The sequence below is a fragment of the Castanea sativa genome, chromosome 7 (assembly GCF_040712315.1).
Source record: "Castanea sativa cultivar Marrone di Chiusa Pesio chromosome 7, ASM4071231v1".
In the NCBI taxonomy this organism is placed as follows: domain Eukaryota; kingdom Viridiplantae; phylum Streptophyta; class Magnoliopsida; order Fagales; family Fagaceae; genus Castanea; species Castanea sativa.
In genome coordinates, this window is record NC_134019.1 from 31,474,539 (window position 1) to 31,526,607 (window position 52,069).

A 52,069-nucleotide genomic window follows, 5' to 3' on the forward strand; every position below is an offset into this window, starting at 1 on the left:
GACGGGCCCATCCCAAAGCTGATGGGTACGCCTCAAGGTCCTTGGCGTGTTTATAAGACAACCAAAAGACATAGACGGAATGGGAAGCTGACGACTTGAAGTTGACGGGGGTGAGAGAAACTCTTGACAGGTCTAGCGTGTCTTTTGCTTGGGCCACACGTATGAACATATAAGGAAATATCTAATGCCCCACAATAAAACTTAATCAAAAAGACTCCAACAAGGAAAGGATTCCGAAACATACACGAATTAAGGAAGATCTCCCCCACAAGGAAAGATCTTCCAAGCCAAGAAATGAATGTCAACCCTATGCTACTATAAAAACCTCAAGGCACTCTCAAACTAAGGTACGCATAATTCACCCTAGCTCTAGCACTCTAGAATTGTGAAAATTCTCTAACTTGACTGTCGAAGGGTATTTGGCCGATACTACACCGGTACTCTTCGTAAGGTCTTCTTATTCTCTTTGTATTGTGTAGGTCTTTTCTAGAGCGCGTGTGGACCGTGTAGCTTACTAACGATTCTCGGCAAAGACATCAAATAGCCGGTAGAGGAACTCACCCCTATGGCAGCCTCGTGGCCTTTTTCTCAATGTGGACTGGACATCATGGGCCCCTTCCTGATAGTAATGAGACAGTTGAAGTTCCTAGTAGTCGGTATAGACTACTTCACCAAATGGGTAGAAGCTGAAGCGCTGGCCACCATCACAGAGAAGAACGTACAAAGCTTCGTTTGGAAGAACACCAGCTGCAGATACGGGATCCCTAGGGTCTTGGTTTTAGACAACAGGAAGCAGTTCGACAACGACTCCTTTAGGGACTTTTGCTCATAGTTGGGGTCACGAACCAATCCTTACTACGTATCATTAAGACTTGGCTCGAAGGGGCAAAGGGTATATGGCTCAAAGAGTTGTTAAGCGTACTATGGGTATATAGGATGACAACCAGAACTCCCACAGAGGAAACGCCTTTTCGACTGGCGTACGGAAGTGAGGCAGTCATCCCAGCTGAGGTTGGGCTCACAAGCTATAGAGTGGACAATTACGATGAGAGGAGGAACGATGAAGCCATACGTCTACAGCTTGACCTAGTTGACAAAGTAAGGGCGACAGCTGAGCAGAGGCTAGTGAGATATCAAGGCCTTATGGCCAAGCACTACAACGCTAAAGTCAAGCATATAGACTTCTAGGTTAGAGATCTCGTCCTAAGGAAGGTCATGGGTGCCACGAGAGATCCATCTCAAGGAAAGCTTGGACCCAATTAGGAAGGACCTTACAAAGTCATGTCGTGGCAGAGAAAATGCGCTTACTACTTGGAGACACTTGAATGGCAGAAATTGCGCCCTCCATGGAACGTTGAGTATCTCAAGAGATACTACCAGTAGAAGATAACACAAAGGTTGCTACTCATCATTTCCAGTTTATTTCTTTTAGTCATTTATTTTAGTTTACTCTTATCTACAATACTTTTTAAGCCCAAAAGGCTGAGTTTTATTCTTTCTGGAACAATTTGCTACTTATATATGCATTCATCACAATAAGAGGAGTTATTTAGATATAACCTATGTGCATATTTGCCTTTACAAAGCTACGTTTGAAGTCCATAAAGTGGACGAGTTAATTACAACATCCACGAAGTGGACAAGTTTACTGTAAGCCCACAAGTGGACAAGTTTATATGAATCCACAAGTGGACGGGTTTATTATGAGTCCACAAAGTGGACAACTTTACTATAGAGTCCACAAGTGGACAATTTTGTTACAAAGTCCAAAAAGTGGACGAACCTATTACCAAATCCACAAAGTGTACGGGCTTAATATAAGTCCACAAAGTAGATGAACCTATTATCAAGTCCACAAAGTGGACGAACCTATTACTAAGTCCACAAAGTGGACGGGCTTAATATAAGTCCACAAAGTGGACGGGCTTAATATAAGTCCACAAAGTGGACGAACCTATTATCAAGTCCGCGAAGTGGATGAACCTATTACCAAGTCCACAAAGTGGACGAGCTTAATATAAGTCCACAAAGCGGACGAACCTATCACCAAGACCATAAAAGTGGATGAGTATTATAAGCCCACAAAGTAGATGAGTTTATCAAATCCACAAATGGACAATGCTATCAGGTCCACAAAAGGGTGGATTGGTAAGGACCACAAGTGGACAAGTTAGTGCACAAGTAGACAGGCTTATTATGCTCGTAAGTGGACAAGTCTAAGTCCACAAGTAGACGGATCTAGAAATAAATATACAAAGTCCTTGAGAAGGACACATTCACATAACAGAAAATAAACCCAATCAAAATAGATAGAGATTAACTAAAGCAACGGGTATAGCACAAAAAGTGTTTACAGTAAAAAACCCCCAAAAACATAAGGGCATTAACATAGTCTGGAAATTGGACAAAGTACATAGTAAATTATGAAAAACAACAAAGCTAGGGGTCCTGGACATTTTGGGCTGATGGATTCTTGTCATCCTTAGTAAGAGGGCCCTGGGACAACTTGGACAGAAGGGTCTTCAACATCTTGAGCTTCATAAGATGAGGTCAAAGGAGCGTTAGGCTTCTCCACTGCAGGTTGAGCGAGAATGACGTTGTCATCTTTCGGATCTCGCTCTGATTGGGTAGAGTTGTTGTTCTCCTCGGGGATAGTGTTGCCAGTTGGAGTAGACGGCAAGGGATCGTCCATGCTGACCTTGGAAAAATCCAAGTGTGGGTAGACAGACTGGGCTTGTTTTAGGTAGTCCTCAAACCTGTTACCATAATAGACGGCGCAAGAGTCAATAAACTCCTGCGAAAACTTGAACTCCATCATGGCGTTAGCTTTAGCCGTCTCCACCTGCTCACAGAGAGCCATTAGCTCCTTCTTTAAGTTTGCTTTTGCCTTGTCAACTTTCTCTCTGAGACTGGCCTCCTCCGTCTCCTTCATCTTTAACTCCTCCACCTCCTTGTTTAGAATACGAAGGGCCTCCTTGTACTATGCTTGCTCGTCGATTAAGGTATCATTATGTTTCCTAAGACAATGGATCACCCCTTCCTCGACAACACACCTATCTTGGAGGGCCTTCATACGCACCATCGCTTGCAAAGCAAGATAACCTTCAGTTAAAATAAAAAAAAGAAGTCATGAGGAGTATGTGTTAAAGGGAAGAAACGTACCCTAGAAAGGTCAAAAAGACCTGACGACCCCAGGTCCTCAGTCTCTTGATTGCCACAAGGATCTAGGTCCATCTCCTTGATGATCGACTCGACTATCTCAATGGCGTAATCCTTGTGAGTAAAAAGACGACGGGTTTCCTCGTTGACAGGGCTTGTCGACGTCATCGGGCCTTTGCCTACCCCGTAACCTGCTTGAGGGGTGACAGATTCTTCAGCTGTTTGTCAGCTGAGGGGGCAACCTTGCCTTTCTTGGGGGGCCGGTCCTCCTTCCTGTCAGCCTTGCACTTGGGCACCCCTTTCCCAACGGCTTTGAGAGTTGACGATGACGCCACCTCCTTACCCTTCTTCTTTTCCTTCTCTTCTTTCTTGCAGGCAACGGCTGCCCTTACTGAGGCTCTCATTCTAGCTGCCTTTATTTCTACAAAAAATGACTGATGAAGTTAGATGCGTACATGACATGCTAATGACGGTAGGTAAAAGAAGAAGGATGAAATACTTACGTCGACAAGAATAGTTGTTTAGTCTACGTGCTACTAGCGTCGGCTCCGGGCCACCACAATAGGCATGAAGACTGTCAAGGGTAATCAGGTCCCTGCACTTCCGTTGCTCAAATGGAACTTCAAGGACCAGATGGAAAAAATCCTCTTGCTCTTCAGTTATACGTGGGTGGACGTTGGCTGAAAAAGAAGCAGATGACATAATAAGAACTAAAAAAGCAGATGACGTTAAAGGTAACAGATATAGGTGAAAGTGAAAGTGAAAGCATATGACACTAAACATAATTCCTTAACTATGCCCCAGGTGTTGTCAAAACCGTGAGGCATGGTGACCTACTCTTTTAGACGACATACCCAGTTCGTCCCTTGCATGAAAAAGTACCTACTCTTCCACTTTCTATTAGAGTCAGGCATGTTTGAAACCAACCTAAGTGTTTTCTTTCTTGTTGGAAAATGAAATATTCCTCTTGACGAGGCGATGTGCTGGGGACGATAGTGCCAAAAGAACTCGTTCAATGTAAGCTGACGGTTTTCGCCGCTAAGACTACCCTAGAGGATTTCTGCCCCAATAAAAATCCTCCAAGCATTGAGAGCTATCTGGCTTACGGATATTCCCAAAAAGTTGGCCAACTGACGGTGTAACGCTATCAGTGGCAGCCTCAACCTGGCAGCAAACATGCCGACGTTTGCAGTTTTCCCCGAATAACATTTCTCAAACTTCTCGGGGAGATGGATGGGAATATCATCTGGGATTTGGTAACGGTCCCTTAGGTCCTTAAAAATGTTCTGTGTCATCGTCGACTTGAAATCGTTGACAGTCCATATCTTGGGCAGGATAAACGCACGGGTTTGGCCAGTTGGGCTTCCTGAACTATCTCCCTCAGTGGCCCCCTCGCCACCCTCAACCTCGTCCCCGTCATCCTCTTCTCCCTCACCTATCTCTCCATCATAACTCTCTTCTTCTTCGTCAGGAGAACGGGCTAGTAGCTCCCTCTCTAATGACCAGGAGAAGCCTTCCTCGGGCTCATGACTTGACTGGAAGACTTCATCGTAGCCCGCTCCCTCACGGACTGACGACTGCTCACTCTTCGCTTCTCTAAACATCTACACCTACAAGCGATGGAGGTGTTCTAAGAACCTAAGTTGATGGCCTCTCTGGAAAGGTAACGACCAAACTATAAAAACAAAATATAAAATGAAATAAAAATAGGGGAAGACTTACAAAGATTAGCAAATGGTCTCTTGGAGAATGACAGCCTTAGCGAGGCAACGAGATTAGTAGGACGATGGAAGAAAAATGGCGAGCTCTTTCTCTCTCAAATCAGCAAGGTTGAAATAAGAGGAATAAGGGGAGGAGGTGGGATACATATAGGATAAAAGGTGCACGGAAGACGAAGCGACACCCTCGTCCAGAAGCGAGGCCAATTAACTTAATAATGGCTACTTGAGGAATCAATCAATAAATGCCTCTTTTCTTGAAAAATGTATTTATGTAAAAGAACGGCAAATCAAACTTCACAACCTATCAGCTAAGCCTGATGGGATTAAGGAGTAGGGGGCAGCTGATAAGGGTAATTCTTGAGGTCTAAGTAAAGCTGATGGACTTGATGATATGTAAATGACACCATAAAGCTAACGGGTCCATCCCAAAGTTGATGGGTATGCCTCAAGGTCCTTGGTGCGTTTATAAGACGACCAGAAGACATAGACAAAATGAGAAGCTAACGACTTGAAGCTGACGGGGGTGTGAGAAACTCTTGACGAGTCTAGCGTGTCTTTTGCTTGGGCCACACGTATGAACATATAAGGAAATATCTTGTGTCCCACGATAAAACCTAATCAAAAAGACTCCAACAAGGAAAGGATTCCGAAAGATACACGAATTAAGGAAGATCTTCCCCACAAGGAACGATCTTTCAAGCCAAGAAACGAACGTCAACCCTATGCTACTATAAAAACCTGAAGGCACTCTCAAACCAAGGTACGCATAATTTACCCTAGATTTAGTACTCTAGAGTTGTGAAAATTTTCTAACTTGACCGTCGGAGGGTATTTGGCCAGTACTACATCGGTACTCTTTGTAGGGTCTTCTTCTTCTCTTTGGACTATGTAGCTTACTGACGATTCTCGGCATCATCAATTACTAATATTTTGGCCTTTGGTTTTTTTCTAATGGAAAAATAATCTAGAACATTGCTAAACCTTTTTTTTGGGGGGGGAGGGAGGGGTAAATACATAGTTTATTTTTTAACTTAGTACTGCATATTATCTCTTTTAATGAGAATTGAATTTAAACCTGATATTAATAATTCTAAGAACAATAAGATATAGAAAAATTAGTATTTACTCTCTAAGAGATGAGAGTTAGGGTTCTCATATGAGAATTGGATGCTCATTGAAATTATAATTTTCAAAATTTTCGTTAAATGAACCACAAACTTTTCACAAATTCCAAGAATTGACCAATCTTATTCTATATATTTCTCTAAAAACTATACTTAAAAGTTTAAATATTTATTTTTCTACAAAATTAACTTTGTTTCTCTTTGAGTATAAGGTGTTTTTCTTTTTCCTGAATATACCTTGTTTTATTTGCTTTAGAGCAATACATTTTTTTGCATGTTATGAAATGTCATTTAACGAATTTTTATTTGCTTCGGACATATTTATTTTTGAGTTAAGAATTGTCTTATAATTTTGTAGGTTTTGTTTAAGTATGGTTGCTTGCCATATTCATTTGATCATTTAGAGCATTTGGCAATAGTACGAATGTCTTCCTTTGAAGACAAAATTCCAGCATTATCCTCATTTCTCAAAGAAACAATCAATCTGAAGAGACTTGTTATATTAAACGACGCAAAGGTAAGTACAAAGGTATTTTATACTTTCTCAAACTCTTTAATAAATTTTGTCTTTCATAATTCAATCAATTTCATTTTTTTAAGATAACTTTGATTAACAGATATTGAACCATTGCACACCTTGGTGCGATGGTCACTCTACAAGTATGAGTGCTTGTTGGATGTGAGGTGTGAGAGGTAAGGGTCGGAGTTCAAGTTTTCAGAAGAGAGCTTCACACACATATACATTTAAATTAGTCTATAGTAGAATTTCTATCTAATAAAAAAAATATCCTGAAGTTTGAGCTAAATCTAAGCAGGTTCAAGACTTTTCAAAACTAACAAATATGGTCACTAAAACCAACTTAATCCCTAAGACAGTTAACAAAAAATGACTAATTGGCCTAACTGTGTTTAGGGACTAAGTTGGTTTTAATTAGGAACCAAATTAATCAGTTTTAAAAAGACTTGGACCTACTTGGCATTAGCCCAAACCTCATGGTATATTAATAAAATTTATCTTTTTTTTTTTTTTTTTCATGATTCTCAAAAACAAAAGCGAAAAAAAAAAAAATCACATTCTTTTTAATATTGTAGTTTAGTGATATTTCTATTGTTATTTATAAAGAGGTATAGCATTAATTTTTCTATTGACGAATTTATAAGGATTAAAAAAAATTTCTTTGACCTGTTAAAATAAAATAATTACAAAACTAATTATGCTCTCTCTTTTTTTTTTTTTTTTTTTTTTTTTTTTTTTTTTTTTTTTTTTTTTTTTTTTTAAGCAGGTGGCAAACTCAATGCCTTCAGGGAAGCTCTCATTTAAATTGGAATATTGGGAATCTCAAAACCTCATGTTTACTAATCAACTGAAAATTGTAATTATGGAGCTTTCCAATTGGGGAAGTGATGTAGAACTGATGAAATATTTGCTCGAGAACACGAAAGAATTGGAAGAGGCGAGCATCATATCATCACCAGCAGTGCCAACAAATCTCATTATTGAGTTAAAAAAGTACAAGACACCTCGCACAAAATTGGTTCCCTATCACAAATCATCAAAAAATATGTTTAATTTATGCAAAGGATTTTTTTTACCTTTAGGATTGGAATTTGTATGATATCTAAGAGGGTGGCCATGACCTAATGTTGATTTCCACCAAAATCCTAGGATTGTTGGTATTGAATATTGCAGGCAGGGAAAAGTTTGTGACTCTCTCTCTCTCTCTCTCGTTAAGTACACTTCATGTTGTTGAGAGTGGGTTTTACATTTCTTGTACGTTAGACACGCGTCTTGATGTTATTAGATGACGTTTGGTTTAGGCTTTTTCTAAGAGTGAAGTTGGGCTTGACGCTCCGCAAAATGGGCTCCACAAAATGGGCTCCAATGTACATTTTTCCACTATCACTTTGTGCGCAAACGTTGAGTCCAAAGTCCAAGGGAAGACGTTGCAAAATTGGCTTATTCTCCATTTCTGCCGTAGAAGGAACTTTTCTCCAGATTCTGCCATAAGACTGACTTTTCTTAACTTTCTATTGTGTAGTAAAGTTTTCTGCACTTTTCAATAGCATGAGTGACCCTTCTCCATCTCTACTGCAAAAGGAACATTTTTCTAGCTTCTGCTGCGGAACTAACTTTACTTAATGTTTTGCTATGCAGTAAAGTTTTCTGCACTTTTCTGCAACGTGAATGACTATTCTTCATTTTCTCCTGTAGAAAATATTTCTCCACTTCTTACACATAAAAAACTCTAAAACCTAAAGAAAATACCCATCAAGCAAACGTTAGAGTATTTTTGAATATATACATACGTATATTCGTATATGTATACTTATACGTATTCACATATACATATATACATATATACTTTGCAGAATATGAGCTACAATGTGTGTGTGTGTGTGTGTGTGTGTGTATGTGTGTATTTATATACTGATGGTAGAATAATGATTAGTTCGTATTAAAAGAAAAACACGTAATAACAAAGAAATAGTGAAAGCTTCAGCAGAAAAGGTTTAGCTAACAATGATAAAAAGTTGTTGCAGAACAACTGATACAACAAAAAATGATAAAAAGTTGTTGCAGTAGAACATATGTAAGATTTTGCATCTTCTCACAAGAAGTAAACCAAAAAGGAACCCGAACCCGAACCCGAACTTGAACAACCTTGTTATATGCTTTGCTATTAAAGTTATGCATTTTAGGGAATAAGCCTAAATGACTACTTGTTACTGCTTTTGGGATTCCAAAGAGTGGGTTTGTTGAAAATGGAGGGAAAAGATGGTTTATTGATGCATGTCCCTATTTCTGCCGTGTTTTCCCTCTTCTTTTTACCACTTTCTTTCTTTCTTTCTTTCTTTTTTACTTTTAATTTCTTAATGCTATCTTGTCGTGGGTTCTCCCTTCTTTTTACCACTTCTTTCCCTTTTTTCTCTGTTACTCCTATCTTCGTTTTCACTACGTTCTTCCCTTGGGTCCTCCTTCCCTTTTGGGTGCCTCCTCCCCTTTTCATAGTGGACTGATTTAATGGGATTTCTCTCTTTTACCCCTAAGGCTTCACCAATTATTTTTGGTTTGTTGTGGGCATTTTTTCAGGACTACCCGCCAACCCATCGCTTGCCCGGCCACTACCATTACATAGTACACGTTTGCTACATCACTACTTGTTTCACGACAAAAATCCTCTTTGTTTGGTTTTGTCGTGAGTCTCTACCTCTCAGTTCCAAATGGTTAAGAATTTGGGTTTTTCTTCAGCTACCTCTATGGCATGCATCAGGTGGTCCCAGCCATCTACTACCTTTTTGGGTAAGATACCATCCCAGCAAGGTATATTCCAAAAAAAAATCATAGCTGGAAACCAAATATAGACCCTTTTTCCTCCCACCACCAAACCACACCCTTTGAATCTCTTGTTTGTAGGTCCACCTTCCTTGTATTAGCTGGGTACAGGTTGGTGGTGCTCTGGCTTTGTGTGCTTACTCCACTATCCTCTGTTTTTGTTTTCTTTTATTCCCACTGTTTTTGCTATTGCATATTGGTTTTGTTTGGTCCTGCTACGTGTCCATTTTGCCCATGTTTATCCTCTGTGAAAAGGGTATAGGTTTTTGGGCTTACCTTGTTTTCTTTTGTCTTTTTTTCCTAATTTTGCTTTCTTTTTCCTTCATGCATTTTCTGCCACTGGCTTTGTCTTATTTCTTCATGCGTTTCCTGCTGTGTTTCATTCCCTTTGGTTTGGCTTTTCTTTCTTTCATGCAGTGCCTGTTGCTGACACTTTCTGTTGTTCCTTGTTTCTTTTCATCATGTTTCTTCATATTAGTTTTCACTCCTATCTTTTTATATAAAAGAATTTGGGTCTTTGTGGGTCAAATAATATTTACTGGATCAAAAGTGGTCCAAATTTGCCTTGATTTGTCAAAGCCATTAGAAGAACTGTATGCTGTAGAAGATCTATATTCTGCTGCAAATTTGTATTCTGCTGTAGATCACTTTCCTTTACATTTCTTTCTTAGCCTAGGCGTAATTCTAAGCTTTTATTTCTTCTCTGTTTTCTTTAGGCTTTTCTTGCTTTTCGGTCTTCTTGGCGGGCCTTTGGACCTTGCTTTTTATTGGGCTTTCTTCCTTGTGGGCTTTTGGACCTTGCTTTTTGTTAGACGTTTCTCCTCATAGACTTTTGGGTACGGATTTGCAAAAACAAGCATCAATGCAAGTTTCATTTAAAATAATAATAAAAATCACTGACTCTTTATATATTTTCTATTGAATATTTCATTTTTTTTTAATGTAATAGCTAGCTTTTATTTGTTTGGATTTGATTGACGGCAAAGTATATATATAAGAAGGAAATCTATAATAGGAATTGATTTTTATTTTATTTTATAATTGGAAATAAAAATATATAATTTCAAAAGGAGTAATTATTAGGTACGGAGCATAAAGAATGGTGTTCTCTTCTCCCACTTTCACCACAAATGTGAGAGGAGTGATGCGGGATGCAGAAGCATCATAAAGCAGAACACGTCTGCTTCTAGAAAACGAGAAACAAAACGTCTTTGCTTCCAAAAATAACATTGAAATCTATGAGGGTTCCTTGAATTAATCCACAAGGAGAAAGGGTTTGGAATTCACCAAAAAATAAAAAGACAAAAGTCTGAATTTTTATTGATTGAATAATTGTTAAAGAAACATTTACAAACTTAGGGGCCTATTTAAGGGTTTTGTAAAACTTGATAGACAAGAACATATAATCTAAAAGAACTCCTATTAATACCTAACTTCAACAGAAACCAAATTTGACCTAAACAGCATTATTAAAAGCACCTAAAAACAAGAAAATGATAACCCTAAACCTAAAAAAATGATAATTACAAATTAAATACCAAAATTAATAAATCAATATATATATATATATATATATATATATATTGTTGGAGCATTTTGATATTAAATAATTAAAATGAATAAATGCTATAATATAAATGTAAAGATATGGGAGTGAATATGGAAGATGAGGAGTTAGTGAAAATGTTTAATCCTACATTGAAAAAGAGAGAGACAATTTTGTTCTTTTTAATTGTAGTGATTAATGGGCTAACATGACTTGTCTCAAATATTGGGCCAGATACGTGCGCAAAGGAGAGGTGAAGGGTGGAGGTATCGAATTTGGAAATGAATCAGCACCTTGGATCCTCCTATTTGACAGCCCATTCAGAGTAATTACTATATCCGTTGGTGAGTAAATAACCCGAAATAATACTCCATTTTTATTATGGAAAATAATGAGCCATTAACCCACTTAATGGACTATCCGTTTGGGCCTTTTCATTATTCAGAAAACTCCTTATCTCACCATTAATTGTATAACTCTAGCCCATCAGAATAATATCCAACAATTAATCTTGTAACACCCACTATATCAGAATAATGGACCTAATTAATCGGATTAATTTGGGTAGTAATTTCGTGAGGCCCATTGAGCCTATAAATAGACCCATTCAGACACAATCCAAGTTACTGCAATAAAAACTAAAAAATAAATAGAAAGATTCTTGGCAAGGAAGGGTGTTCTTTCTGGTGGAGCTTTGGGCTTGAACACTTTGTGCAGAGGTTGTTCTAGCCATACAATACTTTTGGGCTGTTGTATCCTGGGGGAGACAAGTCAGAGACGGTCTTTAAAGAGAACGAGTGTCGCGCCTTAGTCCAAATAGTGTTGTGTAATCTCTTTCTTTAAATTAATAAAAATTCAAAAATATTATTCAGTTTCTCTTTGTGTTATTTCCATTATCATTGTGTTTGCACCAACTTATATATATATATATATATATATATATATATATATATATATATATATATATATATATATATATATAAGCTGAGACTTTATACGGGAGAGCATGAGGTTCTGCCATGTGGCGCACTCTATGAAGAGAATTGAAAAATACTCTTAAGCCACATAAGAGATAAGAACAAATCAATTATTGACTTTTTGTTTTATTTGATTCAATGTTTTAAGACTTTTCTAATTAAAAAATATATATTTTTTGTATACTTTGGTTTAATATTTCAAGATTTTTCATCTCACACATACATGCAAAACTCTTTGCATTTTAATTTGCTATTTTCACCTTTGGCACTTCTACTTCTTTATATATACCTACCCATGGCCCTTCATGTAATTCCTTGTCAATTACACACAGAAAAAAAAAAATCATTTACCTTCAATCTTTTGGCAACACCTACTTAGCTATAATTCTACCCCGTTTGAGTTTGCTACAATTAAGGAAGGAGGGCTTGCATTTTGTATTGAGTGACAACGACGATTATGATTTTGATGTTAAGGTCGAACGTTGTGAATTTGTAAGTTTTGTAAATGATGTCATTAATAGTGGGTGTTTGAGATGTGTATTTTCTTTTAGAATTAAGGAGAAAGAAAAGTATACATTCTATATTAAATTTTATTCTATAATTTTTCTCCAAAGTTTTTTTTTTTTTTTTCTCATTACTTCAATTGAATAATTATATTAGATATGTGTATACAATTTATAATTGTTGCATGTTATGATCAACTCATTACTAATAAAGTTTTATAACAATTGTGCTATAATACATATACAACATTCTTTAAAACTATCTTACATAAAACATTACAATATTATCCATGTATTGCATGGGTAACTTACTAGTTACAAACTTACAATAATTAAATAATAAATTGTGTCCTACATAAAGGAGGAAACACCATTTCTCTATGCTTCAAGAGTACCTAAGAATTTTCTTTTCAGAAGACGATATTTTTTGGATTTAGGAACACTATATTAGGGAAAATAACGTCAAACCCGCCAAAGATGTAAAAACTATTTAAAAAAAATCATGATTAGGTGGGTCGGGTTATACTTGAGACCAACTTGAAACTCGAAAATACCTGAGAGTGAGACCTGAATCCAAACCGAACGTCCACCTGACCTGTCCAAAGCCTTTCTAGTCGATCGGATTAGGTAGGTCTCTACTCACCCCTATGACCTATTGCACAAGGATAGTTTTGTTCAAAAGGCTAGTCACTTTTGATTTCCATTTTCTCTCCCTATTTCTCCTCAATTTGGGGAGATTGTATTCTAGTGGGCTCGAAGAGAAAACCTATCACCACCAATTTTTCCTTCTCTCTCTCTCTCTCTCTCTCTCTCAAAAGACAGTCTTTGGGTTTGGAATAGGGATAATAATTTTCCCCCACCTTGCTTGACCCGCTCCTCCCCACTTCGCTCCATGCAGGTTTTCCCTACCTCGCACCACGGGGCAGGGATGAGTTTAGACTTTTTAGATCCAACCCACCTCCCCCCCCCCCCCCCGGGTCCCTCATTGATAAGGGTTAAATTGTAAATTTTTCATACCTTAAAACCTTACTATTTAAACAAACATATCATTAACTTATTTTATTATACCCAACAAGGTTTTCTGACTCTTTTTTTTTCTCTAGCAAGGTTGGAAATTAGGTACTAATTTTAACATTTTTTTTTTTGTCTTTAGTATAAACAAATTTGTATACTATTGAATCATTGATTTTGTATTATAAGATTTTTGTTTTTGTTGTGATATTGTGTTGTTAAACACTTTAATAATATTATTCAATTTTTGCTAAAAATTAGTTTGATTTAATGGGATAAATTTATTTGTAATTTCAAGTATATTTTTATTAACAAAACATGTTTTATTAAAAACAATTGTAATATTTGTGGGCAAATTAACAAAAAGTAGAGTTTTAAAGGGTGGGGCAGGGCTTCGCGGAGCCCCAAGAGGTGGGAGCGGGTATGGGGCAATAAAATTTTATTTGTCATGTGGGGCAGGGCTGGGCGGGAGAGAATGTGGTAAGACAAAACCATGCGGGGCTAAGGCAAAGGCCCTATCCTTCGAACCCACCCCACTCCGCCCCATTGTCATCGCTAATTTGGAACAGTATTCAATAGCTACAGGAAAAACAAAAATGGAAAGAGATAATACGCGTGAGCCCAACGATAGTTTTATTATTATTATTATTATTATTAGGGTTCTCAGTTTGGCATTGTGTTATGCGTATCATACAGACTAATTCGTGTTGGCATCGGAGATCTTTCCGAATCGGTTTAGGAGTTAGGACTAAAGAGTGTTCTATATAAGGATGTATAGTACACAACTTGTCAACCACGCACATATTGCGAAACAAAAATTATCAATTAGCTCCTTTTTTTTTTTTCATAGCGATAATGTTGAACAAACTTCCAGACTCTATTGTTCATCACATTCTTTTCTTTCTCCACACAAAAGACCATTCACGACTCAGCTGCGTATCACGAAGATGCAGAGACTTATGCATATCCACTCCATATGTGGCTTTGAGCAACATGAATTACAATATAACTGAAATATCTCGTCGATTTCGCTTCAATAACTTTGTCGATAGGTTCATGTCTCGCCGCAATTGGCATGGCGCTAAGTTACACACCTTTATTCTCCATTGGTGTTTCGAACTACCCCTTACAGACGAGGCATACAGAGTTGACACATGGTTGTCCCATGCAGTGAATTCAGGCGTACAAAAAATTCAACTTGAACTCTCTGGAACTGAACGCTTTCCCTTGCCACAATTTATTCTTAGTTGTAAATCCATGAGTTTTCTCTCGGTCAAGACCAACAACAGCGTTCTCAAATTACCCTCTACATCATCAGCTGGCCGTGGCATCAATACTACTCTACAGATTTTAGTTTTAGATTATCTTCAAATCGAAGACGACTTTTTTGGAGAATGGCTTTCACAATTCAAGTCCCTCAAGAAATTGAATCTCACAAGAATAAGCAGAATAAAGAGAATATCGTTAGTTGGTTGTGGTATTGATACTTCACTCCAAACATTAGTTTTAGATTCTGTTCAAATTGAAGAAGAGTACTACTTTGGAGAATGGCTTTCACATTTCAAGTCCCTAAAGCTATTGAATCTCACAAGAATAAGAGGAATAAAGAGTATGAGTATCCACAACTCGTCTATTGATGTGTTAGCAATTAAACATTGTGATGACCTTGTGGATATTAGTATCTTTGCAGAGAAACTCCGAAAACTTCATATACTTTGGCATCCTCATAATAAATCCTCTAGCGTTGGATCATTGAAAATCTTGGCTCCTAATCTTGAAGATTTTCGTTGGGTTGGACATGTCGTGGATTACTATTGCGTAGAGGATTTCTCGAGTAAGTTGCATCCCATAATTGCTCTCAGGTTATCTGATCAATTATACGAATCTTCAACCAAGTACTATTTGCATAAGATTCTTTGTAGCATGCAAAGGGCCCAAGCCCTAACACTACGGGATGAGTTTGTTGAGGTAAATATATTATACTCCCTTCCTTTTCCAAACCACATTCATTCTTTTCTCTTTTACCTTCCATCAATGTTAATTTCTTCGAGTATTAAGAAATTGAAATTTTAAAAATTACTAGATGTGTTATGGTGCAAACTTAGTACTTACAAGGATTTTAATGCTAAGAATTGACACTAATGTGTTTAGAATTTGAATTTACATTATCTTTGAGACAACATTTATATGAAAGTAAAAAATAAAGGGAGATTGTTTAAAATAATCACATAAATACTTATTTCATAGGTTTTTTTTTAAGTAAATAGTAATACCTATTAGAACACACACGAAAATGGTAATATTAGTGTTTTAAACCGGGTTTGTAATACATTACATAACTGAGTACAATTACAAAAGGACCTAACATTTGTAATTGTAGATTGAGGTTATAAACAGCGGACACTAAACATACACAACCAATGTAGGATAGATTTTTTTTTTTTTTAAGTAAACAATAATACTTATTAGAACATACATGAAAATAGTAATATTAGCGTTTTAAACCAGGTTTATAATACATTACATAATCAGAGTACAATTACATAATTAGAGTACAACTACCAAGGGTTAGATCTATTTGTAGTTATAGGCTGGTATTATAATATTTCATAGATTAGTAGCTAATATTTTGGACTTTGGTTTTTTTTCTAATGGGAAAATAACCTAGAACATTGCTAAACATTATATATTCTCTCTTTTAATGAGAATTGAGAATTTTAAGCCTCATATTAATAATTCTAAGAGAGATAAGATATACAAAAATTAGTATTTACTCTCTAAGAGGTGAGAGTTAGGACTTAGGATTCTCATCAAACTTCATGAGAATTTGGATGCTCATTGAAATTATATAATTTTCAAAAATTTCATTAAATGAACCACCAAACTTTTCACAAATTTCAAGGATTGACCAATACCATTCTATATTTTTGTCTTAAGAATATACTTAAAAGTTTAAATATTTATTTTTCCTCAAAATTAACTTTGTTTCTCCTTCAAACTATAACATGTTTATCTTTTTCCTGAATATAAGATGTTTTATTTGCTTTAGAGAAATTTATTTTTGTGCATGTTAAGAGAGAAGAGAGAATAAAAAAAAAAAAAAGATTTTAGTAGTAGCAAGAATAGTGTCTTGTTGGTTGTGGTAAGTTCAAATTGAATGTTGATTTTATTTTATTTTTTTAATTTGTTGAGACTGATGCGTGAGCCTTTTGTGGGTTTTTAGCTACATTATTAACCTCAGATTAATTTGTTGAAACTTAAATGTGAATGCTTTAAGATATGCCATTTAGTAAATTTTTATTTGCTTCGGACATATTTATTTTTTATTTAAGAATTGGCTTATAATTTTGCAGGTTTTGTTTAAGTATGGTTGCTTGCCATATTCATTTGATAATTTAGAGTATTTGGCTATACTACGAACGTCTTCCTTTGAAGACAAGATTCCAGCAGTATCCTCCCTTCTTAGAGAAACAATAAGTCTAAAGTGGCTTTTCTTATTAAACGACACGAAGGTAAGTGAAAATGTATTATGCTTTCTCAAACTATTTAATAATTCTCCGTCATCACAATCTAAAAATAATAATAATAATAATTCTCCGTCTTTTAACTCAAATCAATTTCACTTTTTTTTCATGATTCTCTAAAATAAATAATAATAATAAAAACATTCTTTTTAACATTGTAATTTTAGTGATATTTCTATTGTTATCAAGGCCGGCCTAATGCTATAGACAAATGAGACGGTCGCCGAAGGCTCCAAAATTTTAACAAATAAAGTTAATTTTTTAATTGTAATAAAATTAATTAAGCTCAAATATTAACCAATAAATAAAATAATATTTTTTATCAAATGAAAAAAAAAAAAAGTAAAAAATGTTACGTCCATAATATTTGTTACTTATAAAGAGGTGTAGCGTTAATTTTTCTATGGCCTGTCAAAATAAAATAATTACAATACTAATTTTGTTCCATTTTTTTTGTTTTTTTGTTTTTTTGTTTTTTAAAGCAGGTGCCTTCAAAGAAGCTCTCATTTAAATTGGAATATTGGGAATCTCAAAACCTCATGTTTATTAATCAACTGAAAGGTATAGTTGTGGAGCTTTCCAATCGGGGGAGTGATGTAGAACTAATGAAATATTTACTCAAGAACACAAAAGAATTGGAAAGGGCTTTCATCATATATTCACAAACAGTGCCAACAAATCTCATTATTGAGTTAAGAAAGTACAAGGCACCTCCCACAGAATTGGTTTGTTATCACGAATCATCAAAATTTGTACGTCAAATACGCAACCTATATACATTTGACATTTAGGATTGTTGGTATTGAATATTTCAGGAGGGGAAAATTTTGTGACTCTTTTTCCTTTTTCTCTCGTTGAGTGTACTTCATGTTTCTATTTAAAATAATAATAAAAAGCTGTGACTCATTATATATTTTCTATTGAATATTTCATTTCATTTTCTTTTCTTTTTTTATGTAGTAGCTAGCTTTTATTTGTTTGGATTTGACTAACAGCAAAGTAGATATCTAAGATCTTGAATTAAGATAAAATCATATTGCTCAATTTAATTTTTAAATCGACAAAAATTGGCTCATACATAATGATGCATTTGATAGGATTCTTCCAACACAAAAAATACTTGAATTTTTAATATATAAAAAATGAAAATAGAAGAGTATACACTCTTTTTATTAGCCTTCAAACTTATTTCAAACACCTTCCATACGGTAACATAAGCCTGCAAACTTAGGTTTGGGGATGTAGACTCAAGTTTCTTCTTCTTATAATTTTTAATTTTTAGATTGTAATAAGGTCAAAAAGCCTTATCATTTTAAATTTCTTAAATTTTATTTAGAACCAAATCCTTGCATCATTTTCATTGAGTTGATGTAGTATTTGTAATTTAATAAAATTTTGCGATTTTATTTTTTATTTTTATTTCTTAAAATAAATTAAATGACGACTGCATCACAAATCTCTTAATCTATGAGGGACTATGACTCAGTATGTCCATACTCCATAGTCCATAGTTTAGCTACCCCTCGAATTGTGGTTCTAGTTTTGCCAACTCCCTGTAGGATGGACAAATGAATCCTTGTAGGACACCAATCTTGAAGTAGTGATTTTCGTTGTTCCCTTTTTGATCTTCGTACTACATTTGAGGTGATCCTCCTCCTTGAGTCGTTCATGGTTACTCATGTTCAAAACAAGATGAGACAACTTTGAATATAAGCCCCCAAGTTTTGATGCTGACAAGAAAGACAGAAAAACATTCTTGATAAAATAAAATAAAAATGACAGTTTCCGCATTGCAGAATGCAGATAAAAGTTTGTTGATATGAGCATATGGCAATAAAGGTTAATTGTGTTAAAAAAAATTTGAAATAGAGAAATTTAAATGATAGGAAAATGATTGTTTAATCAATCACTATTGAGTATTGCTATCTAAATTAAAGCCAACTTAGTGATTGATCGTCAATTTTAAATCAAAGTTCAATTGATGGCCCAATTATGTCAGTTAATATCAAATTTTCACTTCCTAATCTAAAATGCTAGAGTTGAGTAGTCAACCCAACCTGATAGGATCCTTCCTCCAAATCAGTTTGGAGGAATCTCCTCCTAATGAATTAAAGGTGTTTTTTTTTTTTGGGGGGGGGGGGGGGGGGGGGGGGGCGGGGGAGACAACTATTTTCAAAGCCAACCAAATTGTTAAAAAATTATCATGAGAAATGGAGAAAGGGCTTCTGGTATGCCTCAATTGGTAGTTCTCTGATAAGCCATTAGATTGGAAACTATGTTTACCCTTTCATTAAAAATGGAAGCTAAGCTTGCCCATAGGTTCTTGGATCATCTTATGTTAGGAACTCTTGCTTCTCTACAGTAAGGAAAATCTGGATCTCTCTCTATACTATAGTAAGAAAATTTGGAAAGAGGCTTCAATTCTTTTCATTAGATCTGGAAACTAAGCTTGCCCTTAGGTTCTTAAATCATCCTGTGTCAGGATCTCCTGGTTCTCAATAGTAAGTAAAATCTGGATCATTATAGTAAGGAAAGTTCGGTAAGAGGCTTTGAAGATGGCATAATTGAAGGGATATTTGAACCCTTGTTCCCTTAATAAATGAGAGTTTTACCATTACATGGCTCTTGAATTTCAAGATGCAAACAATTGGTAGAATAATTAGTCACTTATAAAAATTTAGCAGCAAGCTTGGACGTAGATGCAGTGGAGGCATCCATGATCCATGAACACAATTGAGTTTTCTCTGCGTGCTTAAACTTCAGGGACCGGTCTTGAGCCAACATATCTGCCGGAAGATTGTCATATCAAATTATGGAAGAACTGATTGTCATTGTCATTGTCATTGTCATTGGTATTGGTAATATTAAAAACCAGTGACCAAGCATACCTTACATTCTGATTTATATCTAACTCTCTTAATTTAAAATTTTACAATAATGAAAGGCACAAGCGTTTCGCATTTCATCCATATTCATCAAATACATATGAAATTCAAACATCCAATCTAAAGGAAACATAAAATAAAAAATAAAAACTACTATTTAACTTTTCCTCTTATTTACGAGGTACAAATTCTTCAGCATCATGCATAGTCATTCAAAGCTAGTGCATCTATCACTGATGTCTGAAGACCCTGAACCACACCCATGGTCTAATATCAAAACGGTGATCTTTGTACAGATTACTGCTATACACAATCTTATACAACCAACTCATTATATCAGCAACCACAGATTAATGATTTCCTGTTCAGAAGCCTTACCTCTTGGTGACAGTATCTATCTCCCAGCATAAGCTGATCACTCGTACATTATATGGAACATTGGATAGACAAATCATATCACGCATAAACCTCACTATATGATCTTATCCTCATTTATCTCTACGCTTATCATAGCTTATCGGATGGCAGAGAGATCATAACAAACATTCAGCTTCCTGTACATGAATGCTGTTATGCTTATTTAACTGTACATTTCATCAAAGGATTAATAATTAGCTTTAAGTCGCAGTAACTAATTCAGTTGTTCCATAATATGTACAAAACTACCTCCACTGAAATTCCCAGCGTCAATTCCTTAAGCATCTTGCACTAGTTTGATTTGCTTGTAATCTCTTAGATGCTGCTGAACTATTGTGCAAACTTATAGGAGTTTTCCCAAAAATTCTTAACCGCTATCAACGTTATAGTCTTGACCGACGATTGCATTTAATACCATTGAAAGGAGAATGTCTTCGAGCAGAAGCAAATGGCTGCCCATTTACAGTGCCTCCAAATTTAATATCCCAACCTTCCACATTCTTGGGAACACAAACATCAAAGAGGATTTGGCCAAGTACACTATGTGCATTAATGCTTGGGGGGTTAGGCAAATAAATTGCTCTCTCTTTTTGTTCATCTTGTAAAGAGGAATCTCTATCATTGTGAGACTCTGCTGAACTTGGCAAGAAGAAGTGGTCACTTGGCCCTAGTGCTACTCTTCTTAGGCTCTGGTTTGAGTCAACTGCCACTTTCTGGAGGTCCCAGATTAACTCAGATATCTTATCATGCATACCTTCTGTGCCGGTTCTTTCTCCCAGTATTCGAATTCTTTGGGAAAAAACCGAAACTGCCTTGTCAAGCAAGTTAGTCACAGCAGCCCTATATTGGATTGAATAATGCTTGTAATGACCTGAAGTAATATAAGAATCACTTAAGTTTAGTTCTAATGAGCCACAATGATTGCATAAAAATTTTATAACGATGGAGAGATTGAAAAGGATGTGAATCATAGGAAAAGAGCATGGTGGATGAAGTGGAAAAATGTATTAGGAGCATTATGTGATCTTAGAAAACCTATTAAGTTAAAGAGAAGGTCTTATAAGATTACCATACGACACCCCCCTCTGCCTCCCCCTTCCACTCACTATAGCCTACAACCCCTACATGTGTGATTATTTAGATACAGGGATGTTCATTGAACCCAAGGAGACTCAGCCAATCGGATTTAATCAGTTTCGATGATATGCATATGGTCATGGTCGTTAAAATCGGGATCCTATGCAAGATTGGTGAAATTTTTAGTGGATTTTATCAGGGATCATAAGATTTTACTTTCCATAAAGATATAAGTTCAAAGCTCACCATTATTTATGATGTATGTTAAATCATTGTGGGGAAAAAAATATAAATATATATATATAGATATATATATATATATATATATATATATAATATAGACATAATGAATTTAAGGGTGTGCTGGGGTCAGGTTTGGGGTACTTTTCAACCCAACCAGACATCCTAAGGTTGAGAAATTCCCAACCCTTGATTCCATGACAGATCTGAAAACCACCCAACCTAACCCACAGGGGTTGGGTTGGGTTGGGTTGGGTCATCAGGTTGAAGCAATTTTGTCAAGCCTGGAAAAAAAAATATCAATTCCTTTACTTCACCTTCATTTCCTCAACAAAAATCAGTTCAAAAATAAATTATGAACGCTAAACAGGCACACACATCCCTAGCCATACCATCGCTAAAATACACTATAAAAACTAGAAACAAATATAAAATTAAAATCAAACAAGCATACACTTCCATAACCATCAATAAAATCCAACATGAACATATTAACAATTAAACTAACACAAAACCTACCTCCCAAAGGACCAAAACCCTGAAAAAACATCACTAACAAATACACCCAAATTTAGAGAAAAATCATTGATAAGAAAACCATTCAACCATACTACCTATTCATCAAAATTTTCATATTTGCGACCCAAATACCCTCACCCAAACCCTGAAAAATCCTCAAAAACCCTCAATCAATGACCAATCGACCCATCCATCCTCACACACAAAAAAATCAATCAACCCAAACAAACACAAGCTGAGACGAGACAAAGAAGCATTACCATGATGTTAACAGAGGTCAAAAGACTGAAAATATTCAGAACAAACTTCTGGCAGCTAAAAAGAGTGAGGATTTCAAGCAGAGAGAGAGAGAGAGAGAGAGAGAGAGAGAGAGAGTGATGAGAAGTGGGATAGAGGGAGGAGAAGGGGTTGTAGGCTAAGTGAGTGGAAGGAGGAGGCAAAGGAGGGTGTCAGGGATGAGTGATGAGAATGAGAATGAAAAAGGAAATTACAGTAGGCCCTTAGCAGATTAGGCAGGGGGTTAGTGTAGGAGAAAAAGAACTCTAATTCAAATATACATAAAAAATCATTTTCTAGCTCAACTAGAGTTGAGTTACTTGAGTTTAAAAGTTCATCAATTTTTTACCTGACCCAACCCAACCCAAAGTTTAAAAGAAAAATATAATAAAATAAAACCCAACCCATCAATTCACAAAAAGCAAGCCCAAGGGGTCAGGTCGAGTTCATTGCATTGCATTGGTGGGTTAAATGCACACCCTTACATAAATTACTGAAAAGTCAATAATTTATTTATAAATCACCAAAACATTAGCAAAAGAACAATATTTTCAAACTTTCAAGTTCCAACACCACAATATTTCCATCTACAAACCACGATGAATTGTTATTTTCATCCCCAAGTTCAATTTTTGTCAGTTTAATCCTTAAACTCTAACATTTCTATCAAATTGGTCATTTTCGTCCATTATCGTCTAAAAAATTGCCATTAAGTCCAGTAAAATGATGCTGCATCACATGTGAATATTATCAGTTTCATAAAAGAAAATGGACGCAAGGACCAACTTGATAGGATTGTTAAAGTTTAGGGACTAAAATGACAATGACCATTCACCCAAACTTAAAAGGAGTAATTGGATTTTAGCCTAAAAATAATACAAGATGGATTTTAGTTCAAAACTTCAGATTACAAAGTAAGCCCATATATATGTGTCACTCATATTTAATGAATCAATACCAAACCTAGTTACACATAGAATGAGTGAGTGAGAGAGAGAGATACACGTGTTCTCTTAGTCTCCTATTTTTCAAGTTGTCATCCAAAGAAAGCACAAGCAAAGTATTGGAAAAAGAAAGCACAGAGAGAGAGAGAGAGAGAGAGAGAGAGAGAGAGAGAGAGAGTTAAGAAATATAGAGAAGCGTAATGAGAATACTAATTTAATCATTATTCAAAATGAATAATTGTGTTAAATGGTAAATGAAAATATTGTTTCTAGAATTCTTTTTTTTATTTTTTAAAATGGTTATTGAAAAATATTGAGCTTCTCTTTCACTAAATATATATATATATATATATATATATATATTACTTGCTCAATTACCAGGTCTAACCATATTATTAATCTAACTATTCTTTTTTTGCCATCTAAAAAACAGAAGGAAAAAAAAAAGAAAAAAAGAAGTCACAAATGGAGACAGACTAGTTTATGCACCAAGACCAAGGTCTCCTTAACTCAAGTAAGAAAACCCCAGCCCACTAATAGAGTATCTAACAGCCAAACAGAAAAGCAGTCAGCAGATTCAATTTCTTTTTGTGATTGCTTTCAAAAGCCTGTTCCGTTCTAAAGTTCTGTCTAAAAGTGAAACCACCAAGCTTCAAGTGGTGAGAAACCTCTTGTCAACGGCCAACCCTCCAGCGGGCACATCATGATCAAGATTTAAGAGGGCTAACCTGCAGGAGGCCTTCAACACCACCATCTCTGTTAACCCCCCACATCATCTCTCTTTTGGGTTTGATTTTTTTTGGAAATTGTAAGTTCAGTATGTGCAAATGTTTTTGTTAGGCCTTTGAGAAGGATGATGTTTATATTTTGGGCTGAAAAAAAAAAAGGGTATTGATTTGGGCTTGTGGTTCAATCACCCAAGATAGGCTGATCCCATGATCTGGCCTACGATTCTACTTCAATTGCACTATATAATTGATTCTATGGTGATCAAGATCGCAATTCTAACAACCTTGAATATGGTTTCCTAAGAATCAAACATTTGCATGAGTTATGGAGGTAGCTTACTAATGTTAATACTCTAAAACTACAGCATGTTGAGGTAATAACAAACAAAGAATGGGTTTCAGACAAACCTATATGAGGGGAACCATTCAGTTTCACAAGCTTAACATCCCCCCCAAGATCTTGTAAGCGTTGAGCGAAATTGCAAATAATTTGGTATGGTGCAAGCTCATCCTTCTCTGAGCATATGATGAGAAAAGGTGCACCCAAGTTCTACAAAACAAGAGAAAGAAACATTAGACTAACCAAAGGAAATGAGGTAAAGACAATTTTAATGGCTGAAAGTCAAGCTGATAACTTACGACGGAGGAGTACAAAGCCTGCCAATACTCAACACGTTGGGCTTCAAACCTTGTAAGATATAGTGCATCCAGACCAGAAGCAATGCCTTTTGCCACCCAAGAAACAAGTTTCGATGATCCAGGCATTTTTAGGATGGAGGGGTGTAAAGCAAATTGTGCACCCAAATCACTTGTAAAATCTAGTGGACTAGAATCATATATGTGTCCAGAAACACAATTTCTGACCAACTGATAGCCGCCCTTCAACAACAGAAAGGGGAAAAAAATAAAAAATAAAAACAAAAGAAGAGAGAATTTAGTGAATGAAATAATAATCTAATTAAGTAAACATTTTCGACAAAAAACACAACACATGGCCCAAAAATTTTAATCATTACAAAGAAAAAATTCATACCGCATACATCTGACCCTCACATGTTCCATTAATAACCTGCACAGTGAATGGTAAATCATTTTCGTTTGGCAGTAAAAAAAAGAAACTCATTGATAAAAGAAACAGGGGGAGGGCACATTTGAAATAAAAGTAATTAACAAGTTAACATCATTGGATATATATATATATATCCAAAGCTGAGCAAAAAATCCAATTAGAATCCAAATTGGATTTCATTTGGAGTTTAATTTAGTGTCATGTTTCCATCTAAACTTTTAATTTCTGTGTCAAATGAGTTAATTTAATGCAAAATACGAAGAGTCCAATAAACCATAAGAAACTCAATCATATATCTAAAATTAGAAGAAGAGAGTTTGAAAGATTATGCTATCCAATGCCGTTAGTTTGCCTAAAATAATACTGTGAACCGTCATTATTTATTAGGTAGAAACTTATATAAATGGTGTTTGTGTGTGTGTGTGTGTGTGTGTGTGTGTGTTTTTTTTTTAAATTGTACCTATGCCCGGGGTTCTAAACTAGTATAATCTATAAGGAAAGCTTGGGTTACAGTTCTTTGCCCCCAAAATATAAAATTTGATGTCAAAATGATTTCACAAAGTTTACCTGAAAAAGCTTGTACATGCAAGCTTTAGGACCACCAGAAAAGGCTACAAACACTAATGGGCATAAATTAATCCTTAGCTCCTGCACATCCAAAACCCCAAAAAGCAATTTCGTATGCGCCACCAAATGTAAGCAAAATTGAAAACTAATAAAATTTCCCAATTCCTCAATAAATTACAGAATGGATCAGATTAAAAGCTCGGCCACGTTTCATCGAAATTTGAAAGTGTGGCAAAACGTTTTAACTAAACTAACCTCAACAAGCTCATTGAGAACAACAAACGCTAATGACATAGCTCTCTCAGGATAAAATCTGCACATATATAATTAACCATTAACAAAAAAAAACAAAGAACACATTCCTGATCAAAACGCAGAGAATAGCTTGAAATTGAAACTCATTGAGGCTATGAAAATGAAGGAACATACGCATTGAGAAAATCGGCATGGCAAACGAGGGAATTCCATCGGAGAGAGGCGTACAAATCGACGTAGGTCCTCAAATGGCGGTCCTGGATCGAAGCCCAAGCGAAGATCACAGCGATTCCTCTGGATTCAGATTTCTCCTTCCTTCCCCAATAGATATCACAACCACCAACACCACCGCCGCCGCCGCCGCCGCGCCACATATTTTCAAGAATGGAGATAATTGAAGAGGCTTGGTTTTGGTGGGGAATTTCAGAAAGTTTGGGAAATTAGGGTTTGGGAATTTGAGGAAGGAAGGTTGGTTGGTGGGTTGAATTGAATGGTTGGTGTTGGGTTTGAGCCACTCGTGTCGTGCGGTGAGGTGAGAGAGTGTGAAAGATTTTGGTTTTGATGGGTTATGGTGGTGGTAGCTATAGATTGCTGTGTAGGAGAGGATCGTAAAAATGAGTTTTGGGAGTGCCACGTCAGCTTCTACGTCCCTCGATCATCTTCGTATGGGGATAAGCTTTTCTTTTTCTTTTTCTTTTTCGTTTTTCTACATCCCTCGCACCCTACTTCTCAGTGTCTGTATCTTTTTACATTTTTAACTTTTTTTTTTTTTAATATATTTTATTTAATAGTTAATTTTTTTTGACAATTTTTTTTTTATTTTTTATTTATTAAACTTTAACACACACGTAGTTGTGAGAATAAATGTATCCTTGAAATTATTTACGCTAAATTAAGATCCGATGTAATAGCTTTTGAATGGTTTAGATCAAAAGGTTTTTTTTTTTTTTTTAATGTATGTGATATTACACCAGATCTATTTGTGGGGATCACATCTTACAATGTCGGATTGTCATTTTTGCAGCCTTCTTATTAGCACAAAAAATAAATAAAAAATAAAAAGAGTAATTTTGAGAACTTCATCTTACTTCAATTTCTTTTTCTTTTTTTTTATTATATTTTAATGAATGTTCATTTTAAAGAATGATAAATATTCGATTACTGTAGTCATTATCAACTAGCATGTTGCATGTGCGTTTTGCATGTCTTTTAGTAAGTAAATCGTTATCTTTGACTATTAAAAGTGAAATGCGTATGTAGTGTAACTTTCTTTTTTATTGAAAACTCTTTTGTGCAAAACTTATTTGTAAAGAGAAATTTCAACTACTATAATGTGTACAACTTTTAAAAAAAAAAAATGTATTATCAGTAATGCATTTGTTTGTAAGAACGCATTTATTTTGGTTGTGTTTATTTTTCTTGATATTTATGCAAACTTAACTTTATTTCTAATTAAATATTAAATATACCTTTAACATATACTCTTAAGACAATATTAACAATCAAATTGTTCTTAATGATAGAAAAAATACAAAAAGAAAACCATCCTCCCCATAAATATATTCCTTCATAGGTATATGAGACAATAATTAAAGGTATATTTTATATAGTTTATAGGCTACGCTTACTTATTTTTTTAATTTATTTTAAGTACAAGCTTTTAAATTAAATCTTTTTAAAAAAATACAATTTCATTTTTATTTAACTTATTTTTTTAAGTAAAATAAATTAAGTTTGGGGTGCCACATCATGGTGGTGGTTCGCTGTGTGGGATTGCAAAATGAGTCTAGAGTGTCACATCACATCCAACATACCTCACGCATGTTCCAACATACCTCGCACTAGATATGGTAAAACGGGTCAAAATTTTTTAACCTGACCTGAAAAATACTAGATCCGAACCTGATTTTTTTGACCCGAAACAAAAAGGGTTGACCCGTGACCCGACTCGAGTTTTTCGAGTTTTTTGCGGGTCAACCTGACCCGACCCGAACCCGAATCACTTTTTTAAATCTTTTTTTTTATATATAAAAAGTAAAATTAAGACAATAGTAGTTTAATTGTTTATTGTGAGCTTTAAGGAAACAATTGATACATTTACATATGCAAATTAATTGAAAGATAAATGGTTGAGCATTTTGTAATGAGTAAAAATTTTTAGATATCAAATAACAAAGTACATGCCAAGATAATATGGTTACAGTAAAGTTAAAAATATAGATTTAAAATTGTAGACATGTGAGAAACATTCACAAGTGTAAAAATAGTGAAGCTAAAGTATTAAATTAGCATAAATTATAAATGCTTAGACTTATTTTTTAACAATTTATGTCCAAAATAAACGGTTTTTCAAAATAAATTATGATATTTCTTAGAGTGTGTGTTGCTTAACAATGATATGATATTAATAAAAGAGACCATGTATAAATAAGTAAGCAATCAAATTTTCATGTATATCTCAAATTGAAATTGATTGCCAACCACAATTGATAATAGATTATAAAATCAATTTTCAAGATTGTAAATTTCTTATATGTTTTTTTTTTTTTATTAAATGAGTTATCTAATAAGTCATTTGTAATTTTGTTTTATATTTTGGAATATTGATATTGTGTAGAAATAAAACATGTGTATTTGTTTTACTTATGTTTGTGTTATTTTGTTTTAGATAGCAATGTTAGGATTTGTATAATTTTAAAATTATTGAATAAGTATTAATAAGTTTAACTGAATTCATTCTTGATATAAGTGGTGAAGTCAAAATAATGCATTTTACATCAAATAATTTGTTGCATAACTTTCCAAATGACAAATACATATTGTTTTATTTATAAAAATAAAAATAAAAATTCATCTGAAAAATACAGGTCAACCCGACCCGACTCAACCCGTAACCCGATTGACCCGAACCTGTTTTTAACCCGCTTAAGATGACCCGTTTTTGACCCGTGACCCATTTGACCTGCAACTCGATTGACCCGATCCGAACCCGAACCCGAACCCGACCCGCCTGTTTTGCCATGTCTACCTCGCACATGTTCGTATGAGGATAAGCTATTCTTTGTTTTTGTACCAGGTGTCATTGCGCGCGCGCACACACACACACACAAAAAAGGCTTGAGATTATTTAGCTCCATTTATTTATTTTTATAAACATGCAAGCTATTATTAAAGAATTATAAATTTTTTTGTAAAAATGCATTTATCAATAATTCATCTGTTTGTAAGTACTTATTTTTATAACATTGTTTGTAAGTACTTATTTATTGTGGTGTTTATTTATAAAAAAAAAAAAAAAAAAAATTTATGCGCAATTGAACTTTATTTTCTTAAGTTATATAAAAATATCGTTTAATAAAATATTAGATGTACCTATGGTTTTAAAAATCGGAATGGTCAAAGAATCGAAAATTTGATAAATTCCTAATTTTTACTAGTTAATCACCAATTTTTTTTTTTTTACCTAACTAAAGTAGGGTCCTGTTCTTGTTTGAAGCAATCAATCTGATCTGGTTTTTAAAACTATGGATATATCTTAACATATACTCTTAACAAACTGCTACTAACAATAATATTTTTTTATCAAAGATAGAGTAATTACAAAAAGTAAAAGAAGCTTCTCATAGATAAATCTTTAATAGGTATATCATATATGCAACAATAATCAAAGGTATATTTAATGGCTTATTTACTTTTTAAGTTATAATTCTTTTTTGAGGATTTATTTTAAAGTTATATTAAGTACAGTCTTTTAAAATCCTTTTTAAAGTACAGTTAGCATTTTTTTTTTACATATTTGTTAAGTAAAATAAGTCATCTCAAACATATACTTGGTGTATAGACTTACAGCGTATTAAAAGGTAAAACAAATTGTAAGCACAATTATTATGTATATAAACATTAAAATGTGCAAGTTGACTTATTAACCTTTTTATTATCAATTTATCATTTTCTACCCTTTTAATAAAGTGCTGTTGTGCATCTTTGACGCAGTGATTACTCCATAAATACAAGTGCTTGTGGGAAGTGGGTGTAGAGGGTAAATGTTAAGGTTCAAGTCTCCATAAGAGAATTTTGCACACGTATACATATATATTAGGTTAGAGTAAAATTTCTACTATGTATCAAAAGAAAAAGAGCTGAAAGAAAAAAGAAAAGAAAAAGATTTAAAATTGTAAATCAAGCTAAAAGGACGAACTCGCTAAAATGCAATGTCAAAAGGAATTAAGAAAAGAAGAATCTTTAATGTGTCAATGGATCCAACACTCAAGAGTTCTACTTAAAATCAACCAGGTGCTTCACAATTTTGCTCAAGGACAGTGACGAAAACGGACAAAATCACAGTGATGTAATTGAGGATGGTGATGAAGATTTATACCAACAAAGAGATGGATGCGCCTAGACGATTCACTAGTACTGAATCATCCAACAATATATGATTTTTAGTGTTTGCTTGGAAAAAACTTAATTAGTTTTTTGTTGAAAATTTTTTGTTTATATGTTAAAATATAGGGTAAATTGCAAATAACACCTCTAAAGTTTGAAGGTGATTAGATTTTACACCCTGAAATTTTAAAATTTGAATTTTACTTCCTGAAGTTTGGGCTGCTTTGATTTTACACCCTAACGTTTCAGAATTTGGATTTTATCCTCTAAAATTTAAAGGTATTTGGATTTTACAACCCAAATTCTGAAACTTCATGGTGTAAAATTCAAACACTCCAAAACTTTGGGGAGTAAAAACCAAACACTCCTAAACTATAGGGGGTAAAATTCAAATTCTAAAATGTCAAGGTGTAAAATCTAAACATTACCAAATTTCAGGAGGAAAAATTTAAATTCTAAAACTCCATAGTGTAAAATCTAATTACTACCAAACTTTAGGGGTGTAATTTGTAATTTACCCTAAAATATATTTATACTCTAAAAATGTGAAAAAAGTAATAGAAAATAAGATTTTAAAAAACTACATATACAAGCTTTTTTTTTTTTGGAAAAAGAAATATAGATAAAAGTTAAAAAGCAAAAATTTAACGTATAATAATCTAATGCAAAACAGACATTTAATATTGTGTGACAAAATAATTGAATCTAACTGTTTGCAAACAGTTTGAATTTCGTTTGAAGTTCAGAGCCTATATAAAAAGAAATATTTGTAATTCTAAGAACCAAGGCAGATTCAACTTGCAATCTCTTGTTATAAAGTTTTTGTTTAATAACAGGGAAATATTAATCAATGCGCTGAAGACATCGGATTATGAGCTATTTATAGAAATATTTTATTGGAAAAATGATAAAATAATAAATATTTAAAAATATTTATAATCATTTCTTTTTTTTGCCAACTGTTCATTTTCGGTAACTTCATTGCCTAAATAGTTTTTTTTTTTTTTTTTTTCACTCTCATTTTTGGCAACTTGGTTGCCACAATTGGTTTCCTTAAATCGTTATCAAAATATATAGCTCTCCACCCTTTCAAGTTTCAAACATTTAATTGAATAGAGAGGTTTACAGCGGTTTGTGGGCTATGGAGGATTCTTGGTTAGTGTTCATAGTGGCTAATCTGATATGGTCATAAGCCTGTAATGGAGGCTGCTTTGGGATTTCATTATTGCACAAATATGGGAGCAGAATTTAAGTTCCAGCCAAGGGGGTTAATTGGTGGGGTGAGTGTTTAGAGGTAGGGCAAAACTTAGGTACAGTTCTTGATAAGGATAATTTTGTAATTAGCCCATGACAAAACAAAGAGCGACGGATATAATAAGGCCGTCAGCTTCACTCCTATGAAACTACCTTCTTGCAAAGTCTACAGCTTCACCTCATACCTGACAGCTACATCTTGGGCACAGTAAGCTTACGATAGTAAGCTGAAGGATAAGCTGAAGACATCAAGCTGACGGTAGTAAGCTGAAGACATCAAGCTGAAGGTAGTAAGCTGAAGACATCGAGCTGAAGGGATAAGTTGAAAACATCAAGCTGAAGGTAGTAAGCTAAAGCTAGTAAGCTGACGGTAGTAAGCTGAAGGGGACACATGAATCTCCGATGAGTCTGACGTCGAGCCCAATGATTCTGTTGGACTTGCTTGTTGCGAGAGACTGCATCTTAAAGTCTACAGCTTCATAATAGAGTTGATGACTTTAATTATAAGCTGACGACCCTGAAAATGGACGATGTTGTAGGCTGACGAGAATAAGCTGAAGAGGTCAATTAAACCTCCATCCATAGCCTTACTTGATCTTCACACATACGTGTATAAGGAGAGTTCATGCGCTACACGCCTAACCCTAATTAAGAAGACTCTTATAAGGAAAAGAACTCTAGGAGATACGCAAAATCCACGAGTTACTCTCCTAGAAGGAAAGAACTTCTTGACCAAGGCATGAATTTCGGCCCTACACTACTATAAATACCCCAAAACCCTCACAAAGCAAGGTACGCATGATTCACCCCAGCTCTGGTATTCTAGAGTTGCGAACAAGAGATTTCTCTAACTTGACCGTCGGAGGGTATTTGGCCGGTACTACACTGGTACACCTCTTAGGGTCTTCAGCTTTTGTGTTGTGCAGGTTCTAGTCAAAGGCACGTGAGGACTGTATGGCTTACTGACGATTTTCGGCATCATCAGTTGGCGCCGTCTGTGGGAAGTACGAGTAATCAGTCATTACTTTATCCCTGAGACAAAAGGTCGTACGGTCCAAACTCGATCGATGGCATCAGTCAACCAAGAAACTGGAAATCCCCCCACTACTGAAGAATGGCAACTACAAACACTCTCGGCTGCAATTGAGCGACTTACTCAACACAATAAAGCCCTTATGCTACAAAACCAAGCATTTGAAGTGCAAATTAAGCAGCCACAAGAACATCAAGTCTTATCGCATGATCAACGTAGAAGTGGCACAATCACTGTCTACCCTTTCGAAATATTACAGAAGGGAAGAGTAAATAGAAGAGAAGTAGGACTGACGACTACAATATTGTAGGACGACGAACGATTAGCCAAAGAGAAGGCAAAAGGCCTAGACACTCTACTAGCCGACCCGTTCGTTTCACTACACTAAACACTTCTATCGACCATATACTTACACTTATCAAAGACGACCACATATTGGAATGGCCAAGAAGGATGAAAGGGGATCCGAGCAAGCGATCAAAGCACAAATACTGACATTACCACCATGATCATGGACATGACACAAAGGAGTGTTATGATCTGAAACAACAAATAGAGATCCTTGTAGGTTAAGGGAAGTTGCAGCGATTTGTTAGAAATGGACCTGGGATACAACATCTGCAAGAACTGGATCAACCCAGCAGGTCAAAAGACCAACCCTCCACACACTAAGAGCTACAACCTCAGCATACCACCTTTTGATACACGAGAGTGCTACAACGTGGATAAGCAGCTACCACTATGAACATTGAAGACCAAAGATTGATGGTAGGGCCAACTAAGGAACTGGAAGATGACCCTTTGGATGACAACCACCCTACAAGAGACACTTGACGAGAAGAAGCTACCTTACCCTTAGAATGCCGAACGCTTGAAGAAAGCAAACGACCAATACCGCCTACCCTTCTAAAATGTCTCCGAGATGGTGAATAATCAGCTCAAGTCACCAAGGTGACGAATCAACTCAAGTAACGAAGGCAAACATGGAAGGGGGGGCAATAGACGAGGAATATTTGTACAACGCATCGGCTCAAAATATCACCCCCCAAGGTGAACATCACCTTTCAAGGTGAACCTCACTTCTCAAGGTGGCCCTCACTTCTCATATTGAATATCACCTTTCAAGGTGGACGTATGGCCAAAGTCGCCTATGAGTGGACGGTCACTACACTAAGTTACCTACAGGTAGATGCATGACCAAAGTCGCTTACGGGTAGACAATCACTACACTAAATCGCCTACGGGTAGATGCATAACGAAAAGTCCCCTATGGATAGACAGTCACTACATTATGTCACTTACCGGAGGACGTATGATCACAGTCGCCTATGGGTGGACGGTCACCATACTAAGTCGCCTACGAGTAGGCGACCAAAAAGGTGACAAGGCACCAAAACTCAATCACTTCAACAAGTCCATGATCAAAAGTGGACGACCACAAAAGTGACGAGGCACCAAAATTTAGTCACCTCAATTAGTCCATGACACTAAGTGGACGACTGACAAGGTGACAAGGTACCAAAGTGGACGACCCAAAACTTAGTCACCAACACTTAGTCTACGACCCAAAGTGGATGACTGACAAGGTGACGAGGTCCCAAAGTGGATGACCCAAAACTTAGTCACCAACACTTAGTTCATGACCCAAAGAGGACGACTGACAAGGTGACGAGGTACCAAAGTGGACGACCCAAAACTTAGTCACTAACACTTAGTCTACGACCCAAAGTGGACGACTGACAAGGTGACGAGGTCCCAAAGTGGACGACCCAAAACTTAGTCACCAACACTTAGTCCACGACCCAAAGTGGATGACCAAAAAAAAAAAAAAAAAAAAAAAAATCACCACATGAGTATACCAAGGGCAAATGCACAACCAAAGTCTAGATCAGCTATTAGACATGCCAGTGATGTCGAAGGAACAAGCTAGTTAGACGAGTAATTTACAAGGTGGCACTCATGATCCAAGTAATGAGGACAAACGCCAGAAGATCTACTTGATAAAGCATGTAGAAATTGCAATCCAAGTGAAAGAAAAAGCAAAACATCTACTTGACCACGATCGTTTGAAAATACCGAACAGGTGGATGGACGAACCAAGCCACTCACGAGTGCCTTGGACAAAATTCCAAGTTTTCCTACTTACGAGTGGACAGACGAACCAAGTCACTCACGAGTGCCCTGGGCAAAATCCTAAGTCTTCCTGCCTACGAGTGGACGGACGAACCAAGTCACCCACAAGTGCCTTGGTACAAAATTTAAGTCCTACCTACTGATGGAAGGACACACCAAGCCACTCACGAGTGCCTTGGTAAAAATATGTCTCCTACCTACGGGAGGACGGGTGAACCAAGTCACTCACTAGTGCCTTGGTAAAAAGATTTTGTAAGTCCTCCTACCCACAGGAGGATGGACGAACCAAGCCACCTACAAGTGCCTTGGTAAAAAGCTAATTCTTTCTACCTATGGGAGGAAAGAAGAACCAAGCCACTCATGAGTGCCTTGGTAAAAATATATAAATCTTCCTATCTACAGGGTGACAAATGATCCATGTTACCAAGGTGACGAACGATCCAAGTGATCCTTCAAAGAGGATTGACTCAAATAGAAATCATCGAATGAAGTCACCAAGGTGACAAACGACCCTCCAAAAATGATCGAGTCAAGTAGTAATCCTCCAATGACAATTGACTTAAGTAAATATCCTCCAATTAAGTTGCTCATGGAATGGGGGGCAAGAAAAAAATAACCCCAACACTCTATGATTACAACACAAGCCTGCATATTCCACACTCATCCACTTATGTGACAACTGCGGAATAGGAGGCAACTGATAGGGAATATTTTCACCAATTACAAAAAATTTTCCTTAGAGTCTTCGGTCACCAAAAGCATCATAAACTTACCAAAAGTAGCGTTAGTCACAAAGGAAGCATGACACTGTGTGACGCGTTTCGCCCTGACGGTCGTCTCGTATCAATGGGTCGTTAGGTACCAAAGGGTCGTCAGGGACCAAAAGGTCATCAGGTACCTTCCCTGACACAGCCCGACACCTTCCAACCTGACTGTCGTCATGTATTAATGGGTTGTCAGGTACCAAGGGGTCGTCAGGGACCAAAAGGTCATCAGGTACCTTCCCTGACACAGCCCGACACCTTCCAACCTGACGGTTGTCATGTATCAATGAGTCGTTAGGTACCAAGGGGTCATCAGGGACCAAGAGGTTGTCAAGTACCTTCCCTGACACAGCGCGACACCTTCTGCCCTAACGGTCGTCATGTATCAATGGGTCATCAGGTACCAAGGGGTCGTCAGGGACCAAGAGGTCGTCAGGTACCCTCCCTGACACAGCGTGACACCTTCCGCCCTAACGGTCGTCGGGTACCAATGGGTCGTCAGGTACCAAGGGGTCATCAGGGACCAAGAGGTCGTCAAGTACCTTCCTTGACACTGCCGACACGCTCCGCTTCGATGGTCGTTACGTATCAAGGGGTCGTCAGGTACCCTACTCATCGAAACTAACTCGTCTAAATCGATGGGACACTTTTGGCAAACGATCCACTATACTAGTCCAATCTACAAACCAACTCGCATACTAATAAGGGTATTTTTGTCCAACAAAGTCCTTCTAGTACTTTGACCCATCGGGATGGAATACTCCGCCACTGACCCGTCAAGGTTTGTGCCTCTCCTGGTAGGACCTGGCTGATAAGGGTGTTCTCACTTATAAGATTCAAGGTACAACTCACAAGGAAGGCGACGATTCCTCTCGACCCGTCTGCTTCCCATTTGCACATGGGAATCAAAGCGACGCCCCTATCCTGCAAAGCCTTATACGAACCAATGCCTATATGGCAGAAAAGCCGTCAGCTTGTTAAACACGAGTAAAAGCTAGTGATAGAAAATTACAAAAAATAAAAGAAGAACCCGGACAAGATCGAAAAGGCCAGACGTCCCTAACTCTTCCGTCGCTGAGCACAAGGATCTACTTCCTCACTCTTGAGGATGGACTCCATCACCTCAATGGCGTAGCCCTTGTGGGTTAGAAGACAGCGATCAGGTCCTTGAGTGACAGGGCCAGATGTTGTCATCAACCTTTTACCCGCCCCATGGTTCGGCTTAAGGGGCGGCGACTTCTTAGGGTGCTTATCACCAAGGGTGATGGCAGTCTTCTTGGGAGGACAATCGTCCTTCTCATCAGCCTTCCTCTTAGCAACCGCTTTCCCTACGGCTTTAGGGGCTGACGAGGACGTCCCTTCCCCTTTGTTTTCTTCTTTTCTTCACTCCTTCGGGCAGTAGCTGCTCGCACCAGCGCCCTCTGCCTAGCTCCCTCTATCTCTACAAAAGATAAGAGATGAGAGTTAAGACAAAAAACGACAAAAATAAGATGACGAGATAAACTAAGGGTACTTACGACGATGAGAATAGGTGTTTAACCTACGAGCTTCAGGCGTCGGCTCCGGACCTTTGCAGTAGAGATGTAAAGTGTCGAGTCTAATTAGGTCCCGACACTTCCGCTTGTCCAACGGAATTGCTGTTACCCAACAGATAAAGTCTTCTTGTTCAGCTGTAATATGTGGACGAACACTAGCTGAAAAGGAGAGTAGACGGTGTTAGAAATGTGACGAGTAAACTAAGTAAAGAAACAGACGGGAGTAACCTAAATCTTTGACAAAAGCCCAAGTGTTGTCAAAGCCATGAGGCATCGTCTCCCACTCTTCCTAACTACATACCCAATTCGTCCCTTTGACAAAAAAGTACATGCCCTTCCAATTCCTATTAGAATCGGGCACATCGGACACCAACTTTAGCTCCTTCTTCCTTACTGCGAAATGGTATATCCCCTGGGACGAGGAGATATGTTGGAGTCTACAGCACCAAAAGAACTTGTCAAGAGTTAGCTGACGGTTCCCGCCACTCAGAAGACCCCACAAAATCTCAGCCCTAATGAATATTCGCCAAGCTTTGGGGGTAATCTGGCTGACGGATAAACCTAAAAAATTAGCCAGCTGACGATGAAGAGCCGCCAGCGGCAGCCTCAATCCTGCCGCAAACATGGCATCATACATGCCAACATCCGCAGTTTACCCAGAATAACATCTCTCACCCTCCTCAGGGAGACGGATTGGAATGTCGTCCGGAATTTGGTAACGGGCACCTAAATTTTTGAAGACATTGACCAATATCGTCGCAAGAACTCATTGACAGACCATTCTATGGGTAGGATGAAGGGACGGTCATCATTCGGGGCTCCCAAGGTACTTTCTAAGATCTCTTCACCATTGTCACCCTCACCCTAGTCACTGGTTCTCTCACCTTCCTCTTCACCGATCTTTTGGTCTCTGTCACCTAATTCTTCCCCTTCTTCATCGTCCCCGTTCTCGCCCTCACTTTCCTCATCTTCTCTACAACTCTCTACCCCCTCGTCGGAGGAATGGGATGACGTTTCCCTCTCTAACGAGTAAGAGAAGCCCTTCTCGGGCTCACGACCTGATTGGAAGACCTCGCCACAACCCGCTTCTTCACGGATCGACGATTCCAGAAAGTTGATAGCAACTAAGTTGACGAGGCCAGTAGGCTGACGAACGAAGTGAATTCAGAAGGTGACGGTCTCTCTCTCTCAAAATCAGCAAAGGATGAAAAGTTGAAAATGAGAGAGGAAGTGAGATATATATAGGCAAAGAGGGCACGGAAGACGAAGAGACACGCTCGTCTAGACACGGAACCAATCAGTCTGTGCCACGTGCTCTAGCATTTAAAGAAGGCGGCTCGAGGCACCACGCATGAATGACCTTTCGATGATGTTAACTCCACAACCCGTTAGCTAAAGCTGACGAGGCCATAGAGTAGGGGGCAGCTGATAAGGATAATTTTGTAATTAGCTCATGACGAAACAAAGAGCGACGGATATAATAAGGCTGTCAGCTTCACTCCTATGAAACTACCTTCTTGCAAAGTCTACAACTTCACCTCATACCTGACAGCTGCATCTTGGGCACAGTAAGCTTACAATAGTAAGCTGAAGGATAAGTTGAAGACATCAAGATAAAGACATCAAGCTGAAGGTAGTAAGCTGACGGTAGTAAGCTGAAGCTAGTAAGCTGAAGGGGACACATGAATCTCCGATGAGTCTGACATCGAGCCCAATGATTTCGTTGGGCTTGCTTGTCGCAAGGGACTGCATCTCAAAGTCTACAGCTTCATAATAGAGCTGATGACTTTAATTATAAGCTGACGACCCTGAAAATGGACGATGTTGTAGGCTGACGAGAATAAGCTGAAGAGGTCAATTAAACCTCCATCCACAACCTTACTTGATCTCCACACATACATGTATAAAGAGAGTTCTTGCTCTACACGCCTAACCCTAATTAAGAAGACTCCTATAAGGAAAAGAACTCTAGGAGATACACAAAATTCATGAGTTACTCTCCTAGAAGGAAAGAACTTCTTGACCAAGGCATGAATTTCGGCCCTACACTACTATAAATACCCCAAAACCCTCACAAAGCAAGGTATGCATGATTCACCCCAGCTCTGGTATTCTAGAGTTGCTAAAAAGAGATTTCTCTAACTTGACTGTTGGAGGGTATTTGGCCGGTACCACACCTGTACACCTCTTAAGGTCTTTAGCCTTTGTGTTGTGCAGGTTCTAGTCAAAGACACGTGAGGACCGTGTGGCTTACTGACGATTTTTGGCATCATCAGTTTTTTATGAACAGTACCTTAAGTCCTACTTAAAATTTTGACATCTGTCCAATTTAACAGCCCAAATAAATGGCGTTAAAACTAAAAAAAAATTTTCCTTCTTCCTTCTTTTTTTTTCCTGTACTACAACTACAAGAGAAAATCAAACCAAAAAATGCAGAACTAAACAGGATAGATCAAAAAATTAAAGCCAGATCTATTGAGTTTCAAACCAAAAATGGACCATTCTCCCTCATTTTCTCAGTAACCAAATAGGAAAGATAAAAAAAATAAAAGCCAAATCTACTGGGTTTCAAACCAAAAAACGGACTCTTCTCCCTCATTTTCTCAGTAACGAAACAGGAAGGATCAAAAAATAAAAGCCAGATCTACTAGGTTTCAAACCAAAAAAGGGACCCTTTTCAACTATACCTGAAACTTCCACACTCTTAACATCAACAATGCCATCGTCACAGCCTCTTTCATTCATTTGTCTAGAGAGAGAGAGAGAGAGAGATAGAAAGAAAGAATCATAGATCAGAAAAGAAGAAAGGAAGCAGATACACATACATACACACACACACACACACACACACACACACACAGAGAGAGAGAGAGAGAGAGAGAGAGAGAGAGAGAGAGAGAGAGAATTTGAATTTCAAAACATATACATGTGTTGCATATTTTTAACTTCCTTAAGTTTTTTTAGTAGTAGTTATCTGAATTTTATGAATTTGTTTTTAACTTCAGTTTTTTTAGCTGTAGTTATCCAAAAGTTTTGTTAAAATATTTGAAAGTAGGAGTTTTTTTTGGATAAATTTGAACGTGGGTTTTTTTTTCTTCCTAGTTGTAGTTATCCAAAAGTTTTGTTAAATATTTGAAAGTAGGGGTTTTTTTTTGGATAAATTTGAACTTGGGGATTTTTTTTTTGATAGAAGCTGAACATGGGTTTGAATGTGGTATTTGAAATTTTTTGGATTTCTTTTGGATATGATTGATTTCTACTTTTTAGTATATTTTTTCTTCAAAAAAAAAGAGATTTAAGGGGAAAAAAAAACCAAACGTGAGATGAGATTAAGGGAAACTGGGTATTGAATAAATCTAATTTATAAGTGAATAAATTAATTTAAAAATAAAGAGGAGAGTGGTCATATTTTTTAGGCAATATTTTAGTGGGAATTAGAGTTACATTTTTACCAGATTGTCCTTTAGTTGTCTCTACATAAACAAATGACTGTAAGGGCATTTTTGAACTAAAAAATGAGGAATCCAAAAAGGAAAAGCCTCTTAAATATTAGTATAGACTAGCCTTTGAGCACGAGCTCACGCGCGTGCTCAGAGGTTCTTCTATTTTTTGAGTAATGGTTAATTTAGAGTATTCATTATAATTTGAGATTAATATATTTTTCAATCACAAAAAAACATAGGGGTGTTATGAAAAATTATTTCACTACACATAATATTCATCACACTCTTAGATTTTTTTGTGATTAGAAAATGTAGTAATCCCAAATTATAATAAATGCTCTAAATTAACCCTTATTCAAAAAATAGAAGAGTCTCTAAGCACGCGCGTGAGCTCGTGCTCAAAGGCTAGTCTATACTAATATTTAAGAGGCTTTTCCTTTTTGGATTCCTCATTTTTTAGTTCAAAAATGCCCCTACAGTCATATGTTTATGTAGAGACAAAACTAAAGGACAATACGGTAAAAATGTAACTCTAATTCCCACTAAAATATTGCCTAAAAAATATGACCACTCTCCTCTTTATTTTTAAATTGATTTATTCACTTATAAATTAGATTTTTAAAATAAAAATTATATATATAAAATAATTAGATATAATTTTTTTCTACAAAATAGGGTTACAACAAAAAAAAAAAGCCACATAGTACGCGCGAAGCGTGGGGACTGATTTATTAGGAAACTGCTGAAGTGAGTCAAAATGTAGTTTGAGATTCTATTACGCAACCAGCAGAGTAAACTCCAAACAATTCTAAAGTCAAGAGCATCTTGGTATTTTGCGACGGCATCTTTTTTCGGCATTGACTATTTTACCCTTTTTTTGGTCGGGCCTTCGATTGAATTCTTGACCCATCCCATTCTTTGTTTAGGCGCAATGGCTATCTGGATTAATGTTGGAGCTAATGCCTGTAGGGCTTTTCGGCCCAAATTTCATGCTTGTAGCGGAGCTTAGTCTGGGTATACAAACAGATAACAAGGTAAGCCCATACGCCCTCATTCCAACCCTATTTGGAAAAATGCCCTTTCTTGTAACCCAAATTGTAGTAATATGGCTTTCAATTATCTTGATTTCCCCCCTCACTAATCACCATTGGAAGGGTGTCCTTTCTTGGTTTTCAATGATTGTTAAGACTCCTCAATTTTTTGAAATGCTAACTGAATAATTATCTTTCTTTTTTTTTCCCCTTTCTTTTTTGGGATTTGGGCTTGTGTTGAGATTGAAAAATCTTTTTTTTTTTTTTTTTTAAATCTCTTTCAATATAAAACTCATGGACCTATAGTCTGGTAGATTGAACCTAAAACTTTTAAGACTAATGAACACAAAACTTGAGAAAAATTGTAGGCTTTTTAAACTAAAAGAAAAGCACATTATGTTAACAACTCAAGAAATTAAAGCATCAATTACATCATCATTTATATTCTCAAAAAGGATTAGTCAAATTATAATTGGAGTTTCTCGTTAGGGGTGGCAATTCGTGTTCGCGTGTCGGGTTCGTGTCGTGTCAAGTCATGAGTATTCGACTACATAGGTTAACACTAACCCGACCTGTTTATTAAACGGGTCAAGATTTCTCAACCCTAACACGACCCATTTATTAAACGGGTCAGTCGTGTCGACCTGTTTATCAGATTTTATCAAAATGAAAAATAAAAATTAATGAAAAAAAAAACAAATAAATATTTTTAATATAAAATTTAGAACTAACGAGTAACTGCATCACAAATAATCATTCAAAGTTAAAGCATATCCCAATATCACAAATAATCAATCACAATATGTCAAAGAAAATAAATCACAACAACTAATAAGTTTATATACCTAGATTTTGAAGGGTATATTGGTAAAATATCATTTAATTAAACGGGTCAGACGGGTCAAACAGGTTCTATGTGTTCAACCCTAACCCAACCCATTTATTAAACGGGTTAGTCGTGTCAACCCGAATATGACACGAACCCGTTAAGCCTCAACCCATAACCTGCTAATTTCGTGTCGTGTCGTGTCGGGTTCGCGGGTCGTGTCAAATTTTGCCACCCCTATTTCTCGTAATCACTTATAAATTTTTTTTTAAAAAAATCGTCTGATAAATACTTGATGTGTGGATTCTGAACATGCCCATACCATTCACACTCAAATAACTAATCCATATAATTTGGAGTATCATGCATATAGTTCCTAATTATAACTATTTACATAAAAATGACATTTTCATTCATAATTTTTTTTTTATAATATTTTCACTTTCTTTGTGAATCCAGAAGTGGTTATATATTATAGAAGTAAAGTAAACAAATTGACACAAAAATAGTGTCATCCTATTTATATTTGATGATGATCCACAACAAGTAATATTCGTCCATAATGGTTGTCCAAGACTAGTAACGTCCAAAATAGCCTTTAGAAAAGGAGAAAGAGGAAATATACACCACAAACATAAAGTACGGATGTCCTAGCATATCACCCGTCATCCAAAGAGAATCTTGTCATTCAAAGAGAAGGTATGGACAACCAACAAACACTTAGTAAATTTCTAAGTGTTTTTCACAATCTCAAAAGGTTTAACCATTAATCCTCACCTCAAAACGTGGGGATGAATTCCCTGAAATTCACTCTGCTCTTCCCACAAAGTCCACACATCTCCCTCGATATTAGTGACACCTAATGAATAGACCTACCATAAACTCTCAATAAAAGAGACCACGCATCATCCAACCAGGGTAAGTTTTTACTATTTATCTACTCATTACACTTGTATTCTAAAGAGAAAACTGACTTAATTGTTAGAGGGTCCTTAGCCGATTTACTCCAATCACCTTCGATAGTTTCTTTTTTTCTCTTTAGGTCATTCAACCGTCATTGCAACCTGGAGCATTCAGCCTATTGATTTTCAAGCATCATCAATATCTATAGTTGGCATTTTGCTTACAACAAAATCTAATAATTAGATAGATTCCAATTAGTTCAACTGATAAAATATCTGATGGTTAAATAAGATATCTGAGTTTTAATCCTTATTTACACCAAAAATCGATTAGTATCTTGGTTAACAATTTTCTTTTTTCAAAATTTGTGTGTTTAGCCTTGGCAAAGAGATTAGTTGTACGGAAAGTCGAAAATAAAAAAGGAGAGAGAGAGCTCTAAATTGGTCATGAAACATTCTTACCCAAAGTGGTATATCAAAAGCTTTGCATGGTTCTCAACTATGCGTAAATTTAACCAAAAAATTACATAGAAGGCAACAAACAATCTTGAAGTAACAAATAATGCACCTTCAAGCACAATAAACCATTTTCATGATAGAAAACGGTAAGAAACGCCAAAATCGAAACCAATCTCCGTCATTATTAAGCAACATTCTATTATACTCTTCCCCACCACCTCTCTTCTCACCTATCTGTCTCTGTACCCATTAAAATATAACAAAGCTTCAGATCCAAAGCAAAGCCATAGTTAGGCGACCACTACTCAACCACTGCACGTGCAGACCTTCCCTCTTTTTTCATTATCTTTATTCTTTTATGCTTTTTATAAAAAACACTTTTATAAAAGGCTTTTTTCTTTTTAATATTTCTTTGTTTTCTGTACTTTTAAAAGTGTTTAGAACCGAGAAGGCTGGAAACCCCCCACATGCAAATGAGACTACTTTTGCTTGCATTGCATTTGACACGTGTGAGAATGTGCATGTACCTGTTTTCTTTTGTTTCAGACATATAGTACAATACCCTCTCTCTGCCACTGATTCTAGCTGATGACAGAATTTATTTTGTCCACCCCCATGTTTGATGCTTCATAAGGGTGATCTAGGTTTGTAGCTCTATGAGAGCCACCAAAACGCATTAAATAAACAAAGCATTAAAAATAAAATATAATAAAGCAAACAAAACCAAGAAAAACTAAATTAAATTTCGATTCTTTTGTCTATTTGCTCCAAAGGTACAGCTTTACAAGCAGTCCATATCCATATTCTGTAAAGTGAATATGACCCCCCGCACTTTGTGTGCTCTAAAAAGAACCCATGTCGGTCCACCTCATGCAATGTCAACTTCAAAACTCAAATAATTAGAATTGCATCAAATTCACAAATATGATTTTAATAAAAACCTAAATCTTTTTTAGTTTTATTAACAAAAGTCCTTAGAGCATGCATGAATAAATTATTTTAGAAAACTGTTCATACAAAAATAAAAAAAATATTAACTTTTTTTATAATTTTTATAATTTCTCATAATATTAACTAATTTTTTTTAAATGGGTCATGCTAATGATTGCCCTTAAAGTATTGACTAACAATTCATTTTAAGAAAAACGTTTATATTACTTTTATTGAAAATAAAAAAAAACTATCAAAATATTAATTTTTTTTTCTCATAAAAATTTTCTTTAAATGGATTTCCCTTTTTTAATTATTATTTCACTAATTATTATAATTAACAAAATCAGTTTTTTGATAACCTATTTAATTCTCCATAAAATATTTCAAAAAATTGATGATTAATGTATCCTCTTATAATTAACAAACTCACTTTACTTTTTGACAGTTTTGCTTGTGGTTCCTAGACCAAGTAAAAATTGTGATTAAATTAATCCACAACTTAGGTACAACAACAATTAGTGGAAACATCAAATTATTCTGTAGGGTAAAGCATTACAATTTTTTGGCTAGTGTAAACGTCTAATCGCCTTGTTTTCTTTTGTGGTTTGTGTCATGCATATACAGTGTGTGCTGAAGTGAAAGCTTCAATGATAGAGAGTGGAATGTCGTAGGCCTTATTTGCAGACTCACAATATAAGCCTTATAATTCTAAGCTTGTTTTATTCAGAGCAAAGAATTGGAGCTTTTTATACATGGTCCCAACAATCAAAGAAATCAAAATCCCGTTATTGAGAGAATATTCCAAAACAGGCTCAAATCATTGTGGGGGAAAAGAAAGTGAAGGATAAGAAAATCAGGTACCAACGCAAAAAACCAAAGCTGAAAAGGAATCTCTCTAAAAACAGCCAAAACATAAAATTCTTTCTCTTGTACAAAATCAAATCAACCCCATATGCACAAACTATATGAATCCAAAAATAGGATTAAAATTCATTGACTAATATTACTGTACTAAGAAATAGATTCAAGTAGAAATAGAAGCTTCTATCTTTTTACTGTTGTAGGACAAAGCTTCGTTTTTTTTTTTTTCTTACATAGTACTCTAGTGGAAAAAGAGAAAGCTGTACAATAATAAAAATAAATCTAAAACCACCTTCTTCCATTACTACCACCTAAACCCAATTGCATGCAACTCTCTGTGCTAACCAGTGACTTTAGCAAATCTCTCTCTCTTTCTCTTACTCTCACGGTCTCACTCACTCATGGCTTCAAACGAATCCACTGGTAACGACCCTCCAATGGCACATCCTTCACAATGTCATAGTTGTACCTGTAATTAAAAAAAAAAAAAAAAAAAGAAGTTTTAAGTTAGTTAGAATTTGATTCCTCGCTTAGCTAAAATGCGCTTCTACAGCGAACCCTCTTATCCTGCGCATCCTCTTTCCTGTTTCTTACAAACGCAGACAATGAGAGAGAGCTAGAGAGACTCACTTCTCTGCGAATCGCTTTTGCTCGTACTTTTCTGCAGCTGCGAAGAAAGCTTCGATCTCTTCTTTCGGTGGCATCTTCGCCGGAGGATGATTCTTCGTCGCCGCCGGCGAGTCCATTTCGTCTGAGTCTACACAGAGCGAGCTCGACGGTGTGCCTTCTCTGCTAAATAGGAAGAAAAAGAAGAAGCAGCTTAAAGAAGTAAGAATCGAACGGTTACGAAACGTTTGGTTTGGTTTTGAATTTGAACAATTTGAGAGAGTGAGAGAGAGAGAGATAGATAAATGAACCTGAATTTGTTGTTGTTGTTTATGTACGTTGAGTCAACGGTTTCGAAACTCTTGGCCTGAAATACACATTCAAGAAGCGTAAATAAATACTAAATATAAAAGCATTAATTGATAGTATAAGCAATTAAAATTGAGTACTGGAATTTCAGCTCAAGTAAGCCTAAATTGACAATTTCGAATTCTTAGTTTTTTTCTATAAAAAAAAAAAAGATTTTTTTTTCTTTCTCAGCAACCAAACGGAGACTAACATAGAAAAAATCTTTCAGAAATTCAAAAATTTTCAAATTCGGAAATTCACCTCCAGATCCATAAGCCTGAAGCCATCCCTGACGAACTCGCTCGACTCATTGCTAGAGCAACAAGAAACCGGAAACTGGTCCATACAGAAGCTCGTGCACAAATCACCAGCGTTCATTACTCCGCCGGAATTCACTGTCTTCTCCGGCGAATCAAAGCAAAAACGAGCGTCGTGGAGTTCCGCATCCAAAGAAGTCAAGCCAATGATTCTCCTTTTCTTCGAGACCGCCATGGTTGTGTTTGTGCCAGAGCCAGAACCATCCACCACCGTAATTCGCTTACAATTTCTCACACAATCGCCCATCTCTCTCTCTCTCTCTCTCACTGTACACACTCTCAAATCTCAATTCTCTCTTGTTTTTTTTTTTTAAATTTAAATAATTTTTGTTTCTCTCGTTTTTTCCGTGGGTTTGCAATATTTGTGTTTTGGAAAAAGCTGAAAGAGAAAAACTGTGAGGGGGAGATCCAAGAGTAAGAGAAGATGTTGATGTTGAGGTTGAGAAAGGTGATTTTTATGAGATTAAATGGACGGTTAAGATTTGATGCTAAAAATGCGGGTGAGTTTGTTACAACGAGTTTGTTACCGTTTTGGTATATAGGTATAGGTGTGGTCCTGACTCCTGAGTCTGAGTGAAAAAAGAAAGAATCGGAAGGAACGGTGGGTGCTGTGCTGCTGTTTTGGGTGTGTAGAAGCTGTCACCAAAGATCTGGCTGTTGAAGGATCCCAGGTTCATACCTTCATTCTCGTAGTCGTGGCTTATTCTTATAATATACCGCTCACACGTTGAAACGCTTCGTTTTTCCACTATTTATTTCTTTTCAATGCTTTGTCCCCCTTTTCTTTAATTTTTTGTTTTTAATAAATAGATAGAGTAAATAGTAGTAACTACCAAGTTTAAAAACACACCAATAGACTTATCAAATTCAATATAAGGTAACCTCATGTGCAACATCGGAGATGAATATACAGCGAAAATGAAGGAATACTTAATACACTGATTGGTATCTGAATAATGGGAATTATTACACCCACTGGGAGTACCTTCCAAGTTCCAATAATTTGTTCCATCTTTAGTTTGCCCAACATGTAGAAGAAGAAAAATATATGGCCTTTAAAAAAAAAAAAAAAAAAAAAACTCAAAGAAGCAAAAAAAAAAAGCTTAAGAATCCATTTGGGAACAACTTATTTAGCTGAAACTAAAAACTATTTGTTAAAAGTACGGTAAATAAAGCTAAAAAGTAATTGAAATAGTACACTGAGATCCATAAATAGTACTAAAAAAATGCAATAAGATTCATAAATAGTAATAAAAATAAACTAAATAGTAGCAAAAATAAATTAATGCCAAACACAACCTAAGTGGTTAAAGCAATAATTAATGAGTTTGATTAATGGGTGCTTTAGAGTATTTATTAGTAGGCTATTTAAAAATAATAGATACTATATTTATGAAAAATTTAAAAATTTACAAAATAAATTACGTAATTTTTATTCTTATAAAAAAAATTTAAATTATTTTTCTAAATTAATGTATTTACGACATCTGTTAACTTTTCTTATATATAAAGAGTAGGAATAATGGTAATGCGTTTGATGAAATTTTTGCTAAAATAATTATCCTATCTTAAGGGTAGCTTCATAGGCCCTAGCTAACTGGTGAGAAACCATCAGAGATTTTTTTTTTTTGACCAAAAAACCATCAGAGAGTTTCCACTTTATATTTTGTAGGATGAAATGAGAGATTTTACTCTTGACTTGACGGTGCTCAACAAAGTCCAGCGAATTTAAGCTTGAGGCAAGTGCTTTGTGCTTTGCTCCAGCCCAGATGGCACAGAGAAGATAAACAAAAATGATGGGTCATGACTTACGATTACGAGTTACAAGTTACAACTCCTCAGAGGTGAGGTTCAAACTTCAAGAGTGACAATGATACGCACCCTCTTTGAGTTCTGGCTCTGATGTTGGTGTTTTTAGAGTCAAAATGTGTAAAATTGAATACTTCTTGTATTTTGCACGTTTTTGCAATCACTGATGTGGTTGCTCTAATATGTCAACAACATTTTCAAAACAAATCTTAAATGGTAAGTTGTTATTGGCTGTTACTAATGGACAAAAAAAAATTTCAATTGTAAGTTCAAATTAGAATCAATAACAATTTAGAGATTAAATTCTATAAGGACATGGTGTAAAACTCATGTTTTATCCCTCCAATCCCAACATGCCACATCATCTTATCACATATTAAAGAATAAATACAATCACACTCAATCAATTCTAATACTCATATATAAAACTAAATTGAAAAATTATTGAGATGTTATTAGGTGTCGTAAGATGCATTAAATTTTAAGTAAAATGTTGATGTGACAATTACTTATTGGATGGTATAAAACATGAGTTTTACACCCCATCTTTATAGAATTTAATCTCAACAATTTATCACCTATAATTTATTATCAAAATGTTGTGAAAATATTATAGACATAACACTTTTTATAAATTAAATAAGAAGTCATACCCAACCCACAGAGCTCTCAATTTTGCTGGATCTAGAAAAGGTCAACTAAGCAACTTAAGTCCAATTAAGCATGAATAAAGCAAATTCTTAATCAATGATGCAGAATTTTTTTTTTTTTGGATTTTGTTATGGATATTCGTTTTTGAAATGCTTTTTAAAATTTTTTTGAGGAAGTGAAAAAACAATGAATTTTTTTAGTGTTTTTATATTTTCCATTAAAGTTGTATCAAGACTTTTTAAAAATGATTTATTAATTAATGTCCTAAGAATATCATTAACAGACCTTTATTTAAATGAACATTAATTAAATATTAAGCACTGTCCTTACCTAGGAGATGGTATAAGACCCACATGTATAAGACCCACGTACCTACCTGTGAGAGGCATACTCCATTAGTGTATAAAATAATTTTCCTTACTTTTATATATTTTTTTAGAAACATAATTTTCCCTTACCTAGGTCTTAGGAAAGACTCAAATTCTAGTTCTTATTTATTTCCTCAAAAACCATAAAAAAGGTAGTCCATCGTGCAACATCAGAGATGAATAATATACAACAAATATTACGGAGCACTTAATGAGAATTATTACACCTACTGCCGCTGACAGTATCTTTCCAATAAATTGCTTGATCTTTCTTTAACTCTTCGGCTTAAATGCAGGGCTCCCTCGTGCGAAATAATACAGTTTATATACTTTATATCTCAACAACCTCCTTCTCAAAAAAAAAAAAAAAAATCTCAACAACCATAACTAAAAGCCAATAAATTGAAAAAAAAAATTAAAAAAAGAAAAATATATATATTTTTTTTAAAAAAATTTTAACGCAAGAAAAAATAGATGTTTTTTAAGGAAAAATAATAATAATAAATAAATAATTGATGACTTAAGGAGACGATTGATTCTCTGTGATGTGATGTACATTACGATGATATAACATGAAAGTTTTTTATTTATTTTATTTTTTCTAACATTATTATAATTTATAATTCCAAAATATATCACATCATTTTAATCTCATCGTCTTCCTAAATAATGTAATATTGTATTCTTGTATTAGAATTACATTAATATAAGATTACAATAACGTAATATTATGGCATAATATAACATCATAGACCCAATATTCCCAAAGTGTTATATGTTACACTACTCACTTGTCCAAATTTTCTACTGAATTAATATCTTTTAACCTTACTTAATCTTTTAACATTACCATTAGAATGTTATCAATCAGGGTACATATAATTAGTAGGCATTTTTCTTATTGCCTAAGATTATTTATTGGTGTTCATATGATCGTATAGAGATTTCAAGGGAGTTAAATTAGTAAAAATTGGAAGGGAGTTAAATAGTAAAAAAATTCCATTTGTAAAGGAATAAATTTTAATAAATAAAAAAACCAACCTACCCTCAATTTGCCAAATTTTCTACTGTTAGTAATATCTCTTGACTTTGTCATGGGAGTATTCCATTAGTAGGCAATTTTCTTTTTGTCATAGGTTAGATCATGATTTCAAGGAACTTGGGAATCGATCTTACGTTAGCTAAATTATTTTATATGAACTTTATAACGAATCACATCGTGAAATTATGTCATACAAACGTACGTATTTAATTATATACTTACGTTGAACCACATAGTTAAAACATGCCGTGAACGACCCAATTTGTTATTAAAAAAAAAAGTTATAGTTGACTACTAAAATAACATAAAATAAATTATAAACTTCTCTTAATTTTTTAATAAAATCTTGGTAGTAGAATTTTAATAGGGTACTAGAAAAGAAAAAAGGGAAAAAAATGAAAGGATATTCACTTGATGCAACCATAGCAGGTAGAACTAGGGATGGCAATATAGGGCGGGGCGGGGCGGGTCTGAAGGATGAGGTCTTTACTCCTGCACTGCATGGTTTTGTTTTATCTCATTCCCATCCCACCCCACATAACGGGAAAAATTTTCTTACCCCGTCCCTTGGGGCTTCGCGAAGCCCCGCCTTACCCCATAAAACTCTACTTCTTGTTAATTTTTTCACAACTCTTACAATTGTTTTTAATAGAACTTGTTTCGTTAATAAAAATATACTTTAAATTACAAATAAAATCCCATCAAATCAAATTAATTTTTAGCAAAAATTGAATTATATTATTAAAGTGTTTAACAAGACAATATCACAACAAAAACAAAAATCTCATAATACGAAATCAATGATTCAATAATATATAAATTTGTTTATAATAAAGACAAAAGAAAATGTTAAAATCGGTACCTTATTTTTAACCTTGCTAGAGGGGAAAAAAAAAAGGAAAGAAAAAAGAGATAGTAACCCTTGTTAGGTAGGGGTAAAATAAAATTAGCTGATGATATGTTTATTTATATGGTAGGGTTTTAGCGTATGAAAAATTTACAATTTAACCCTTATCAATACGGGGCGGGATGAGGATAGGGTGGGGCGGGGAGGGACGAGGCAGATTGGGTCTAAAAAGTCTAAACCCATCCCCGCCCTACTCATGATGTGGGGCTTAAATCTCGCTCCGTTCCTATCCCACCACCTTTGTAGGTAGTAAAAACCCACATGGGACGAAGCGGAGAGGGGCGGGTCAAATGAGGTGGGGCAAAATTTTCATCCCTGTGTAGAACACCATTTTATTATATAGTAGTAACATATAATATGTTATGATTTGAAAACGAGCTTCTATATCTATAATTAGGAAAAGACTCTTTGGTGCCCATTTATTTTCTATATTTACCAAAACGCTCCTTAACTAGTCATTAACACGTGCAATACGTGGGAGAGTTCTAAATATGAATCTGAATAAATTATTAATAAGCATTTCTTATGATTGTGTTATTATTTATTCTACCATTTAAAGAAATTATTATATAATGATAATAGAAC

At 35.6% G+C, this 52,069-nt stretch overlaps 2 protein-coding genes across 4 annotated transcripts; both read right to left on the reverse strand.

The window, feature by feature from the left end:
• Positions 1-19,774: 19,774 nt before the first annotated feature.
• Positions 19,775-26,453, reverse strand: LOC142643527 (uncharacterized). Of its 2 annotated transcripts, none has more exons than XM_075818191.1 (7): positions 26,051-26,453; positions 25,877-25,934; positions 25,622-25,702; positions 25,019-25,054; positions 24,625-24,864; positions 24,394-24,535; positions 19,775-21,072 (listed from the first exon to the last, which is right to left on the reverse strand). In XM_075818191.1, exons 1-7 carry the CDS (start codon positions 26,248-26,250, stop codon positions 20,585-20,587), a joined length of 1,245 nt encoding a protein of 414 aa, XP_075674306.1. In that variant the 5' UTR covers positions 26,251-26,453; the 3' UTR covers positions 19,775-20,584. The 2 variants fall into 2 exon arrangements, with proteins under 2 accessions (XP_075674306.1, XP_075674307.1); XM_075818192.1 differs by having other exon boundaries at positions 24,625-24,852; positions 26,051-26,399.
• Positions 26,454-45,537: 19,084 nt separating this feature from the next.
• On the reverse strand, positions 45,538-47,428 carry LOC142642799 (cyclin-dependent kinase inhibitor 7). 2 transcript variants are annotated; one of them, XM_075817224.1, is made up of 4 exons: positions 46,652-47,428; positions 46,354-46,409; positions 46,067-46,228; positions 45,538-45,905 (listed from the first exon to the last, which is right to left on the reverse strand). In XM_075817224.1, exons 1-4 carry the CDS (start codon positions 46,952-46,954, stop codon positions 45,836-45,838), a joined length of 591 nt encoding a protein of 196 aa, XP_075673339.1. In that variant the 5' UTR covers positions 46,955-47,428; the 3' UTR covers positions 45,538-45,835. The 2 variants fall into 2 exon arrangements, with proteins under 2 accessions (XP_075673339.1, XP_075673340.1); XM_075817225.1 differs by having other exon boundaries at positions 46,067-46,225; positions 46,652-47,425.
• Positions 47,429-52,069: the final 4,641 nt, after the last annotated feature.

Coding starts and splice junctions, on each gene's coding strand:
- LOC142643527 (XM_075818191.1), bottom strand. CDS start 26,250: ATGTGGCGCGGCGGCGGCGGCGGCGGTGGTGTTGGTGGTTGTGATATC. Junction 25,055..25,621: donor GCATGTACAAGCTTTTTCAG/GTAAACTTTGTG, acceptor TTCACTGTGCAG/GTTATTAATGGAACATGTGA. Junction 24,536..24,624: donor AGGCTTTGTACTCCTCCGTC/GTAAGTTATCAG, acceptor CTTGTTTTGTAG/AACTTGGGTGCACCTTTTCT.
- LOC142642799 (XM_075817224.1), bottom strand. CDS start 46,954: ATGGGCGATTGTGTGAGAAATTGTAAGCGAATTACGGTGGTGGATGGT. Junction 46,410..46,651: donor TCAGGCTTATGGATCTGGAG/GTGAATTTCCGA, acceptor TGTGTATTTCAG/GCCAAGAGTTTCGAAACCGT. Junction 45,906..46,066: donor CAAAAGCGATTCGCAGAGAA/GTGAGTCTCTCT, acceptor TTTTAATTACAG/GTACAACTATGACATTGTGA.